This window comes from Hylobates moloch, unplaced genomic scaffold, assembly GCF_009828535.3.
Source record: "Hylobates moloch isolate HMO894 unplaced genomic scaffold, HMol_V3 SCAFFOLD_5, whole genome shotgun sequence".
Classification (NCBI taxonomy): domain Eukaryota; kingdom Metazoa; phylum Chordata; class Mammalia; order Primates; family Hylobatidae; genus Hylobates; species Hylobates moloch.
The window spans coordinates 74,612,706-74,684,794 of record NW_026652280.1 but is presented as its reverse complement, the minus strand read 5'-3'; the positions used below and the strand labels follow the sequence as shown (position 1 = coordinate 74,684,794).

Here is a 72,089-nt window from a genome sequence, read left to right as displayed (position 1 = left end):
GATGTCATCCTTTTTCTGTTTTTCATCTATCTCCAACTCTACTTTTCTTTTACGTCACAGAACAGAGGGAGACACGTATATTATACAAGATATAATTTGTTTAGATGAAATGTAACAATGGGATCAATCATTAAATTGGCCCTCCAACGATGGCCAATTTATTTTTACCTGAAGTCTAGCAGGTTTCAGAAGTATAGAAGAGAGGAGTCAAAGAAAACAAACAAACAAAAATTTGTTACCACTTCCTGGTAATTGGGATGGGGAACATAGCTCAGAAATGAATTTATCTGAGGTTATGAGACTGTGGACATATGAATATTGTTGCACGTCTGATTTGTTGGTGAATGGATAATGTGGATTCTATTTGATCAGGGAAGAGGGACACATATAGTAAACCATAGTCTCTTTCTTAGTCAACCCTAGCTTACTGATCATGGAGACCCTTCCACTCACTTTTCATGCAACCATCACCCTTCCTACTCCAGTGGTTTGTGAACTACACACTGTCTCCATCCCAGTGACAATAGGATGCAGGTTTGGTTATTAACGCTGGATAGGACCTTGGGAATTATTGGGAAAGTTAAGGAATGTTATATGTAAGAACCTGTCATTGCCCTGCCTGCTCCACATTTTTGGATGATGAGAGAAACATAATGGGATATACTCATTACCTGCACCTATCACTTAACTATGCTTGTCCATTACAAGATATCACAACATTGCTACAAAACTGAAAGCAAAAGCAATAACAATAATCTTGCCATAAGATGTGGGTTATCTGATCAAACTAATTATAAGAACTGTTACCTTGAACTCTGAGGACATCAATTTCCTAGTCTATAAAAGAGAAGTAGCAAAAATCACCATAAATAAATAATGCATAGGTTTTCATGAAATTAGCATGATTTAATTTAAATGAAAGTGTACCACAGCCTCTGTACAGTGCTATACAAATATAAGAGATATTATCGTGATCACTTTGTTGATTTACATTAAATTGGATATTTTTTAGTAGTTTGTTTATATCTTTATTTTTAATTACTGAAAAAAGACCATTGGTTTGACTATTAACATAGTAAGATAATGTTAACCCTTCACTTCCGTTTTCTTCTTTCAAACCAGGGATTTCCAGATCTGAATGATGAGTCTTAAGAACTGCACTGTGTTTACTGACTTTGTATTCTTAGGACTTGCGGGTACACAGGATATACAGTAGGGGCTCTTCGTGCTTTTCTTCCTGACTTATGGCATAACTGTGATTGTCAATCTAGGGATGATCCTACTGATCAAGATGGATCTCACACTTCACTCACCCATGTATTATTTCCTGAGCAATTTGTCTTTCTGTGATGTCTGCTACTCTTCCACTGTCTCTCCCAAAATGCTGGCTGATTTCTTATCAGACCAAAAGTGGATTCCGTATAATTTATGTGCCGTTCAGATGTATTTATCTGGAGTCTTTGCAGATGTAGAATGTCTCATGTTGGCTGTCATGGCCTATGATCGTTATGTTGCCATTGCAATCCAATTCTTTATATGATCACTATGTCCAGGAGGATCTGCACCCAGCTAGTGGCTCTTGCCTATGTTGTAGGTTTGGTGGATTCTGCAATCGACACCTGAGGCACATTCAGATTGTCATTCTTTTTTATTAAATTTTTATTATTTATTTATTTTTTATTTTTATTTTTTATTATTATTATACTTTAAGTTTTAGGGTACATGTGCACAATGTGCAGGTTTGTTACATATGTATCCATGTGCCGTGTTGGTGTGCTGCACCCATTAACTCATCATTTAGCATTAGGTATATCTCCTAATGCTGTCCCTCCCCATTCCCCCCACCCCACAACAGTCCCCAGAGTGTGATGTTCCCCTTCCTGTGTCCATGTGTTCTCATTGTTCAATTCCCACCTATGAGTGAGAACATGAGGTGTTTGGTTTTTTGTCCTTGCAGTAGTTTACTGAGAATGACGGTTTCCAGTTTCATCCACGTCCCTGCAAAGGACATGAACTCATCGTTTTTTATGACTGCATAGTATTCCATGGTGTATATGTGCCACATTTTCTTAATCAGGTCTATCATTGTTGGACATTTGGGTTGGTTCCAAGTCTTTGTTATTGTGAATAGTGCTGCAATAAACATACCCGTGCATGTGTCTTTATAACAGCATGATTTATAGTCTTTTGGGTATGTACCCAGTAATGGGATGGCTGGGTCAAATGGTATTTCTAGTTCTAGATCCCTGAGGAATCACCACACTGACTTCCACAATGGTTGAACTAGTTGACAGTCCCACCAACAGTGTAAAAGTGTTCCTATTTCTCCACATCCTCTCCAGCACCTGTTGTTTCCTGACTTTTGAATGATGGCCGTTCTAACTGGTGTGAGATGGTATCTCATTGTGGTTTTGATTTGCATTCTCTGATGGCCAGTGATGATGAGCATTTTTTCACGTGTTTTTTGGCTGCATAAATGTCTTCTTTTGAGAAGTGTCTGTTCATGTCCTTTGCCCACTTTTTGATGGGGTTGTTTGTTTTTTTCTTGTAAATTTGTTTGAGTTCATTGTAGATTCTGGATATTAGCCCTTTGTCAGATGAGTAGGTTGCAAAAATTTTCTCCCATTTTGTAGGTTGCCTGTTCACTCTGATGGTAGTTTCTTTTGCTGTGCAGAAGCTCTTTAGTTTAATTAGATCCCATTTGTAAATTTTGGCTTTTGTTGCCATTGCTTTTGGTGTTTTAGACATGAAGTCCTTGCCCAGGCCTATGTCCTGAATGGTAATGCCTAGGTTTTCTTCTAGGGTTTTTATGGTTTTAGGTCTAACATGTAAGTCTTTAATCCATCTTGAATTAATTTTTGTATAAGGTGTAAGGAAGGGATACAGTTTCAGCTTTCTACATATGGCTAGCCAGTTTTCCCAGCACCATTTATTAAATAGGGAATCCTTTCCCCATTGCTTGTTTTTGTCAGGTTTGTCAAAGATCAGATAGTTGTAGATATGCGGCATTATTTCTGAGGGCTCTGTTCTGTTCCATTGATCTATATCTCTGTTTTGGTACCAGTACCATGCTGTTTTGGTTACTGTAGCCTTGTAGTATAGTTTGAAGTCATGTAGCGTGATGCCTCCAGCTTTGTTCTTTTGGCTTAGGATTGACTTGGTGGTGCGGGCCCTTTTTTGGTTCCATATGAACTTTCAAGTAGTTTTTTCCAATTCTGTGAAGAAAGTCATTGGTAGCTTGATGGGGATGGAATTGAATGTATAAATTACCTTGCGCAGTATGGCCATTTTCATGATATTGATTCTTCCAACCCTCGAGCATGGAATGTTCTTCCATTTGTTTGTATCCTCTTTTATTTCATTGAGCAGTGGTTTGTAATTCTCCTTGAAGAGGTCCTTCACATCCCTTGTAAGTTGGATTCCTATTTATTTTATTCTCTTTGAAGCAATTGTGAATGGGAATTCACTCATGATTTGGCTCTCTGTTTGTCTGTTATTGGTGTATAAGAATGCTTGTGATTTTTGTACATTGATTTTGTATCCTGAGACTTTGCTGAAGTTGCTAATCAGCTTAAGGAGATTTTGGGCTGAGATGATGGAGTTTTCTAGATATACAATCATGTCATCTGCAAACAGGGACACTTTGACTTCCTCTTTTCCTAATTGAATACCCTTTATTTCCTTCTCCTGCCTGATTGCCCTGGCCAGAACTTCCAACACGATGTTGAATAGGAGTGGTGAGAGAGGGCATCCCTGTCTTGTGCCAGTTTTCAAAGGGAATGCTTCCAGTTTTTGCCCATTCAGTATGATATTGGAGGGGGGTTTGTCATAGATAGCTGTTATTATTTTGAGATACATCCCATCAATACCTAATTTATTGAGAGTTTTTAGTATGAAGCGTTGTTGAATTTTGTCAAAGGCCTTTTCTGCATCTATTGAGATAATCATGTGGTTTTTGTCTTTGGTTCTGTTTATATGCTGGATTACATTTATTGATTTGCATATGTTGAACCAGCCTTGCATCCCAGGGATGAAGCCCACTTGATCCTGGTGGATAAGCTTTTTGAGATGCTGGCTTCAGTTTGACAGTATTTTATTGAGGATTTTTGCATCATTGTTCATCAAGGATATTGGTCTAAAATTCTCTTTTTTGGTTGTGTCTCTGCCAGGCTTTTGTATCAGGATGATGCTGGCCTCCTAAAATGTGTTAGGGAGGATTCCCTCTTTTTCTATTGATTGGAATAGTTTCAGAAGGAATGGTAGCAGTTCCCCCTTGTACCCTGGTAGGATTTGGCTGTGAATCTATCAGGTCCTGGACTGTTTTCGGTTGGTAAGCTATTGATTATTGCCACAATTTCAGAGCCTGTTTTTGGTCTATTCAGAGATTCAACTTCTTCCTGGTGTAGTCTTGGGAGGGTATATTTGTCGAGGAATTTATCCATTCCTTCTAGATTTTCTAGTTTATTTGGGTAGCAGTGTTTGTAGTATTCTCTGATGGTAGTTTGTATTTCTGTGGGATCGGTGGTGATAGCCCCTTTTTCATTTTTTATTGCGTCTATTTGATTCTTCTCCCTTTTCTTCTTTATTAGTCTTGCTAGCAGTCTATCAATTTTGTTGATCTTTTCAAAAAACCAGCTCCTGAATTTATTAATTTTTTGAAGGGTTTGTGTGTCTCTATTTCCTTCAGTTCTGCTCTGATTTTAGTTATTTCTTGCCTTCTGCCAACTTTTGAATGTGTTTGCTCTTGCTTTTCTAGTTCTTTTAATTGTGATGTTAGGGTGTCAATTTTGGATCTTTCCTGCTTTCTCTTGTGGGCATTTAGTGCTATAAATTTCCCTCTACACACTGCTTTGGATGTTTCCCAGAGATTCTGGTATGTTGTGTCTTTGTTCTCATTGGTTTCAAAGGACATCTTTATTTCTGCCTTCATTTCGTTATGTACCCAGTAGTCATTCAGGAGCAGGTTGTTCAGTTTCCATGTAGTTGAGTGGTTTTGAGTAAGTTTCTTAATCCTGAGTTAGTATTTGATTGCACTGTGGTCTGAGAGACAGTTTATTATAATTTCTGTTCTTTTACATTTGCTGAGGAGAGGTTTACTTCCAAGTGTGTGGTCAATTTTGGAATAGGTGTGGTGTGGTGCTGAAAAAAATGTATTTTCTGTTGATTTGAGGTGGAGAGTTCTGTAGATGTCTATTAGGTCCACTTTGTGCAGAGCTTTCAATTCCTCGGTATCATTGTTAACTTTCTGTCTCATTGATCTGTCTAATGTTGACAGTGGGGTGTTAAAGTCTCCCATTATTATTGTGTGGGAGTCTAAGTCTCTTTGTAGGTCACTCAGGATTTACTTTATGAATCTGGGTGCTCCTGTATTGGGTGCATATATATTTAGGATAGTTAGCTCTTCTTGTTGAATTGATCCCTTTACCATTATGTAATGGCCTTCTTTGTCTCTTTTGATCTTTGTTGGTTTAAAGTCCGTTTTATCAGAGACTAGGATTGCAACTCCTGCCTTTTTTTGTTTTCCATTTGCTTGGTAGATCTTCCTACATCATTTTATTTTGAGCTTATGTGTGTCTCTGCACATGAGATGGGTTTCCTGAATACAGCACACTGATGGGTCTTGACTCTTTATCCAATTTGCCAGTCCATGTCTTTTAATTGGAGCACTTAGTCCATTTGCATTTAAAGTTTGTATTGTTATGTGTGAATTTGATTCTGTCATTATGATGTTAAATGGTTATTTTGCTCACTAGTTGAGGCAGTTTCTTCCTAGCCGCGATGGTCTTTACAATTTGGCATTATTTTGCAGTGGCTGGTACTGGTTGTTCCTTTCCATGTTTAGTGCTTCCTTCAGGAGCTCTTTTAGGGCAGGCCTGATGGTGACAAAATCTCTCAGCATTTTCTTGTCTGTAAAGTATTTTATATCTCCTTCACTTATGAAGCTTAGTTTGGCTGGATATGAAATTCTGGGTTGAAAATTCTTTTCTTTAAGAATGTTGAATATCGGCCCCCACTCTCTTCTGGCTTGTAGAGTTTATCCAGAGAGATCCGCTGTTAGTCTGATGGGTTTCCCTTTGTGGGGAACCCGACCTTTCTCACTGGCTGCCCTTAACATTTTTTCCTTCATTTCAACTTTGGTGAATCTGACAATTATGTGTCTTGGAGTTGCTCTTCTCGAGGAGTATCTTTGTGGCGTTCTCTGTATTTCCTGAATCTGAATGTTGTCCTGCCTTGCTAGATTGGGGAAGTTCTCCTGGATAATATCCTGCAGAGTGTTTTCCAACTTGGTTCCTTTCTCCCCGTCACTTTCAGGTACACCAGTCAGACGTAGATTTGGTCTATTCACATAGTCCCATATTTCTTGGAGGCTTTGTTCATTTCTTTTTATTCTTTTTTCTCTAAACTTCCCTTCTCTCTTCATTTCATTCGTTTCATCTTCCATCGCTGATACCCTTTCTTCCAGTTGATCGCATTGACTCCTGAGGCTTCTGTATTCTTCATGTAGTTCTCGAGCCTTGGCCTTCAGCTCCATCAGCTCCTTTAAGCACTTCTCTGTATTGATTATTCTAGTTAGCCATTCATCTAATTTTTTTTCAAAGTTTTTGACTTCTTTGCCTTTGCCTTGAATTTCCTCCCATAGATCAGAGTAGTTTGATCATCTGAAGCCTTCTTCTCTCAACTTGTCAAAGTCGTTCTCCATCCAGCTTTGTTCCATTGCTGGTGAGGAACTGCATTCATTTGGAGGAGGAGAGGCGCTCTGCTTTTTAGAGTTTCCAGTTCTTCTGCTCTGTTTTTTCCCCATCTGTGTGGTTTTATCTACTTTTGGTCTTTGATGATGGTGATGTACAGAGGGGTTCTGGTGTAGATGTCCTTTCTGTTTGTTAGTTTTCCTTATAACAGACAGGACCCTTAGCTGCAGGTCTGTTGGAGTTTGCTAGAGGTCCACTCCAGACGCTGTTTGCCTGGGTGTCAGCAGTGGTGGCTGCAGAATAGCGGATTTTCATGAATCACGAATGCTGCTGCCTGATCATTCCTCTGGAAGTTTTGTCTCAGAGGTACCTGGCCATGTGAGGTGTCAGTCTGCCCCTACTGGGGGGTGCCTCCCAGTTAGGTTGCTCAGGGGTCAGGGACCCACTTGAGGAGGCAGTCTTCCTGTTCTCAGATCCCCAGCTGTGTGCTGGGAGAACCACTACTCTTCAAAGCTGTCAGAGAGGGACATTTAAGTCTGCAGAGGTTCCTGCTGACTTTTTGTTTGTCTGTGCCCTGACCCCAGAGGTGGAGTCTATAGAGGCAGGTAGGCCTTCTTGAGCTCTGGTGGGCTCCACCTAGTTCGAGCTTCCTGGCGGCTTTGTTTACCTAAGCAAGCCTGGGCAATGGCAGGCGCCCCTCCCCCAGCCTTGCTGCCACCTTGCAGTTTAATCTCAGACTGCTGTGCTAGCAATCAGTGAGACTGGGTGGGCATAGGACCCTCTGAGCCAGATGCGGGATATAATCTCCTGATTTGCCATTTTTTAAGCCTGTCAGAAAAGTCCAGTATTAGGGTGGGAGTGACCCGATTTTCCAGGTGCCATCTGTCTCCCCTTTCTTTGACTAGGAAAGGGAACTCCCTGACCCTTTGTGCTTCCTGTGTGAGGCAATGCCTCACCCTGCTTCGGCTCACACACGGTGAACTGCACCCACTGTCCTGCGCCCACTGTCTGTCACTCCCTAGTGAGATGAACCTGGTACCTCAAATGGAAATGCAGAAATCACCCATCTTCTTTGTCACTCAAGCTGGGAGCTCTAGACCAGAGCTGTTCCTATTTGGCCATCTTGGCCCACCCCCTACTGCATTTATGCTTAAGTTGCCCATGATTTGAGTGTAAAAACATGAAAATGTAAACTACTTATTAAAAAGTTTTCTTGCTATATAAAATTAAATTACATGAACAAATTATGATTTTTTTTTGGAAATTTTATCCTTACAAGCTAATAATTTTAAAATCTGGAATATCTTATAAATCATTATGGAAAACATTAACACACAGTGAAAATAAGAGAAAATGACTGAACAGAAACTTCACAGAAAATAGTTGAAAGTATCATTGATGCTTTCATTTTAAAAATCCCTCCCTTTCTTTATCTTCTCTAATTTTCAGATTGAAACAGAAATAAATCTACTGTCTTATATAACTTAGCATTTGGGTATTTTCCAAAGCTGTATTATGTACAAAATACATTATTAAAGAGATAACGTTTCTTTACACAATTTTCTGGGTGATTTATTCACTTTGAATATATCATTTCACTGGATACAAAATATGGAATAGAGAAGTGAACTTAAATGCCAGATCTACCACCTGTGGTTCATTCATTTACACCTCTTCCCTCATTCTGAATTACCCTTTCCATTCTATCAGGCCACCAAGGTCACCAATTGCTAAGAAAGCTTACTATTGGTAACTGGCATTCCCTTTGAAACAAGCCGCCCAGTAGAGTCTCATCTTAGTTACCATTATGAAAAATAGCCAAGAAAAATATAGGCCTTCTTACTATACAGAAATTGTGGGAAAAATTATTAGATTCAACATGTGATTTGGCACCATGGAAATTTGTTCCCTAGATCTTAAAGGGTGACCACTGCCTTCTGTTGCATTTGTTTTACCAATTTTACCAAGAATCAATTGCATTTATTATTAATATAAGTAGAGCACAACTCAGAATCTTGATTTTTACTGAAGTGCTCAGATACAGAAAGATGTACACACTCTAGGTAATAGGAGAAGAGGGTTTTCTTTGTACCCTGTGCATTGGACACCACAAGTCCCTCAGAAGCTGTGTTTGTTGAACCTAGTCTCATTTTCACGTCCACTCTCCTAGTCATTACTCTGTGCTCTTGCTGCTGGGGCTTGCAAACTGCATTCCCCAGACGTCCTATCTAGCTGCCTTCCTTTTAGATCCACCAGAGGAAGCAAGGGGGTAAGGGGAGGAGGGGGAGAAGGGAAGATGAGAAGGAAATGGAAAAGAGAGAAGAAGAAAATCTCTTCTTGATTTTCCAGTTTCTCTTAGTGTGAATCTAGCCACAATGGATACTTGGTCTTTTCCAGATTTCCGTGATAATCTCTTCAGAAGCAGGAGCAGCCATCTAGCACAGCCTTCTTTGGACCATGTCTGAGAGTGCCACAGGACACTGGAAATCTGCTGAGTCCTAACCCAGCCTCAGAGGCCCTGACACACTAAGCATTATGTCTCTTCCTCAAGGGATTAACACCGGCTGACTGAGCTGCTTCCACAAAGCTCTGAGGTTCTGGGGACAATGTTTCTTCCCTATTTCCCTCCAATATCAAGAGCAATAGCTACTTCCTAAAGTCAACAATCTTTAAATAATAGAGCATCTCCTGTGTGTTCTTTTGAGCCTCTAATCGCTAACATTTCATGAATTAGATCCTGCAGAGCATTTGTTTCCCTAAGTAGACCATGACTGCTAGAACACTCGTGACAATGTGGACCAAGTCACAGTTCTTGAAGGCTCTCAAAATGCTCTAAATCTGCATAGTAATCCCAATATGCTTACCATAAATTCACCAATATCTACCCATCCATGCATTTCATAAAAATAAAAGATTTTTTAAAAACTTCTCATATGCCACTGATGATGAAATAGATAAAAAGTTAAATACTCCCCAAGCTTCAATGACTTCATTTAGATACACACTGAGTCTCTTCCTGATGTCAGTAAGTACACATAAGTTATGAAACTTTAATCTCAATAAAATTCCATGAGGTTAAAACTACTATCCAATGTTAAAACAAAGGAAACTGAGGACCGATTAAGGTAAATTAAAAAGCCAGGGTCAAAACACCAATCTCAGTTTTGAAAAACTCAAACCTGTTGCTTTTCTAATATTATTACAGACAGAAAGAGAGAAGTTTAATTTAAACAAGTAAATAAAATGAGGAAATTGACATAAGTCATAATGGAGTCACAAATAAAGCATTAATGGTGCATAGAATTCAACAGGGAATTAAGAAATGTGGTTTAGGTACATATGGAAAGAATAAAATAAAAGAAAGTTAAGCGAAAAAAAAAACACACATTCAGAGAACATGAACAGAGATTAAAAGTCATCTTATAAGTGTCAGTAAGCATTTCTTCATCAATAGATTTTAGGGTTAGTATGAAGATAAGCAGTAACGATAAAGTGAGAGAAGAGGGTTAATTCAGAAATGCTGTGATTCATAATAATGGTTCTAAATTATTACCTGTACATATTTATATTATATATATGCATCTGTGTGCATGTATGTGTGTTTGCATAAGGTAGGTAGAGAGAGAGACAACTAATAATTATGTTCCAGGGATTATTCAAAGCTCCTTTTATGTGATTCCAGCTTCTTTAATGCAATTTCCCTAGAGTCCGCTGAAATTATTATTTTTGTCATCTATCAAACGACATAGTACCCAAAATTTCAATGACATTGGACACTGCAACAGCAGAAACAAAATAATGAAGAATAAAACAAGAAACATAAAAAATCAAACAATGACAGATACATATATATGCATAGATATATGGAATTCTCATTCTGTACACACTTTGACGATGGTATAATCGTCATTATAAATAATGGAAATTTTATTTTAAAAGAATCATAGTTTCCATAATGGATACTGAAATAAATGTAACTCCTCTGAGTTATTCACTAGATTTGTGAAGGTTTTACAGAAAACTAAATGTTTGTATCTTAATAATGGTGTGGTTCATATCCATTTAAAATATCACAAATTTATTTTTATAAAAGTTGGCTGCAAATTTTGAAATATGTTCAATCCTGTTACTTCAAATTTAAGAGAAACAAAGATAAGTGAATCAAGAAAGGCTCCCTCATAACTACTGAGCTCCTTCTCTCTACTCCAACACTGCACCCCTCCTATGAACCTTCACTTGCCACAACTTGGTGATCCTGAATTCTGTGAATAAAATCTTCCCTAGGAGGGAATTTTGGAGCCCATCACTTTTCTGACAGCTTTGTTCACATCCTTATTTCTCAGGCTGTAGATCAGGGGATTCAGCATGGGAATCACAATTGTGTAGAACACGGTGGCCACTTTGTCAACATCTCCTCTGTTGCCTGAACTCAGCCTGCAATAAACAGAAAGGATTGTTCCATGGAAGACAGTGATGGCTGTGAGGTGGGAGGCACAGGTGGAGAAAGCTTTGTGCCTGCTCTCTGCAGAGCACATCTTCAGAATGGTGGTGAGAATTAGCAGGTAGGAGGTGAGGATGATCACGATGGTAACGCTCTCATTTAAAGTGGCCACCAGGAACAGCAGTGCCTCATTCACAGTGATATCAGAGCAAGCAAGACTTAGGAGAGGGGGTAGATCACAGAAGAAGTGGTTAATCACATTAGATCTATAGAAGGGGATCCTAAGAGCTAAGCACAAGTGAATCAGAGAACACACAGTCCCACAGAAGTAGCAGCAAGAAGTCAGCTCCACATGCAGCTTCTGAGACATGGTGACCATGTACAGCAGGGGGTTACAGATGGCCACAAAGCGGTCATAGGCCATCACAGCCAGCAGGAAGACCTCAGTGACTCCACATGTGCAAAACAAGTAGAATTGCACCATGCACCCCGGGAAGGAGATGGCTTTGTCCTTGTTGAAGATATTAGCCAACATCTTTGGCACAATTATTGAGGAGTGGCAGAAATCTACAAAGGACAAGTGGTTGAGGAAAAAGTACATGGGGGTGTGGAGTCGAGAGCTGACCTGAATCAGTGCAATCATGCCCAGGTTGGCTAACAACGTGACTCCATAGATGAGAAGGAATAGCAGGAAGAGGGAGACTCTCAACTCAGGGACATCTGATAGTCCGAGGAGAATGAACTCAGCCACAGTGGTGCAGTTTTCCTTGCCCATGTCTCCAATTTATGCAGGATTAAAGGAGAAAAAAACCTAAAACTTATTCTCCATTATATAGTCTAAATTTTAGTTTTGGCTGTATCCTGTAAAAAGATATCAGAAGAAGTAGGATAGCTAATTTTATCAGCAAAGAACAGAAATTTTGGGAAATTTGAAAAAGTTCAGCATTGTATAATACAAATGCATAAAACATGCAGTTTAATTCAAAGATCAAACAAAAACATTGGCATTTAAAAAACTTATAGATTTCTTTTAATTAATCTTTCACAACTGAGAGATTGGCACAGAATCATTAGGAAAGAGGTAAAGTTGTTTAGTTTGCCTTATTATTATATCAAAACAAATCCCATTTTCCTAGCTGACTCCAAATATTGAGATCCTAGAAAATAATGTTTAGAATACATGGTACCCCTCTCTGAATTTTCCACTACAGTGATGGGGAGATATAATTAATTAACATGTTAATTCACAAGTGTTTATATTTTATTGATATATTTTAGATGAAGAAGCTCATTTTATAGCGTGTATTATCTTTTTTTCTATAAAATTAGCCTGGTGATTTGGTTAATTACAATCTTCAATGTTGGCCATGGTTCAGGGAATTGGTACTCTTGGGCACAACTTATTGTAACTATGACTGTTCAGTCCTAAAACATTTATTTGTTAAATAAATTTACTGCTTTCAATCTATTTGAAGAATTGATCAAAGATGTACACAGAAAATTATTAAGAAAAACACCCACTGCTGCACTGCACTATTATTTGTAATATTAAAAGTTAGAAATAAAATATAAAATAAGAGAAATGTGGTCACAATTGTCGTATATATAATGGAAATGCTTGCAGTTATAAAAATGATAAGACTGCGATAAATGATAAAATGGAAAGTTACAATATAGTCAGATGGAATGTAAAGAATGTTATATAATATAATAATGTATAATATATGTATTTATTCTACTCATACACATAAGCTGCATCATATATTTAATCCATGCAACATCAATGAGCATAAATATTTATTTCAAAAAAATAGATAAACTTACCTGATTTCTCACAAAACATCATTACGATGGAGGGGAATGGGGGAAAAGGATGGAATTGTTTAAATTAGGGACATATGCTTTTCAAATCTTTGACACACAGCAAGTGTAAAGTGAGGGTGAGAAGCCTCATATTCTCTCTCCCTGACCCTTGATAGATACACACATCACTGTAGAGTCACGGGTTGAGCACTCTGGGCTGAAAAGAATCTGGACTAGAGACCAACACAGCCAGGTATTTTTCCCATTCTTCAACTGATTGCAAAGATATACAGGAGGCATATAACTAAATGCCAGATTGAAAATTACTAAAATGTTCTGAAGATATGATTTTCTCTCTTAAAATGACCAGGAGAAGTAAGTTACATGTCTTTCCCCAAGATCGAACTAGTACATACTTTCAAAAACCCCTTCCTGTTTTCAAATATAAAGAAAAAATCAAGCTGTTAATTGCCCGTAGAGCAGTGTTTCTTTGTCAGGAGTGACTTGAATCCCAGTGGAATATTTGTCAATGTCTGGAGACATTTTTGGTTGTTACAAGAGGAAGGGGGTGCTATTGACATGTAGAGGGGACACTGCCGAACACTCTCCAGTGCCCTCTACAAAGCACATGAAGGTCCCTGCCCACAGCACACACAACAAAACATTATCTGGATCAACATTTTAATGATGCCTTATTTAAGAAACCTGCTATAGAGGGACATTTCAAAGTGCTTTGCACAAAGACAAAATAATTCCTCTTCTTTCTGCTTCACAGGTGGTTCTCATGTCCATGTACCTCCATGAACAGTCCTGTGGGCCTCCTACTGCCACCCTCAGCACCAAGATGACTGTTAGGAAAATCTCCATGCAGTCTTAACCAAGTCGCATGGACAGAGTTAGCATAATAGAGGGGAGAGAGGGAAGGATAGAGAAAACAAGTGCTTATGCCAATGTCTTCACGCTGCTTTACATCTCACACTAATAGCTGTTATAAGATGTTTGGTTTTACAGATTAAATAGATCCCACTTCCCATCAAAATTGTCCCCTAATACACAGTGAGAAAAATATTGTCATCAAGGAGTGCTCAAACCATGGCATTTAAAAAAACTTTATCTGATTAAGAGAGGGATAAAACACAGATTTAAAAATTCTCTAATACTATTACCATCCTTTTGAATTCCCCTTCTGGAGTGTAGGACTATAATAAGCTACCTCCATGAGGAAAACACATCAGGCTTCCAGCCCCCAGAAAATATAGTTTATGCTCCTTCCAAAAAATACAAAATCTAGCTCAGCAAGCCATCCTAATGTAACACAATTACATTCAGACTTCTTGTAAATTGCAGAACATTGTATGCCACATCCAAGCATTGCCTCTGTGAGCCAGTGCTCACATTGCCATTTCATATTATGAAATTATATAAATAGGCACTATAAAATTTGTTTCACACTCAAAAGCTCCTACCTAAAGGGCATAGAGTCTGAAACCACACCAGAGATCCTCCAAATACTAGAAAGGGGTGGGGATAAAGAGTCCCTTTTACTAAGAACACTAATAATTGCTTATATTTACTGAGTACTGCTCATGTGCCAGATACTATTCTAAATACAATTATGAACATGTTTTATCTTCATAAAACTGGTTGACATTAGTACTGTTATTTCCCCTTTTAAAATAAGGTTATGGAGGCACAGCAGATGTAACTCACCCACAGTCACACACAGAATCCCTGATAGAGACAGGTCAAGTGTGGCTTTTTGGCTTGTGCCATCTGGGCAACTGTAAGGAAGAGCAGAGCTCCAGAGTGGTACTGGGGGTGCAGACTCCCTATTCAATCCTTGTGGCCATTAAATGGGAATATCTCAAGGATCTCCCTAAGCTCTGCTTCCTTCTTGACTAATACAGCAATGTCAACCTGAATGAGCAGTGTTCAAATCACAGTCTGTGTGCCCCAAGAGAAACCAAACATTTCAATAATTCCATTGATATAAGGAGTTACAATCTATATGTGTTTTCTAAACTGATCTGAGAATTATCTTCATTGTAGGAGGCTTTCTGGGTTTCCTTTTGTAACTAGCATTCTCACAACCCCTTTTCTCTCGCTCTTTAAAAAAGCATGAGATTTCTCTAATCCATTCATACTTACCATGTGAATCACTCTGATGAGAAAAAGAAAAGCAAACATCCAAAGCCTAAACTTGAAATGTTATTCATGAGGGTTGAAGTTGTCTTTAATGGAAACACTTCAAACCCATGGTATGGCTTGTTTTTCTATGATGTTTGTAAATCTTTTCATTGAAAAGAATCTCAGTTGACATGTACTATAGCCAATATAACCTTGGCCAGGAGTGGTGATTAGTGCCCTTGATCTGAGCGCGTTGGGAGGGGGACATGGTGACCAGATCTCTCGATCTCAGGAGTTAGAGACCACCTTGGGCATCATGGAAGAACCTTATCTCTACAAAAAAAATACAAAATAAGCCAAGCTGGGTGACATGCACCTATATTCCCAGCTGCTTGGGAGTCTGAGATGGGAGGATCACTTAAGCCCAGGAGATCCGGGCTGCAAGCTGTGCTTGTGCCACTGCACTCCATCCTGAGTAACAAAGAGAGAACCTCTCTCTCTCTCTCTCTCTCTCTTACCTATTGGCTATTGTGTATGAGTTTATACATAATGTATACATGTATAGTAAAGTATATGTACTCAGATATATAGTAGAATGATGAAAACATTTGTTTAATACCTATTCAATTTGTTCTTAGTGTACTGCCAAACTATTTTCTCAAACTCATCTATCTTGAAGACGAGAGTCATGATAGAAAAGCTGAAAGTGCATCTATAGAGAATATCATTACCAGTGGTGCCTTATGTCGTATAGGTAACCCACTCACAAGAAAGCTGCATAACTTATCTGTCTTAGGCTTAAAGGGATGGAAGTTGTTTTGAAAACTTGATTTAAATTTAAAACAGTTGTAATTAATTTAATGGTCACTATTCATAAACTGAATAATACAAATGTGAAGCACTAAGCTTTTGATGACATGTGCTTAAACCATATAAGATGCTATCTGAATAAAATACTGCATTAGCAAGTATTAATAAAATCAATAATTTAAAATTTAACAAATTTTATTATTTTAAAATGTTTCCTCAATGTGGAATAATGGAAGATGGTGAATTATTACATAATAAAACATTGTGAAGTTCTTTTGGTAGCATTCCCAGAATTTGAGAACGTGAATGACTCTAATGACTGTATAACAAACCACTCCAAAACCTATTGGCTAAACACAACAACCTCTTATTGCCTGCAACTCTATTGCATGGATCATCCAGGTGGTTCTGCTCACCTGTCCCTGGCATGGCTGATCTTGGCTTGTCTTGCTTGTGTGTATATTGTCAGCTAGCAGGTCAGATCATCTCACAGGGCTTCACACTCAAGTCTGGTAGATTGCCAGAGAAAAGCCCTTGTGATGGGGATATGGGCTTATTTTTCTCATTATCAAATATCCTATTTCATGCTTGTTCCCATGGCAGCTTTTCAGGATTTCAAAAGATGGTGGCATTCAGTATTTGATTTAATATTAAAACAATGTCCCAACTTCTGAGAAAATTAAAAATTGTATAAGAACCAGATGTGTACAGAAGATAAATTTTTGAATACCTGGAGATACAGCTATCAAGAGAAAAAGTATTCCCTCCTCAGGCATTTAATATCTAAAACACTATTCCTTACATTTTGAAAAATTTTTCTATTACAAGGATTATTTAGTTGATTCTTTATCAAATAATATATGTAAAATAAATCACTTTAATGATTATCATAACTTTAATAATCATCATAAGGTCAAAATAATATGAACACTCTAAATAAATTTAAGAAGTTTATATAAGATTGTTCCCCAGATGATTTTTTCTCCCTTAACAAAACACCTGGAAATTTACTTTTTCCACTATATTGATGATTTGTTTGGAACTGTATCTAGACACATTGAAAAGGAGAAGGGTATACAATTTATTTGAATGAAAGTGAGTTATTAAGGTAAGAAAGAGCTAGCATTTTTAATTTGCTATGTTAAAGAGGTCTTGATATTAATCATTACCTGATTTTTATTAATTTTGAATAAGTTTATGTAGCCAAAGAGCTTTCAACACTTAAGACTACTCCAAATACCTTTTTATAAAGGTTGTTGGGAATTCTGTTGAGAAGGATTCAGAGATTATTTCCATGCTCATAAAAAAAAAGTCATAATGAATTGATAAAGTTTGTGATGTCTAACAGTATGACATACAGGTTGGGCAGGTGTTCATCATCCCTAATTTGGTACATAGGATTTTCTAAGATCTGATCCATTATTCATCAGTATCTGGTGAAGTCTATTATAGTTTATCAGATGGTCACACTGGAGCTCCTTTGAAAACACATTCAGGATGTAGCCCACATCGTATTAACATTTCAATTCATGTCAAGTAACCTGTATACATACACACACACACACACACACACACACAAACACACACATTATATTATGTTAGCTCAAGAAAATAAGCATTAGATCTTTGACTAGGTATTACGTTCTTACCTACTTGGTTTTATTCACATTGTTTCCTCCAGAAGAAAACTCCTTTCTCCCTGGAATGTATGACCTAAACTCTGCCCATTTCCTTTTCAAAAGCTGGTTTAAAACAATACCTCTTTCATTAAGACATCCTTCTAAAATCCCTAAATGGATTTGAGCTTTCTCTTCTCTCAAACTCTCTTTGGTACATATTAATTTCTGCCTGGCACAATGGCCACTTCTTCATTGTCCTATTATCAACACAGTTTTGCATCGTTGAAGACGAGGACTATTTCTTCTTTTAACTTATTTTGCACATTTATAAAAGAAATTCAAATGTTTCCTAAGTACTTAGTCTATTCCTGGTATCTTATAAGAAAAGGATATGAAATTAATATCCATTGACTTACGCAAGGTGTCCATTATATTTTAATCTTCACAATCAGACTATGATCTAACCTATGCTATACTAATTTCAAAAATTAAATATTAAAGATTAGAGGGATTACTGATGTTTCCCAGAAAGTAAGAGGCAGAGCTAAGTTTAGTCAGTTGAAAAGAAAATCCATTTCGTTCAGTTGCACAACCCTAACTTTATTCATTTGTAAAGATACCTTTAAGATCAATATTTATGGACAATTTATTTATATGTGTGACAAACTCCATGAAAGTAACAGGCTCAATAAGAGAAGACTTTGGTGTCCAGTATCTCGGTGACTGTATCCTTGACATCTTTATTTCTCAGACTGTAGATCAGGGGATTCAACATGGGGATCACCACGGTGTAAAACACAAAGGCCACTTTGACTGTGTGTCTGGAGTTCTCGGAGTTGGGCACAGAGTAGAGGAAGAGGATGGTGCTATGGAAGATGGTGATGGCGGTCAGGTGGGAGGCACAGGTGGAGAAGGCTTTGCAGCACCCACTGACTGAACGCATCCTGAGGATGGTTACAACGATGAATGCATAAGATGTGAGAACGATGAGTAGTGTGCTGACTTCATTAAAGGTGGCAAGAAAGAATAGCAGCCACTGGCTGATGTAAGCATCAGAGCAAGAAAGGGAGAGTAGTGAGGAGAACTCACAGAAGTGATTGATTGTGTTGAAACCATGAAAACACAACTTTAAAGCAGAGCACGTCAGTATCAAGGAACACGCGCCTCCCCAGGCATAGGATCCTACAATGAGCAGCATGCAGAGCTTCTGGGACACAGCAACTGTGTAGAGCAGAGGGTTGCAAATGACCACGAAGTGGTCATAGGCCATCACAGCTAATAAAAAGGATTCAGTGACCACACAGGTACAGAAGAAAAAGAATTGTACTACACATCCTAAAAATGAAATGGTTCTGTCTTTGACAACGAGGTTCACCAACTTCTTGGGAGCAACGATGGAGGAATAGCAGAAATCCACAAAGGAGAGTTGTCTGAGGAAAAAGTACATGGGGGTATGCAGTTTGGGGTTGATTTTGATGATCACAATCAACCCAATATTCCCTAACACAGTGACACTGTAGATGGCCAGAAAAACCAGGAAGAGTGGGACTTGCAGTTCTGGGTAATCTGAGAAGCCCAAGAGGGTAAACGTGGTCCCACTTGTATTTCTATCTGTCAGTAACATCTTTTCTGTTTTTCAGAATCTGAAAGTTAGTTCTGAAAACAAAAATGTTAAGGAGAGTATGAAAATAAGAAATGTGATTGAATACCTTTACCGCTCCTGAAGGATGAAGCAAATATCTCTTCCAGAATCTGAGTTTATTGTTTAAGGTTTACTAAATATCTAAAGTGTAAAAACATTGTAATTTTTAAAAATTTATTTAAAAAATTACTAAGATATTAAGCTAACTGTAATTTTTAATATTTCCAAATATAGGAAAATGAGATTAAATATTTGTGATCATTTTAAATCAAAAATTTACATAATACTTTCAGGCCTCCTTGAGCATTATAAATTCATAAAAGATAATCTTATAATATGATGACTTTTTTTGTAAATCTTATCAGTTATACAAATCAAAATTTCATAAATTAGTTTTCACATAATTTGTTTATACAATGACATTAACTATCAAGAGCCCTAACGCTTAACATTTGTGCCTTTATTGTTAATTCCGTATAGCAGTTTAATATTTGTCTGACCCAGAAAATCTCCTTAAAATACAACTGAACTAATTGTTTCAGAGTGCATGTTCCTCAACTCATGCTGTACTAATTAGCAATCCTTCCTCATTGCTTGGGAAATAATAAAATTCGAACAGGCCATGCAGATAACCTACTTTATTCTTTATTCTAGAGGCGACAAAGTAGAAGCCAGAGAAACTTTGAATTCTTATTGATATGCATATGAAGACGAATCTACCCATCTATGACTAGAGTTTTGATCCTTGAACTCCTAGACATGTATCCCATTACCCATTCCAAACTCTGCTTCATTATCCAGGTCTAGATACTAACATATTTCCTTCATTAATAAATGTACTTTCAATTAATAAGCAAACTAGAGACTCTACATAGTCCAATGACAGTTACTGCCACAAAGATATATTAGAAAGCAGCATCAAGATAAAACACATGAGAATGGGATTTAGGAAAATCTTCACACCCAGAAGTAACTATTGTAAGAGTCTGACTTGCAAACTTCCCTTTTCTTCAAGGTCCTCTCTGTCTATCCCTGTCTCCATCTCTATTTCTCTTCTCTCCCTTCAAGACACATCGTATATTCATTGTGTCCATCTATTACCTACGAAAGAGAAGGACTAAAAACTTGGGGTAGTACCACAACATGAAGACATTTCAGGAGAAAACAGAAAAGAATAATAGGAAAGAATCATTATATTGCTCTAATTAGTGTCCAACACCTCTCAGATCCCATCATATCTGTAATCTCTTTCTCTATCAGAATAGACATTATCTCTATTCTCATAACCCACAAACGTTTATAGACGGCCCATCAAGAAAGATGTTAGGTTACATGCAAGACCAAGATATTCAAGGGCTGTCTCTTCCTATGCTCTTGAATTTGTGTATTAAAGACATCTTCAAAAGACAATCCATTACAAACCTATATTTTCTAATTAGCTTATTCTTTCTTTTCTTTCTTTCTCTTTGTTCTTTCTTTCTATTTCTTTCTTTCTTTCTTTCTTTCTTATTTCTTTCTCTTTCTTTTCTTTCTTTCTTTCCCTTCCTTCCTTCCTTCCTTTCCTTCCTTCTTTCCTTCCTTCCTTCCTCCCTCCCTCCCTTCCTTCCCTCTTCTTTTTAAATTTTTTTTTTTGCTCCTCTGTTGCCCAGGCTGAAGTACATTGCATAATCTGTGCTGACTGTAACCTCCACCTCCCGGGTTCAACTGTTTCTCCTGCCTCAGCCTCTTGAGTAGCTGAGATTATGCATGTGAGTCACCATGCCTGGCCAGTGCATTCTTTTTTCATCATTTCTTTGTTGTTGCTGTTTTTTTGTTTTGTTTTGTTTTTGTTTTTGTTTTTGTTTTTCGAGACGGAGTCTTGTTCTGTCACCCAGGCTAGAGTACAGTAGCATGATCTCAGCTCACTGCAACCTCCACCTCCTGGGTTACAGCGATTCTCCTGCCTCAGCCTCCAGAGTAGCAGGAATTATAGGCACATACCACCATGCCTGGCTAATTTTTGTATTTTTAGTAGAGACAGGGTTTCACTATTTTGGCCAAGTTTGTCTCAAACTCCTGACCTCGTGATCGACCCGCCTCGGCCTCCCAAAGTGCTGTGATTATAGGAGTGAGCTGCACCTGGCCACATTTTTTTCTTAATACTGCAATTTATTTATCTAAAGCATTTAAATTTTTATTTTAAACTAATGTTACATTTTACATAATGGCCTTTGTGTCCAAAATCCAACTATTAAGTAGCCAATAAAAGTTTGAGTATTTGAATCTAAAAAATAAGACAGATGAATTGTTCTTTCCTGTAGTTTCTCTTCCTTCAAATTTAGCTGTTATTTTTGCTTTTAGGGCTGACATATGTTGCCTTTTACATAATCTTAATTAAAGCTGTTGTCTTCTATTTTTTTCACTAGAGAGTCTGTTACCTCTTTGTTTAATTCAATTTACTTAAATATTGTCTATTCTACCTTGTCTTTTCCTCCAAAACTTAACAGAAGCAAGGCAATACACATTCCTAATATTCTTAAAGCTCTTCTATTTCCCCATCCCAGTTACCAGTTTTTCATGAGGCTGTCGTCCAGTGGTCAGGCCTTCTGATACAAAGCTTCACAGAAAGAGAGCACTTCCTGTTCTTTGCACATTCACACATAGTTTTCAAGAACTGTTCAGTCCTAAGAGTGCATTTTCCTCCTCCTAAGTTGTTATATAGATTGAAATTAATATCAATCTGTCTTTAGAATCTTAAAACATACCTGCTGATGGTGAATGTAGGACATTTCCAGGCTGAGAGTGATACATGTATCCTTATATCTACAGTTATACCTAGGAGACATGAACTCTAGAGACTCCCTATTACCCCAGTCTCCTTAGGTCAAAAAAAGACAAGTAAAATTAAACACCATTATCTGATGTAATTCTAATATACTAGAAAACCTGCAGAAAAAAATAACAGAGCATAGGGAGCACTTCATATAAAACAATTTATATTTGAAAGTTATCTTCCTCAGCCCTCTGATCACTTCCATATATTTCTTTAATTATGAGAAAATGTATAATTTTAAAGTCATTGGTATCAGATACTGATTCACTGACTACTATTTGCCGGGCATAATCCTCTTCCTCCACACACTCTGACCATATGGAAAAACATGAAGATCTAGCTTTCAGGTGATCCTGACTCATTTAGAGCTAAAGCAGAAATATGACAAAGTAGACATTCAATTGGATAAATATTATAGTCCCTGTTAAATCTCTGTCCTATTCATTACTCCTTTTCCCTGCTGTCTTCTCCAGCTATTCTGACTTCTGTTGTTTCTTTAAAAAATAGCACAGTCCTTCCTTCCAACTATTCTACTGATGTTTTCTCTGCCTGGAATTCCTTTACTTTTTTCTCAAATGTAAAATTTTTCATTAGATGTTCTGTGAACACATTATTATAATTTAAGAGTCCCCTTACTACTCAAATTTATTGTTTAAAATAGCATCATTAAAACATATTTTAATCATTATGCATTGCATTTATATTACAGTGTATCCTCACTTAACATCATCAGTAGGTTTTTGGAAATTGAGACTTGAAGTAAAATAATATATAATAAAACTATTTTTTCTCAACAATGTTATAATAAAATAAGGTGGAAAAAAATGACATCATTTGTGGACCAACTGTAGGTTGTTTTCTATAAAGTCACACTTTCCAAGAACCTATTGATGATGTTAAGTGAGACATGGCTATCTATTGTGTGTTTCTTCCTCTTAGAATAAAAGTTCCAGGAAAGCAAGGATTTTTCATTGTTTTCTTCGCTGATATGTTCCATGCTCTTAGATCACTAACTGATCTAACACAAAGCGTACGTATCAGAAATATTTCTTGCATGAGAAATATGACCTTCTATGTAACTGGAAATAGAGCCAAACCTACCAGAACTAAGAGTAATTAGAGAACAGAGACATTGTACACACACAGACACACACACAAACTTGATGTTTTTAGAAAACACAATTTTTTAATGTAAATATATACTATTGTAATCTTTTGATGGAGTGAAAGATGCGCCACTCCAAAATATGCCAGATTGGTATATCAGTTTGAGTAAAAACATTTGGAAAAATGCAGTTTCAGAAAAGGTGAACAGATCTGTCTCTTTCTGCGTACAGCAAGCAATGAAGGTTCTTCTGGGATAGGCACCTTCTCCATTCCAAGGCTAGAAAGTGGCTCTTATCACAAGAGACTTGAAATTAGAGACTATGAGGGACCTGAATAAACATACTTAATAAAGAACCCTTATCTTCCACCTGGTTTACAGCCCCTCATCTGTCTCTTAGTGATTCCCCTAGAAAATTTCACTGCTCTAGCCATATTTTCTTTGTCCTGTCATTCTTCTAAAATTAATTGTTCTTTTGTCTGCAAAGTATGAAAGCATGTTGCATTGGTCACTTCTTCAGATGTCACTGTCTTGTGAGGATCCCCATGTATACGTGAAACTAATAAAATTAGTGTACTTAAAAAATTTTATTTTAAGTTCAAGGGTACAAGTGCAGGTTTGTTACCTAGGTAAACTTACCTCATGGGGGGTTGTTGTACAGACTATTTCATCACCCAGGCATTAAGTCTAGTGTCCATTAGTTGTTTTTCCTGATCCTCTCTCTCTGTCCACCCTGCACCCCTCAAATGGTCACAGTGTATGTTGTTTCCCTCTATGTGGCCATATGTTCTCATCATTTAGCTCCCACGTATAAGTGAGAGCATGTGGTATTTGGTTTTCTGTTTCTGTGATAGTTTGCTAAGAATAATGGCCTCCAGCTCCATCCATGTCCCTGCAAAAGACATGATCTTGTTCTTTATTTATAGCTGCTTAGTATCCCAGGTGTATAGGTAAGCATTTTGTTTTTCCAGTCTATCTTTGATGTGCATTTAGAATGATTCTATGTCTGTGCTATTGTTAATAGTGCTGCGATGAATATACACATGCATGTTTCTTTGTAACAGAATGATTTATATTCCTTAGGGCATATACCCAGTAATGGGATTGCTGGGTTGACTGGTATTTCTGAGTGCTGTTAGATAGTATCTCATTGTGGTTTTTATTTGCATTTTTCTATTTATCACTGATGCTGAGTTTTCAAATATTTTGTCTATTTTCAATTTGGTTTCTAGCTGAAGAGGCCATGAAGGGCTTAGAGGGGGTTTAGGGTGATCTCTGGATCCCAAATGAAGATTGGCTCCAACGTGGGGCCATGTTTTACTGGCTGGAACATTGTCCACTCCAGAACTGCTGCAGCTGAGATCCTGGACCTCTGACAAAAGGCCCACAGAGGTCAGATTTATTCCTGTCAGCTTCCTGGATCTCTGCTGTAGAATCACGTTAAGGCAAAAGTCGTAAGACTCAGTGTCTTTTTCCCTCTCTAAATTGGAATTGGCAGGAGAAAACACTTGTGAACTAGTTCTTTCGTTAAATTGTTTTTCTAGGCCTCCCAAAGTGCTAAGATTACAGACATGAGCTACCGCGCCTGGCCCAAGACTCCTATATCAAAAAAGAAAAAAAAAATTGAGAGCACTCATTCTAAACAATTGGCCTATTGGCATTTATGAGATCAGATAAAATTAAGAACTCATGAAAGTATTATGGCTAGCCATGAGATTTTTCGTAACAAAATTAAAAACCTAAAAGCAGACCTAGAGCAACAGTTCAAATCTGACCCAATTATTGGTCCTCCCACTCCACCCACTTACATCCCACTTGATTCCCTGCTCTGTCCCTGACCAACCAGAAAATCTATTGGACCTCTTGGCTTCCAGTTTGAACATCTAGAAGCAGCATTTTTCTCCAGTGATCCTGCAGGATCCTCTGGTGAACCTTCAGGGGCTCCAGGGCATGGCGATGCTGAAGTACAATGCAGGCCAAACTGTCAACTTCTGATTAGAGTATTTTCATTTTTTAAGTTTTGTTCTAGGTTCAGGAGTACAAGTGCAAGTGTGTTTTATAAGTAAATTGGTGTCATGGGGATTTGGTATACAGATTATTTCATCACCCAGAGAATAAGCATAATATCTGATAGGTAGTTTGTCACTTTTTGATTGGAGTGTTTTTAATGTTTGAACCAAACACTCATGCCAAAACTGCACCTAACAAAGTCATCATTATATTCTTAATATCATTAAATACCCAATCCATGTTTAAATTACCCCAATTGTCTCAAAGACATATTTCTTCTGGTTAGTTTGAATCAAGATTCAAACAAATGTGGCTGTTATAACTGTTTACTTTGTTATGTAACCATTTTTTCTTTGAGAGGCTGTGTGTGTGTGTGTTGTGTGTGTGTGTGTTGGATAAGATTTGGGGGGGAAATAACACTAATGCAGCAGTCTCTGTATTTGGGTTCATGCTTCATTTTGTGTCATTTTATTTATTTTTGTACTTTTTTAAACACTAATATTCAGATGAAGATGATTTATTAGCTCAACCTCATTCTTTTAGTGTCTTTTAGGCAAAAATTCTTCACTGATGATTCTGACTAATGTTGGTTGTAGTCCATTGAGAAGCACATGATAACTGGTTGATGAAAACTGCTTGTCCCACTTTTAGTGATAATCATTCTGATCTCTGGATTCAAGTTGTGTCAACCTAATTACTTTGTTTTAAATTTACACACAAACTTTTTGCCTAATGATTGTTATGTTCATTGAAATCACCTTGATCCGTCATTTAAATGTGGAGTTCTACAATTGTGATTGTCTAATTTCATTCTTGATGCTTTTAGTTCTTCTGAACTTCATCTCATTAATTTTTAGGTGATGCTGAAATACAATTCATATAGGAAAATTGGAATGAATGTTTTTTTAATAACGTATTTTCAGAGTAATGAGTTGGTACCCTAATAACCATTAATAGTAACAAATGATTTCTTATATTTTTGGTTTTTTAGCAGCTAGATAGAAACATACATGAGGCCTTTAAATCAGTTGCATCAATATTCATTTTTACATTAAAATCTTCTAACAATAAACCAGTGGCAGCCATTTCCAGTCCCTTCCTATGTGTCTCAGAGACAGTCCAATTAATTGTTGACAGTATTCTAGCTTCCTGGAACATTGAACAGCCCAAAGCTCATCTTGTGTATTTTCCACCCTAGACTTCAAATTAACCATTTCTCCAAGATGCCCTAGCTCTGTTTAGAGGGAAAAGGTTTCTTTTCAGGGAAAATTTGGGGAATAAGAATGTTCACTGCAACTAGGTTATAGGTTTTAGTGGTAATTAGGAGAAAAACTTCATTTCAAAGTAAGTTTCTACTTCAAATTAAGATTAAAGGATTTTTATTTACCTTTTCATATTTTTGAACTGTAACTCTTTTCTCATTTGCTGGCAAACTTTGTTTTAATAACACTTGAATAAGTACTTACCTTTATTAAGTTTGCTTCCACCTCTTCCTATTGCTATTAGTTTTTGTTTTACCTTTATTCTTTCACACGTTATCATAGTATAAAATTTTTCTGAATCTTGTCAAACACATAAACACAACGAGGAAATTGACATAAATCATAATGAAGTCACAAAGAAAGCATCAGTGGTGCATATAATTCAATATAGAATTCAGAAATGTGGTTTGGGTACATACGGAAAGTGAAATAAAAGGGAGTTCAGCAAAACCAAAAACACTTGAAAAGAACATGAACAGAGATTAAAAGTCCTCTTATAAGTGTCAGTAAGCATGTCTTCCTCAATGGATTTTAGAGTTAGTTTGAAGGTAAGAAGTAAAGATAAAGTGAGAGAAGATGGTTAATTCACAAATGCTGAGATTCATAATAATTCTTCTAAATTATTACATGCACTTTTATATATATAATATATATTTATGTAGCATAGACAGAGAGAAAAAGAGAGAACTACTTATTATGTTTCAGGGATTATTCTAAGCTCCTTGTGATTCCAGCTTTTTTAATTCAATTTTCCTAGAGTCCTGTGAAATTATTATGTTTTTCATCTGTCAGATAACATAGTATCCAAAGTTCCAATGACACTGGAAACTAAAGCAACAGCAACAAAATAATAAAGAATTTTAAAATGTCAAAAAATGATAAGTATATACACATTATACATATATATGGAATGTATAAATATTCCAGATGTATTCCACACATATATATTCCATATATATATATAATCCATATATATATATATACATTAAATTCTACAAACTTCAATGACAATGTCATCAATACAAAATAATGAAAATTTTGTTTTGAAAAGAATCATAGTTTCCATAATGGATCCTGAAATAAATTGTAACCCTTGTAAGTTCTTCATTAGAAGACTTGTAATGGTTTTAGAGAAAGCAAAACTTGTCTATCTTAATAATACTATGGCTCATATCCATTTAAACATTACATAAAAGTTGACGGCAAATGTTGAAACATGTTCAATCCTACTCTTTAAAGTTTAAGAAGCACAAAGATAAGTGAATCAAAAAAGACTTGCTCATAACTACTGAGCTCCTTCTTCTCTCTACTCCAACACGGTGCCTCTCCCATGAACCCCCGCCTGCCACTACTTGGGAATCCTGAATTGTGCTAATAAAATCTTCCCTAGGAGTGAATTTGGGAGCCCATCACTTTTCTGAAAGCTTCTTTCACATCTTTATTTCTCAGGCTGTAGATCACAGGGTTCAGCATAGGAATCACGACTGTGTAGAACACGGTGACCACTTTGTCAGCATCTCCACTGTTGCCTGAACTGGGCCTGCAATAAATGGAAAAGACTGTTCCATGGAAGACAGTAATAGCTGTGAGGTGGGAAGCACAGGTGGAGAAGGCTTTGTGCCTGCCCTCTGCAGAGCACATCTTCAGGATGGTGGTGAGAATTAGCAGGTAGGAGGTGAGGATGATCACGATGGTAACGCTCTCATTCAAAGTGGCCACCAGGAACAGCAGTGCCTCATTCATGGTGATATCAGAGCAAGCAAGACTTAAGAGAGGAGGTAGATCACAGAAAAAGTGGTTAATCACATTAGATCTATAGAAGGGGATCCTAAGAGCTAAGCACAAGTGAATCAGAGAACACACCGTCCCACATAAGTAGCAGCAAGAAGCCAGTTCCACACGCACCTTCCAAGACATGGTGACCGTGTACAGCAAAGGGTTACAGATGGCCACAAAGCGGTCATAGGCCATCACGGCCAGCAGGAAGACTTCAGTGACCACACAAGTGCAAAACAAGTAGAATTGCACCATGCACCCCAGGAAGGAGATGGCTTTGTCTTTGTTAAAGATATTAGCCAACATCTTTGGCACAATTATTGAGGAGTAGCAGAAATCTACAAAGGACAAGTGGCTGAGGAAAAAGTACATGGGGGTGTGGAGCCGAGAGCTGACCTGAATCAGTGCAATCATGCCCAGGTTGGCTAACAACGTGACTCCATAGATGAGAAGGAACAGCAGGAAGAGGCAGACTCTCAACTCAGGGACATCTGATAGTCCGAGGAGAATAAACTCAGCCACAGTGGTGCAGTTTTCCTCGCCCATGTCTCCAGTTTATATGAGATTGGAGGAAAAAGAAACTTAAAAATTATTCTCCATTATACAGTCTAAATTTTAATTTTGGCTGTATCCTGTAAAAAGACATCAGAAAAAGTAGGATAGTTTGTCTTATCAGCAAAGAATAAAACTTTTTGTGAAATTTGAAAAAGTTCAACATTGTATAACACAAATGCATAAACTTAGTTTAATTCAAAGATCAAACAAAAATGTTAGCATATATATGAATTTATATTGTTCTTTTAATTAGTCTTTCACAATTGACAGCTTTGCACTGAATCATTGGGAATGAGGTCAACTTACTATTTAATTAGCCTCCTTACTCTTTCAAATTCAAATCCCATTTTCTTAGCCAACTCCAAATATTGGGATCCTAGAAAATAATATTTAGAATCTACGGCACCTCTCTCAGAATTTTTCATTACAGTGATGAGAAATACACTTATTTAAGATGGTAGCAGTGAAGTGTTTGTATTTTATTGATATATTTTAGATGAAGAAACTCATTTTATAATGTGTGTTAGTATTTTCTCTGTAAAATTAGCATGGTGATTTGGTTAATTACACTTTTCAATGTCAGCCATGGTTTAGTAAATTGGTACTCTTGGGGAAAACTTACTGTAACTATGACTCCACAGTCTTAAAAAATTATGTCTTAAATAAATTTACTGCTTTCAATCTATTTGAAGACCTGATCAAAGATGTGCATAGGAAATTACTAAGAAAACTTCCCACTGCTGCACTGCAGTATTGTTTGTAATATTAAAATTTATAAATAAAATATCAAATAAGAGAAAGATGATCACAATTGTAGTGTATATAATATAAAAGCATGCAGTTATATAAAGGATAACTCTAAATCATCTTAATGATATCAATAAATGACTGTGAAAAGGGATAAAATACTTAAAAACAGCCAGAATGTAGAGAAAAACTATTATATATTATAATAATGTATAATATAAATATATATATTTATGCCACACACACAATCATATATTTAATCCTTACAAAATCCATGAACATAAATATTTATTTTAAAAAATCTGTTAACTTGTCTTACTTCTCCCAAAACATCTTTATTGTTCAGTGAAATGGGGAAAGACGTTGGAATTTTTAAAATTAGGGACACATACTTTTCAGACCTTTGACACACAGCAAACGTAAAGTGAGGGCGAGAATCCTGTCATTCTTTCTCTTCCTGACCCTTGATAGATTCATACATCATTGTAGAGGCACCAATCAAGCACTCCTGGAAGAAAAAAATCTGGACTAGAGACCAACACAGCCAGACATTTTTCCCATTTTTCAACTGATTTCAAAGATATGTGGCATGCATACTACTAAATGCCAGGTTTAACATTTAAAAAATTGTTTTGATAATATGGTGTTCTCTCTTAAAAAGACCAGGAGAGGTGAGCTCTGTATCTTCCCCTGAGTTCAAACTAACACTCACTTTTGAAAGCCCTTTCCTGCTTTCAAATCTAAAGAAAAAATAAATCAAGCTGTTAATTGCACACAGAGCGGTGATTCTTTGTCAAAAGTGACTTCGATCCCAGTGGCATATTTGTCAATGTCTGGGAACATATTTGGTTGTTACAAGAGGAAGAGGGTGCTATTGACATGTAGTGGGGACGCTGTTGAACAATCTACAATGCCGTCTACAAAGTACATGAAGGTCTCTGCCTGCAGCACATACAACAAAACGTTATCTGGACCAACAATTCAATGATGCCTTAGTTGAGAAACCTGCCATAGAGAGGCATTTTAACATGCTTTTCACAAAGGAAAAGTAATTCCTCTTCTTTCTGCTTCAGAGGTGGTTCTCATGTTCATGTCTCTCCATGAACAGTCCTGTTCCTATTGCCTCTTGCTGCCATCCTCAGCATCAAGGTGACTTTGGAGATAATCTCCATGCAGTCTTTACTAGGTTGCATGGAAAAGAGTTAGTGTGATAGAGGGGAAAGAGGGATGGATACAACAAACAAGTGTTCATCCCAATTTGTTCAGACTGCTTTTCATCTCACATTAATAGCTGTTGTAAGATATTTGGTATTGCAGATTAAATAGTTTCCACTTCCCACCAAATTGTCCCTTAATACACAATGAGAAAAATACTGTCATCAAGAAGTGCTCAAACCATGGCATTTAAAAAAACATTATCTGATTAAGAGAGGGATAAAACACAGATTTTAAACATTTTATAATACTATTTCCTTCCTTTAGTATTCCTCCTTCAGCAATGTATGACTATAATAAATTACCTCCATGAGGAACAAAAGTCAGGCTTCCAGCTCCCAGAACACATAATTTATGTTCATTCTAAAAAATACACAATGTAGTTCAACTAACCAACCTATGGGAGAGACATTGCTTCCCCTATTTCTGAAGATGCTATGATGGAAAATGCTATGTTTTATATTTGTGTGTGTGTGTTTGTGTGTGTGTGTATGTGTCCCTGGGGCCCATGTTTCATAAGCTTCCCAAAACAATCACTGATCTCTGTGGGATATCAACAAAATATCTAGGAAACCATCATATCTTGGGACTCCAACAATTATTGACCATTATGGAATATAAAAGGGGTGAGAAAAAGTCTAACTTGGTACAAATTATTGTAATCTAACACAATTACATTCAGAGTTCATGATGAATTGCAGAACACTGTATGCCACATCCAAGTATTGCCTCTGTGAGCCAGCACTCACACTGTCATTATGAAATATATGAATAGGTCTTTTGAGAAGTGTCTGTTCATGTCCTTTGCCCACTTTTTGATGGGGTTGTTTGTTTTTTTCTTGTAAATTTGTCTGAGTTCATTGTAGATTCTGGATATTAGTCCTTTGTCAGATGAGTAGGTTGCAAAAATTTTCTCCCATTCTGTAGGTTGCCTGTTCACTCTGATGGTAGTTTCTTTTGCTGTGCAGAAGCTCTTTAGTTTAATTAGATCCCATTTGTCAATTTTGGCTTTTGTTGCCATTGCTTTTGGTGTTTTAGACATGAAGTCCTTGCCCACGCCTATGTCCTGAAAAAATGATGAGCTCATGTCCTTTGTAAGGACATGGATGAAATTGGAAAACATCATTCTCAGTAAACTATTGCAAGGACAAAAAACCAAACACAGCATGTTCTCACTCATAGGTGGGAATTGAACAATGAGAACTCATGGACACAGGAAGGGGAACATCACACTCCGGGGACTGTTGGGGGTTGGGGGAGGGGGGAGGGACAGCATTAGGAGATATACCTAATGCTAAATGACGAGTTAATGGGTGCAGGAAATCAACATGGTACATGGATACATATGTAACAAACCTGCACATTGTGCACATGTACCCTAAAACCTAAAGTATAATAATAAAAATAAAAATAAATATATGAATAGGTCTTATAAACTTCGTTTGTCTTATTATACTCAAAAACCCCTTCCTACAGAGCATAGAGTCTGAAACCACACCAGAGATCCCCCAAATACCAGAAAGGGGTGGGGATAATGAATCTCTTTTACTAAGAATAATAATTGGTTACATTTACTGAGTACTTCGCCTGTGCCTGGTATTATTCTATACCTAACTGTGAACACATGTTTTTCTTCATAAAAATGGTTGACATCAGTACTGTTATTTCTCCTTTAAAAATAAGGTTATGGAGGCACAGCAGTTGTACCTTGCCCACAGTCACACACAGATTCCCTGGTAGAGAGTAACCAAGTGTGGCTTTTTGTTTGTGCCATCTGTATCTCTATAAGGAAGAGCAGAGCTCCAGAATGGTACTGGTGTGACTGACTCCTTCTTCAATGCTGGTGATCATTAAATGGGAATTTTTCAAGGACCTCCCCAAGCTCTGCCTCCCTCTTAACTAGATATAGGAAGGTCAACCTGAATAAAGTGTTCAAATCACAGTCTGTGTGACCCTAGAAAAACCAAACATTTGAATAATTCCATGGATGTAATGAGTTACAATCTATATGTGTTTTCCAAAATTGATCTGGGAATTCTCTGAATTGGAGGAGACTATCTGGGTCTCCTTTTGTACCTAGCATTCTCACAACCACTTTTCTCTCACTCTTTAAAAGCAAGGGACTTCTCTAATCCATACACATCTTTCCACGTGAATCACTCTGATGAGAAAAAAGCAAATATGCAAGCCTAAACTTGAAATGCTGCTATCCATGAGGCCTGAAGTTGCCTGTAATCAAAACACTTCAAACCCATGGTATGACTTGTTTCTCTTTGGTGTTTGTATATTTTTTTCATGGCAAAGAAAGGCAGTTGACATGTATTCTAGCCAGTATAACCTTGGCCAGGTGTGATGACTAGTGACCGTAATTCCAGAACATTGGGAGACCAAGTTGAGCAGATTGCTTGATCTTAGGAGTTCAAGACAAGTCTGGGGAACATGGTGAAACCCTTTCCTTACCAAAAAATTAAAAAATTAACCAGGTTTGGTAGCATGCACCTGTAGTCCAAGCTATTTGGGAGGATGAGATGAGAGTATCACTTGAGCACAGGAGTTCCAGGCTTCAGTGTGCTGTGTTTTCACCACCACACTCCAGGCTGGGTGGCAAGAGAGATCCTGTCTCAAAAAAAGCCATCGGCTATTGAGTATGACTATATACATAATATATACATATTGATATGTTTTGGCTGTGTCCCTTCCCAATTTCACACATGTTGTATTCACACATGTTGTGGGAGGGACCAGGTGGGAGATTATTGAATCATGGGGGCTGGTCTTTCCCATGGTGTTCTGGTGATAGTGAATAAGTCTTATGAGATCTGATGGTTCTAGGAGGGAGAATTTCCCTATACAAGCTCCCTTCTGTCTGCTGCCATCCATGTAAGGTGTGACTTGCTCCTCTTTGCCTTCCACCAAGATTGTGAGGCCTCCCCAGGCATGTAGAACTGTAAGTCCATTAAATCTCTTTCTTTTTTGAATTGCCCAGTCTCTGGTATATCTGTATTCGCGTCATGAAAATGAACTAATACACATATAGTATACTATATACCCTCAGATATATAATAGAATAATGAAAACCTTTGTTAAATACCTATTCATTTTGTTCTTAGTGTATTGCTAAATTATTATCACAAAATGCATCTCTGTTGAGGAAGAGAGTCATGATAGAAAAGCTGAAAATGCATCTATAGAAAACATAATTGGCAGTATTGCCTTATGTCATATAGACAAACAACTCACAAGAAAGGTGTTTAACTTATCTATTTACCTTATGCTTAAAGAGATAGAAGGAGTCTTTAAAAGTTGATTTAAATTTAAAATAGTTGGAAATAATGTCATGGTCACTGCCCACAAATTGAATAATATAAATGTGAAGCACTACGCTTTTGATGACATGTACTTAAACTGCATAAGATAATGCCATATAAATAAAATATTGCATTATGTAGTTTTAATACAATCAACAATTTTAAATTTAAAATAAATTTTATTATTTTAAATAAGTTACCTCAATGTGGAATAATAGAAGATAATCAATTATTACAAAATTAAATTTGGGGAAGTCTTTGTGGTAGCCTTCCCATAATTTGAGAAGCATGAAGCAAAATATCTCTTCTAGAATCTATGTGTTTATTGTTCAAGATTTACTAAATATCTAAAATTGTAGAAAATTGTAATCTTTTAAAATTTTCTTGAGAAAATATAATTATTGAGTAATACATTAAGTTATTAACAGTAATTTTTAATATTTACAAATATAAGAAGATGAGGTTAAATTATTTGTGATTATTTTAATAGAAATTTACATAATACCTTAAGCCTTCCTTGAATATTGAAAATTCATAAAAGATAATCCTGGTATAATATGGTGGCTGATTATGTAAATCCTGTAATCAGTAATACAAATCAGAATTTTCAAAATAAATTAGTTTTTACATCATACGCTCAGAGTGACATTAACTCTTAATAGCCCTAACACTTAACATTTGTGCCTTTATTGTTAATTCCATGTAGCACTTTACTCTTTGTCCAACCTTGTAAAAATAACTTAGAAATACATCTTAATTAATTTTTTAGAGTGTATGCTCCTTAACTCAGGGTGTGCTAATTAGCAATCTTTCCTCATTGCCCGAGAAATAATCAAATTAGAACAGATTATACAGATAATCTAGTTTATTCTTTATTCTGGAGGTGACAAAGGAGAAAAAAAGAGAAACTTTGACTTTTCCATTGATACATGCATAAAGACCAATCTACCTATGCATGACTAGAGCTCTGATCCTCAGACTCCTAGCCATGTATCCCTTTACCTGACCCCAAATCTGCCCCATGATCTACATGTAGATAATAACATATTCCTTTCATTAATAACTATATTTCCATTAATAAGCAAACTAGAGACTCTACATGTGTGAGAAAGAGCCCAACGATAGTTAATTGCCACAAAGATACACTAGAAAGCAGCATCAAGATAAAATACATGAGAATGGGATTGAGGAAAATCTTCTCACCCAGGAATAACTATAGGAAGACTCTGACTTGCAAATTTCCCTTCTCTTCAAGGTCCTGTCTTTCCCTATCTCCATCTCTATTTCTCTTCTCTCCCTTCAAGACACACCGGATTTTAATTTTGTCCTTCTATTACCTATGAAGGAGAAGGACTAAAAACTAGAGGTACTACTGCAACATCAAGACCTTTTATGAGAAAACAGAAAACACTAATAGGAAAGGAAAGGAATAGGAAAGGAAATCATTAAATTTCTCTAATTAGTGTCTGACACCTCTCAGATCCTATCGTATCTGTAATTGCTTTCTCTATCATCATAGATATTATCTCTATTCACAACACCCAAGAAAGTTTTAGATGGCCCATCAAGAAAGATTTCAAGTTACATGCAAGACCAAGATACTCAATGGCCCTCTTTTCCTATACTAGTGAATTTGAGTATTAAAGACAATCTCAAAAGACAGTCCATCACAAACCCAGAAAATCTAATTAGGACATTTTTCCCAATACTGCATTTCACTCCTCTAAAGCATTTAAAATTTTATTTTAAACTAATGCTATATTTTACATAATGAGTTTTGTGTCCCAAATGCAACTATTGAATAGTTATTAAAAGTTTTGTATTTGATTCCAGGAAACATGGCAGATGAAATTTTCTTTTCTGTCAATTCCCCCACCCCTTCAAATTTATCTGTTATATTTGCTCTTAGGGGTGACATTCATTTTCTGTTATACAATCTTTTATTATTATTATTATTATTATACTTTAAGTTTTAGGGTACATGTGCACAATATGCAGGTTTGTTACATATGTATCCATGTGCCATGTTGGTGCGCTGCACACATTAACTCATCATTCAGCATTAGGTATATCTCCTAATGCTGTCCCTCCCCCCTCCCCCCACCCCACAACAGTCCCTGGAGTGTGATGTTCCCCTTCCTGTGTCCGTGTGTTCTCATTGTTCAATTCCCACCTATGAGTGAGAACATGCGGTGTTTGGTTTTCTGTCCTTGTGATAGTTTGCTGAGAATGACGGTTTCCAGTTTCATCCATGTCCCCACAAAGGACATGAACTCATCGTTTTTTATGGCTGCATAGTATTCCATGGTGTATATGTGCCACATTTTCTTAATCCAGTCTATCGTTGTTGGACATTTGGGTTGGTTCCAAGTCTTTGCTATTGTGAATAGTGCCGCAATAAACATACATGTGCATGTGTCTTTACAGCAGCATGATTTATAGTCCTTTGGGTATATACCCAGTAATAGGATGGCTGGGTCAAATGGTATTTCTAGTTCTAGATCCCTGAGGAATCGCCACACTGACTTCCACAATGGCTGAACTAGTTTACAGTCCCACCAACAGTGTAAAAGTGTTCCTATTTCTCCACAAAAAGCTGATCCCTTCCCTTGTTTTTTTCACTAGAGAGTCTATTTCATTTCTATTTATTTCAATTTACATAACTACTTGTCTATTCTATCTTGAAATTTCCTCCAAAACTTAACAGAAGCAAGGCAATACACATTCCTAATATTCTCAAAGTTCTTCTATTTCCCCATCCCAGGTACCAGTTTTACATGAGGCTGTCGTTCAGGAGCCAGGCCTTCTGATACAAAGTTGTGCGGAAAGAGAGTACTTCCTGTTTCTTGCATATTCACACATAGTTTTCAAGAACTGTTTAGTTCTAAGGGTACATTTTGCTCCTCCTAGTTTTTTTATGGATTGAAGTTAATATTAATCTGTCTTTAGAATCTCAATGCAAACCTGTTGATGGCAAAGGTAGGATGTTTCCAGGCTGAGAGTGATACATGCATTCTTATATCTACAGTTACACCTAGGAGACATGAACCCTAGAGACTACCTATTGTCCCAGTCTCCTGAGGTCACAAAAAGACAATTAAAATTAATCACCATTATCTGATGTAATTGCAATATACTACAAAACCTGCAAAAAATTATGAGAGCATTAGGAGCACTTCATATAAAAAATTATATTTAAAAGTCATCTTCCCCAGCCCTCTGATAACTCCCATATATTTCTGTAACTATAAGAATATGTGTAATTTTAAGATAATTGTTATCAAATACTGATTGAGTGACTTCTCTTTGCCTTACATTATCCTTTTCTTCAATACTGCACACTTGGACCATATTGAAAAATATGAAGATCTAGCTTTCAGGTTATCCTGATTTATTTATAGTTAAAACAGAAATATTTACAAAGCAAACATTGAATTGGATAAATGATAGAGTCCCTGTTAAATCTCTGTCCTATTCATTAGTTCTTTTCCCTCCTGTCTTCTCCACCTATTCTGACCAGTGTCTCCTCTGCTTGGAATTCTTTTCCTTAGGTTTTGGTCAAATGTAAAGTTTTTTAATAAGCCTTCTGTGAACACACTATTATAATCTGAAAGCTCCCTTATTGCCAAACTTTATTGTTTAAAATATTTAACATGGTTAAAACATATTTTTAATCTTTACGTATTGCATTTATATTATAGTACATCCTCACTTAACATCCTCAGTAGGTTTTTGGAAATTGTGACTTTAAGTGAAAAGATATACAATGAAGCTATTTTTTTCATCAATGGTGGAACAAAATGACATTATTTGAGGACCAACTATACACTGTTTCCTTAAAGTCACACTTTCCAAGAACCTGTTGATAATGTTAAGTGAGACATTACTATTTGGTTTTTTGTTTCTTCCTACTAGAACAAAAGTTCCAGGAAAGCAGGGATTTTTCATTTTTTCTTCACTGATACGTTCGAAGCTCCTACATCAGTAATTAGCTCAAAGTGTATGTACCAGCAATAGGTATTGAATGATAAATATTCCCTTCTATATAACTGAGAAAACAGCCAAACCTACAAGAGCTTTGGGAAATCAGAGTACAGAGAGAAGATCCCCGCCCCCCACCCCCACACACACACACTGCAAGTTTTTAGAAAATGTGATTTTAATATAAATATATACTATTGACAGATTTTAATGGAGTGAAAGATGTGCCACCCCAAAATATGCCAGATTGGTATATTGATTGTTTTGAGTGAAAAACATTGAAGAACTTACAGTTTCAGAAAGGATGAACTGATCTGTCTCTTCCTGCATGCAGCCAGTGATGAAGTTTCCTTTGGGATAGGCACCCTCTCATCCCAGGGCTAGAATGTGACCCTTATGACCATGGACTTGAACTTAGAGACTACAAGGGACCTGAATAAACATACCTAATGAAGAATCCTTATCTTCCACATGGTTTACAACCCCCTCATCTATGTCCTAGTGATTCCCCTAGAAAACTTCACTGCCGTAGCCAGATTTTCTTTGTGCTGTAATTCTCCTAAAATTGATTGTTCTTTGTCTACAAAGTATAAAAGTATCTTATTTAGGTTATTTTTCAGACATCACTGACATGTGAACATCCCCAGGTATATGAGAAACTATAAAATTTGTATACTCATTAATTTTTTTATTGTATGTTTCAAAGGTATGAGTGCAGGTTTGTTCCATAGGTACACTTGCCTCATGGAGGCTGGTTGTACAGATTATTTCATCACCCAGGCATTAACCCATTCGTTGTTTTTCCTGCTCCTCTCCCTCTTCCCAACCTTCACCCTACAAGGGCTGCAGTGTGTGTTTTTTCCCTCTACGTCTCCATGTGTTCTCATCATTTAGTTCCCAGTTGTAAGTGAGAGCATTTGGTGTCGGGTTTTCTATTCCTATCTTAGTTTGCTGAAAAGAATGGCCTCCACCTCCATCTATGTCCCTGCAAAGACCATGATCTCATTCTTTTTTATGACTGCATAGTATTCTATGGTGCATACGTACCATATTTTGTTTATCCACTCTATCTTTGATAGGCATTTAGGTTGATTCTATGTCTGTGCTATGGTGAATAGTGCTGCAGTGAACATATGTATGCATGCGTCTTTATAATAGAATGATTTGTATTCCTCTGGGCCGATACCCAGTAATGGAATTGATGGCTCAAATGGTATTTTTGTCTTCAGGTCTTTGAGGAATCGCTACCCTGTCTTCCACAGTGGCTGAAATAATTTACGCTCCCACCAATAGTGTATAACCTTCCTTTTTCTCCATAACCTTGCCAGCATCTGTTATTTTTTGACTTGTTAATAGTAACTATCCTGACTGGTGTTAGGTGGCATCTCATTGTGGTTTTGATTTGCATTTCTCTATTTAATAGTAATGTTGAGCTTTGCAAAATTAACCTGTTTTCAACTTGGTTTCTAGTTGAAGAGCCCACTAAGAGCTAAGAGGGGTCCAGGGTGATCTCTGTATCTCCTACAGATATTGGCCCCAACTTGGGGCCACCCTTTCCTGGTTGGAACATTGCTCTCTCCAGAACTGCTGCAGCTGAGATCCTGGACCTCTGACAAAAGGCCTTCAGAGGTCAGATTTCTTTCTGTCAGCTTCCTGGATCTCTGTTGCAGGGGCTGTTTGAGAGGAGAGTGGTAAGACTGTCTTTTTCCCTCTCTAAATTGGAATTGGCAGGAGAAAACACTTGTGAACCAGTTGTTTCAGTAAAAATGACTTTTGGTATTCTTGTGAATACTGTTGATTTCTACTTGATCCTCTTGATCTCAGAAATTGTCTTCCTTTGTCTTTGTCTTTTTGTGTCATTTGTCCTAAGGAGAGGAACCATATGGTAGCGCACACAGGTACAAGTCAGTCTGAAAAGATTGAGGAATGGAGGCACATGATTTTAAGCAGCATTGTCTTTGTCCAAACATGCCAACCTTTCATGGTGTTTGTCATCTCAACCTTGTTCCCTGGATTTGTGCTCAAAACTCCCATCTCAGTGTTGCCTGCCCCAGTGTCACAGATTATCAGGCCTATATTGAAGGTGTCTCACATTCAGTGAGAGACTAGAGATCTGTGAGTGAATTTTTGGATCATGGAGGCTGCACTTTCTGCACTCGCTCCAGAAACACCCCTTGCATCCCTAGTAAAGGTTTATTCTAAACCTAGGAAGTTACCTCTTGGTCTTTCCATAAAAACGCTGGTTGAATTAAGTCACCATTGGACTATACACACCAGTGAAGATCCTAATTATCAATGGAAAAAAGGCAAGTATTTGAATTAGGAAAACTTCTATATTAAAAAATATTAGAGAACTCTCATTCTAAACAATTTGGCTATTGGTACTTATGGAAAAATCAGACAGAAGGAAGAATTCAGAAAAGTATATAACTAGTCTCAAAATTTATCTTAACAAAATTAAAGAAAAAACAGCAGACCTAAAGGAAACGTTGAAATCAGCTCCCACTGTAAGTCCCACTGCTCTAACCACTTACATCCCACTTGATAACAAGCTCTGTCCCTGACCAAGCAGAAAATCTATTGGATCTCTGGACCTCTGGTTTGAACACCTGGAAGCAGCATTTTTGTCCATTGATGCTGCAGGTTCCTCTCTGGTGAACTACCAGTGCCTCCAGAGCATGGTGATTCTGAAGTAAAATGGAGGCCAAGAGGCCAAACAATCAACTTCTTATTAGAGTGTTTTGATTTTTTTAACATTTATTTTATGTTCAGGGGTACACGTGCAAGTTTGTTTTAAAGACAAATTGGTGTCACAGGAATTAGGTATACAGATTATTTTGTCACCCAGCCAAAAAGCATAATACCCGATAGGTAGTTTTTAATTCTTTGATTGTTTTTAATATTTGAACCAAACACGCATGCCAAAACTGCACCTAACAAAATCACCATTATATTCTTAAACTATTAAATGCCCAATCTGTGTTTAAATTACCCCAATTGTCTCAACGACATACTTTTCCAGTTAGTTTGGATCAAGAGGCAAACAGCTGTGGTTGTTATAGCCAGTTTATTTTGTTACATAACCATTCTTTGTGTGAGAGCCTGTGAGTGTGTGTGTGTATGTGTGTGTGTGTGTGTGTATACCCGCATGTCAGGTAATTTTTTTCAGAGTAAAATAATAATTCAGCACTCTCTGTATTTTGCTTAGTGCTTTATTTTGTGTCATTTTATTTATATCTGTACTAATTCTTTTTAACTAATGCGGAGATCAAGAATATTTATTAGCTTAGTTTCATTCTTTTACTTTTTTTAAAATAAAGCAATAATTCTGGCTGGGCGTGGTGGCTCACACCTGTAATCTCAGCACTTTGGGAGGCCAAGGGGGGCAGAAGACAAGGTCAAGAGATCAAGACCATCCTGGCCAACATGGTGAAACCCCATCTCTACTAAAAATACAAAAATTAGCCAGGCGTGGTGGCACACACCTGTAATCCCAGCTACTCAGGAGGCTGTGGCAGGAGAATCACTTGAACCCAGGAGGTGGAGGTTGCTGTGAGCCAAGATCTTGCCACTGCACTCCAGCCTAGCAACAGAGCAAGACTGTCTCAAAAAAAAAAAAAAGCAAAAATTCTTCATAGATGATTCTGACTACTGTACATTGCAGTCCATTGAGAAGCACATGGTAACTGGTTGATGATAACTGTTTGTCCAACTTTTAGTGATGATCATTCTGATCTCTGAATTCAGGTTGTGTTAACTTTATTACTTCATCTTAAAATTATCCACAAACTTTTTGCCTAATGATTGTTATGTCTGTTGAAATCATTACCTTTATTCATTTTTTAAGTGTGGAGTTCTACAGTTGTGATTGTCTAATTTCATCCTTGTTTATGCTTTTATTTCTTCTGAAATTCACCTCATTAATTGGAAGGTGATGCTGAAATACAATTCATATAGGAAAAATAGAATAAATATATATATTATTTAATTACTTATTTTCAGAGTAATGAATTGGTGCCCTAATATCCATTGATATTAAACAATGGTTTATTTATTTTTTCTTTTTTAGTATCTAGATTTAAACCCATATGAGGACTTTAAATCAATTGTAATCGATATTCATTTTTATGTTTAAAAAATTTTTTTTGACCATAAACCAGCATCAGCCATTTCAAATTGCTTCCTATGTCTCTTTGAGACAATCTGATTAGCTGCTGATAGTATTCTCTCTTTCTGGAGCATCAAATTGCCCAACGCTCATCTCGCCTATTTTCCACCCTAGACTTCAAATTAGCCATTTCTCCAAGAAGCCCTAGTTTTGTTCCTAGGGAAAAGGTTTCTTTTTAGAGAAAATTTGGGGACAGTTGTTTGAATTTGTATAGTATTTGTTACCAAATATTTGTATTTATTTAGTCATTCATATAAAAGTTAGAAATAATTTTGAAATATGGTTTCTCCGTGTTTTCAGATTAAATGTTTACTTTCATTCATTTTGTATAAACTGGACTAAACTTGTAGAGATTTCTGAAACTGATAATACTGGGAATGCTATATCAATTCGCATTTGACAATTCCATGAAAACCTCACATAAATATATGCTCTAGGCTTTAGAAACATTGTAGCCTCTGTTTGGGTTGTTCATTTGGATTGAAAATAACTTTTGAGACTGGTTCAGTGAAATGGAACTTGTGTGTGTATTAATTTCCAGAAAACATCTTTCACATCTTTATTCCTTAGGCTGTAGATTAGAGGGTTCAACATGGGGTTGACAACCATGTAAAATACAGAGGCCACTTTGACAGTTTGCCGAGAGTTTTTGGAGTTGGGTACACAGTAAAGGGAAAGGATGGTCCCGTGGAAGATGGTGATAGCAGTCAGGTGGGAGGCGCAGGTGGAGAAGGCTTTGTGGCGCCCACTAGCAGAACGGATTTTTAGTACAGTCACAAAAATGAAAACATAAGAAGTGAGGATGATCAGTAGTGTACACACCTCATTGAAGGTGGCAAAGCTGAAAAGCAGCAGGTGGGGGATGAGTATATCAGAGCTAGACACAGCGATGAGAGCAGTATACTCACAAAAAAAGTGGTTGATTACATTAGGTCCAGAAAAGTTTAGCCAGAGAGCATAACAAAGGAGTACCAAGGGGCCAAACATGCCCCAGAGATATGACCCAGCCACCAGCAGGGCACAGAGCCTCTGTGACATGGCCACTGTATAAAACAGAGGATTGCAGATGGCCACAAAGCGGTCATAGGCCATCACTGCCAGCAAGAAAGACTCTGTCACCACAGCAGTGCAGGACAGGAAGTACTGCATCATGCAGCTAAAGTAGAAGATGCTTTTATCTGCCATTACCAAGTTCTCAAGCAGCTTGGGAGTGACAATGGAAGAGTAACAAAAATCAACAAAAGAGAGGTGACTAAGGAAAAAGTACATAGGAGTGTGAAAATTTGGGGTTAATCTTGATGATTACAATCATCCCAAGGTTTCCTACCACGGTGATAACATACATGAGCAGAAACACAAGGAAGAGAGGAATCTGAAGCTTTGGGTAATCTGTGAAACCTAAAAGGGCAAAGGTGGGCTCCATGCTCAGATTCCTTAAAACCATCATCATAATTCCTTTTAATGGAAGGATTGAAGAGAATTGTTCCTGCCAAAGCAAAATATGGGGTGAGCGATAATTATGTCATGACTTTCTTTGATTAAAAGGAAAAAAGGAGAAGGAACAGTTATTGGTCCTAGTTTTGTCCAAGAAGAACATGTCTCATACAGGCAGCTGCTATGTCTAAAACAAACCAAGCCAAGTCTTTGAAGTGTCTTTCCATTTTTGTTACACTTTCTGTTTTCATATATATATATATACATATATATATATATATGAACATATATGCGTATGTGTATGTGTGTGTATATGTATACAGTAGTATACATGTCCACACATTAACATGCACATAACTTACAGAAAATGTTTATACATAAATATTTAAACTAATAAAGATTCTGTGGAAAAATGTAAAATATTTACATCAAACAACATACATTGCTACTGTATTTGTTTATATAGACAAATTGATTAAAATATTCAGAATATGTTTCTATTCTAAGGACAAAGGAAAATATTGTAGAAATCTGGAAAAAGAGCACACTAATTCCACTTTTTACCAACTTTTGTTCTAGAAAGGCTACTTCTCTCATTGAATATCTGAGTTACTGAGGAGTTGACGAGGACAATGGCCTACTTTTGGCCTCTTGGTGGAATTGGGCATTTTACTGGGGTTTATGACTTAAGGGTCAGCATCTACTATAGCTCAGGTATTGCATAAGTATCTTACAAGAGTCTCAAGATTTATCAGGTGAAAGTTCCCTTAAGCCTGACTAGTTTTCAATCTTGTAAAAATTTACATAGTAATTTAAGATGAATATAAAGGAAATATGGATAAATATCCATTTCCAAGTAGCAAGTTTATACTATTCATCATGAGATAATTGTCAATGGATATAAGGCTAAATATTTTCATGAGTGTTGACCTCATTTTTTAATACTATTGGGCTCAGAATTGAATAATACAGTGATTTAACATTTAAAAAATCAAAGGCCCCATTTGCCATATCAGGAAGACCCTATTTTCAATTTCATAGAAAGCCTGGATACACTTACCTGCTACAACAAAGAAACAGGCTTCCACCCTCCTGTCTCTTCAGACAGTGTATACCTGAGGCACCAAGACTCTTTCATTTAACTTTATAGCCCTAGGGACTCGAACTCTGGAGAATCACTAACAACTTACTCTTTACAAGCATCAAAACAGGCAATTAAGGCAAATGCCAAGTCTCTTGTGTCACATTTAGTGACTGGAATTTCCTTGAAACTACTCAGAAAAAAAAATGCAGCATGAAGTTAACTATCAAGCTTTGCTTGCATGTAATTCAAATTACAATAAAACTTTAAATACTGCCTCATCTGTTCCAAAATTCAGTGCACCTCTTGGATTTTGACCAAGTTACTCAACTTGCTTACAGAATGACCCAAAAGTTGTCCATCTGGAGTGGATTCCAAAACAAGAGAAAACTTGTAACAAACTCAGTAAGAAAGCAAGCTGCTGTGCTATTGTCTGGTACGATACAGCATATATTATTATCCTTGAAGTATATTTATCAGGTAGGGTTGTTCAGAACATTGGATAGGCCTTTATAGTGAATTGCATGTCAGATCTTTAGGATTTTAAAAAAAAGCAATAACTTACTCTGCAGTTTAGGATTCTTTAAAAAAGCAATAACTTACTCTGCAGTCGAGTACTGTTCATTTGAGTCAGCTTCTGACTTCTTTAATGGGCTTCTAGTAGAGACTGAATGATTGACAATAGCCACCAAGTACCATGAGATGTGCAGCTCTCATTTGTGAATGGGATACAGTCTATCCTGCATGCATCCTGGGTATAAATATGCAGCAGGAAATAGCACTCCTATTCCTGAAAACACAAATAAATTTAATAATTAAGTGGTACAGATGTCCGTGGCCCATACCTTGTTGTATTGCTTCTTCTTGCTCAGCCTGAATTTGTGTCTCATGGGGCATTCCCTATGGCAACCTGAATGTGGAAGAAAGCATAGGAGCCTCATTTTCAGATGATTCCCCATGATATGCTGGCCCACACAGAAGTGAATAACTGCAGGACTGTAATCCTACCCTAAGGTGGCCCTGAAAAGCAACAGTTAAAGACAAATGTTCTAGTATTTACAAATTCAAAAAGTATGCTTGGAACATGAGGAACACCTTTTGAAACTTAGTTACAGGGCAGATTCTTTGGCAATACTTTAGAAGGATGGGGTAATAGCCTCCTGAATATATTATATGCTTGAAATCTGCAACCAACATACATTGCTGTTTCTCCAATAATTTGTGAGATCTAGAAATTTCCCATAAGGGAAACCATGAGCTCTAAGGGTTTAGAGGTTTTATCTCCCAAGTGTGTCATGCTTCCACTAGAGAACACAGTGATTGATTCATTAAATTGGAATTGTTACTTGTTTGACCAAGAAAATATTGCAGGAGTGATGTGAGCATTCTGAGTTGAGGCATTAAAAGGCATTGCAGTTTCTTTCATTCTCTTCAAATGCTGCTCTGAGAACACCACATAATAAAACCATTGTAACCTACAAGCAGATAAGAAACTCCTTGGGAAAATACTGAGACACCACAGCCAATGGCCAGCACCAAGTCACCTAATAAGTGAGTGGTGCCATCTTGGAAGCGTTAGCTCCATCAGAATCCCTAGGTAAGTTCAGCAATGTGAGTGAGCCCCAGTGAGACTGGAAGAAGAACCACCCAGTAAGTCCAGAGAATGGTGAGAAATGACAAACTGCCTTCAGCCACTAAGTGCTAGAGTGTGTTTTCCTTGGCAAAAAGCAATTTAAATATGTTCTGAGTTACAATTTCCATGGACTGATTTGCTTACAAAGTTAGTTGCAATATCCATTATTCCTGTAAAACTAGACCCACATGTTCAGAGCTGAGCATGTAGCTGATTTCAGATGCATCAATCACAGTGGGCAATCAAATATATACACATGCATATATACATGGTCATCTATACATGCATGTATATGTATGTTCATATATATATATACACACACAAACATATGTTTATACATATATGCATGTAAAAAGACAGAAATAGACATAAGGCAGAATTCAAAAATTATGTAAATAAACTTCTAATTCTAAACTTCATTACGTATAAATGGTATAATACCTGCTTCTTTCCTGGAATTGTTTCTTATCATTACCAAAATTTAAAAAGGTAAGATATAATTTTCCAAAATTTGGATGAAGAAATACCATTTTCATACCCAATATGTCAACTGATGTGATTATATTTTCATCAGAAAACATTCAGTCAAAGGTGTGTTCTGTATATGTAAGTGTATGCATGAGTTAAAACAAATAGGACACAAAATTCACAATAAGTCCCTCTGTGTGTAGTGGAATCTTGTGTAATGAAACCATTACGAGTTGATTTATGTACTAGTGGAATCAGATTTATGACCATAACACATCTTGCTCATTTATTTTATGTCTATCGAGGCTGTTTCCATTTTTTTTGTTATTATAAGCAATATGAAACTGAACATTGTTGAACATCTCTTCTGATGTGAACATGCTTGAGTTTCTTCAGAGCAGTTATTTGGCATAATTTTTCATGTCACAGGTTACAAGAAAATATTATTTTATGATATACAAGGATAAACTGAAAATGATTTGTTCTTTTTCCAATTTTAGCACCATTATATTTACTTTATTTTTTAAATTAGTTTTTATAGATATCTTTATATTATGGATATTAATCTTTTGTCAATTAAATATATTTCAAAATTTTTCTCTCATTCTCAGATTTCTTTTTTCCATGTGCTAATGGAATACATTTTAATTTTAATGTAGTCCCATTTATTTTGCTTTCTAAATCTTCAAAATGTTAGCCTACTCTGATATCATAAAGATATTTTCCTTTACAGCCTTAAGAGAAGCCAAATCTTATAAGAATTCTTTACGGAATCATTAATATGGAAGGCAAGAATACATTGCTTACAGAGATATTTTCACTGGTGTTTTGCAAAGTTTTTACATTTCTTAGATCCCTTTTCTTGTGAATTTTACAAAATTATTACTGAACCCTAAAAAATTGAAGTATACTTTAGGAACGCTGGTAGCAATGTATTATTTCAATATTTCCAGTAAACAAAAAATATTACTAGGCCAATGTCCAAAAACAGTTTTGCTGATGTATGCAAAATTATCCACAAGTATTCTGAAACTTAATACAAGCTGCAAATAACTTTCTTCCATCATGATAAATCAGAATCTGTCTAATCCAGAGATATTATTGATAATTAAATCCAGAATACTACATGTTTGCATTTCTGTGACTAGGTTAATCAAATGAACCAAAATTTTCTGAAATGTTAATTACAATATTAAAGAAACTTTTCATGTTTTCTGTAATCTAAATTAAGTTTGAAGGAAAAGATCTCTAAATTGAACCTAACAATTTTAAAAAATTAATCCCAAGCCTAATTATGAGACATATTGTTGATAATGGAAGCACTGTTTTTGCGGTGCTGGCAAATGTAAAACAGTCAAAAAGTTATAGAGTATCCAGCTTAAACTAGATACTTAACATTAGAAAAAGAAAGGTTTCCACAGTACAATAATTAGCAGCACAAGCATTCATAAAAAGAAACGTGGTCATCTTTGATTACATCACACCTGTTCTTTGGCTTTTAAAAAATGAGATGGGAGCCATATTCATTGAGGAGGCATCACCAGAAGTCTTACCTATGTAAATAAGACATAATGCTAAATATTATCAATTTAGTCTAAATTTTTATTTCTTTCCCTCTGTAATTCATCCAGTACATTGAAGGCTGAATTTCTAAGTTACTTTTCTAAGCACTGGAGATAGAAGAAAAAATAAAACAGAAATTTCAGCCATCTTAGAGCTTGTCTTCTACTGGGAGAAACAAATAACAAACAAATAAATTGTTGCATGAATTTAAAATATCACCTACAGCTATGAAAAAATATTAATCAGGTTAAGGGGATGGGCGCAACCGTCACATTATATTAGGTTGTCAAGTACGGATTCTGAGAGAAGGTGATATTTGAATACAAACATACATACTTTCATTGAACTATACTTATTAAAATTGCTTTCAATGCTAAAATATTTTGAAGTCCATCAACTTCTGCAGAGATTCATTCACATTTTTGTACCTCATGCTACAAGTCTGTGAGTTCAGCATGGGGATAAACATAGCATAACATATAGAGTGTGCTTTCTCAATTGCCTGTGAGCTTTTGGAGTTAGTGCAATAGAGAGAGGAAGGATGGTGGAAATGTGGGAAATGGGTGGAGAAGGTTGATGTGCACTGGTAGAAACTGCCTTTTAGACAAGTTGAAAATGAAAGCTAAGGAGTGAGTACTCTGAGATTCCTTAATTCATCAAAATTGACTGAAGCAAAACAAACAAACAAACAAAAATCCACTATCCAGATGAACTGACCAATCTGAAATGGCAACAGAATATTTATTTTAAAATATACTAACTATGTTGTGCCCACAATAGGCAATACAATGAGAGAATGAGTCACTGGGGAGAGATTATATGCCCTGGTCTAACACCCTGCTGGATGGATAGAGCAAAACTTCTGGGACATGGTGAATGTATAATGCACAGGGCTTTCTCAACTCCTGCTCTACAGTTTCCACTGACTTGCTCTTGAAAAGCTTTGCCTGCAAAGATTTAAACAATGCAAAGAACTTATTTTAAAGGGAGAGTATGTATGTTAAGATGCATACAAGAATCACGAAAACTTTTTCTCTAATTTAAATGTTTATGTTTTAAAAAGTAGTTATGTTTTCATAATTATTAAAATTTATCATTAAAATCGTTATTGCCAATAGAAAAAAATAAAAATAAAAATGTATTTTAAATGGCCTCTAGTGACTCTACACACAATTAGACATGAGTGTTGTTTAGACATATATATGTCCAACAATATATATGTTTTATGTTTAATAGCATATATATTTTATGATCTGATATTTACTTGTTATATAAATTTCTCAAGGCTACCACAAAAAATTACCAAAATTTTTATATATATATACATGTATATATATATAAAATGTATATATATATATCTCTTTGCTTATATTCTTGATGTTCAGAGAGGATCTAAGGGCCAGTAACACCAGGATCACTTGAAAGTTTGCTAGAAATGCAGAATCCTCTGTACCAGAATGGACATTTAACAAACAACCCTCCCAGGTGATTTGCATGTATATGAAGGTTTGAAAATCACTAATTTTGCTTACCCTTGATATTATGGAAATTCTGGTGATGTGGCAAGATATCGTAATAAATTAAAAGTACATAAATAAACATTCAGCTGTTACTCAGTTTTTTGTATTGTTCTTTGTCGCCTTCTTTTTTCTTCTATTCACAAACTCAGGATAAAAGACAATTTATCCTGTCTCCATATACAAGACAATATAGCAGCAAGTATGTAAGAAACACATTTACTCTGAAGGATAATTATTGATAATGCTTAATTTGTCATATGTGTGTTTAAAGAGAGAGAGTATTATTTTGCATCCTTTAATAACACAACATTGTATACACACACCAAGAAAACCACCCAATCCAAGGTGAAATTAAAATTGAAAGTTTTCATTTTATTTCCCAGGGTGAACAAACTTTGGGTCATATTATCTGGAAAATGTGTAAAATAATGTATTAGTAATTGCTCAGAATTATGGTAAAGCTTTCTCTGATCCATGGTGCACAGCTAAGAAAAATTAAAAATAAAAAAGGTTTATTTTATGTTTTATAGTTGTCTATTCACTCACATATACAGGAGAAGGTTTGGTGGTATATTTTATAGTATAAGGTGGAGTTGAAAGCTTTATTTGATGTGAACACGGTAACTCTGGGTTAACAATTAATATTTAATCACTAAGGTGATGTGAAGGAACAATACCAGGCTGACACAGTCCATGTCCTGGGGAAACTTATGTAACACAAACCATGATTAGCAAGAGATAAACAGAGATAATATTTTGCCTTAAAAAGCAAAACAGAGATTATATTACTTATTTCTGAAATTTATCATGGTATCAACTCTTAGTAAATAGAATTTAAAGAATCAAGTTTAACACATAAATTTGTGAGATTAACAATGTTTAAAATTTTTATCCTCTTGGTAATCTTTCAGGAACTTCACATAAAATCAAGATTTTTACTTGATATTCAGAGTCATCATATTTAATATCACTGCCTACAAAAGCACAGGAGGATGTGAGGGAGAAAAGAGTAAAGAGTTCAGTAGGATCTTAGAGACAGTGTCCCAGCTTGTCATTACTTAGTCTTACAAATGCACACTCCTATTCAGCTTTTTAGATCTCCTCTATAACCCTGACATTCTCATTGCTAAACTGGAACTGAAGACTTGTTTTTTGAAAATTTATTTACCATGCCAAAAGATGAAACAAGAGATTTAGGTTTTATGATCTAATATCTACTTGTTATATAAATTTCTTAAGGCTACCACAAAAAAATTATCAAAAAATTGGCAGCTTAAAACAACTAAAATTTATTTTCTCATAGTTCTCAAGACCAGAAGGCTGAATCAAGGGGCTGGCAGGACTCTGCTGCCCCTGAAGGCAGTGGAGGAGAATCCTTCCTTGCTCCCTGGCTTGTGGCAGGAAAACACCATCTCCCTCTGTCTGCACATGACTTTCCTCCCTGTGTGTCTTCCTGTTGTCCTATATTATCTCTTTTAAGAACACCCTCCTTGGATGTTCTTGGATTTAGGTCCCACTTTAATCCGCTTAGCCTTATTATATTAACAATGATCCTACTTCCAAAAAAGATTACTTCTGAGGTTCTGGGTGAACTTAAATAGCTTGAGAGACAAGATTCAACTCACAGCACTTGTTATAGCCCATATGGTTCACAACTATTTAACTAAAAACAGAAGTGAATAAAAATCAAATGATCACGTAACTGGCTTCTTAAAATAGATTTAAAAATATGACTGGTGAATTGACTAAATAATTCAAATTATTCTTTACTAAAAGCATCGAACGGACCTCAATATAATACATTGAATTCGTTTTGGGAACGTAAGTCTTTAACAAAATTGTATTGAGTGATTCATTAACTTTCGAACACTCTCTTTCACGTCTTTGTTCCTGAGGCTGTAGATTAAAGGGTTCAACATGGGGATGATGACTGTATAAAACACAGAACCTACTTTGACTGTGAGCCATGAGTTTTTGGAGTTGGGTACACAATAAAGGAACAGGACAGTCCCGTGGAAAATGGTGATGGCAGTCAGGTGGGAAGCACAGGTAGAGAAAGCTTTTTGGTGCCCGACAGCAGAAGGCATTTTTATGACAGCAATAAAGATGAAAATATAGGTCGTGAGGATGACTCCCAAGCTGCTCACCTCATTGAATATTGCAATGACAAAACAAAGCATTTGGCTGATGTAGGGGTCAGAGCAGGAGACAGAGACAATGACAGAATGCTCACAGACAAAATTATTGATGATGTTAGACCCACAGAAGGATAACAACAAGAGGAAATAGGTGAGTGTCAGGGAAGAGTTTATACCCCATGTATAGGGCCCTGCCACTAAAGATGCACAGTTTCTGGGACATGACAACTGTGTAGAGCAAAGGGTTACACACCGCCATGTATCGATCATAGGCCATCACTGCCAGCATGAATGTTTCTGCCACTGCACATACACACACCAGGAAGAATTGCATGATGCATCCTATGAAGGAGATAGTTCTGTCTTCCACAACCAAGTTCTCCAGCAGTTTGGGTGGAACTGTGGTGGAATAACAGAAATCAGCAAAGGACAATTGGCGGAGGAATAAGTACATGGGGGTGTGGAGTTTGGGGTTGATCCTGATGATCATGATCATGCCCAGGTTTCCCAGCACAGTGATTGTGTAGATGGTCAGGAAGACCAGGAACAGAGGAAACTGGAGGTCTGCATATTCTGAGAAGCCCAAGAGGGTAAATACAGCTCCAGAACTCTGATTTCCTTCAGCTAATGACATGGTTGTTGTTAGAGAAAAGCTGAAATGATAATAATAAAAGTGATAATTATCTCCTACGCGTATAACATTTACCCATGTGTGAGACTTTGTACTGAAACATTAAAACACATTAATTTAGATTTTTAAATAACATAATGAATTTTAAAATGAGTAGCCCCATTGTTTTTTTTTGTACAAGGAAACTGAAGCATATATGAATTAGGAGCTTGTATGTGGTTAGACAGCTTGTTAGTGATGAGCTGAATTTTGAAGTTGACCCTGAACAGCAGAGGTTGCAGTACAGTGCAGTAATCCCTCCTTAGTCACAAGGGATACATTTCAAGACTCCTAGTAAATGCCTGAGGCCACAAATAATACCGACTGCCATATATACTATGCTTCTTCCCTATACATACATACCCATGAAAAAGTTTAATTTGAAAATTAGACACAGTACAAAATTAACAACAATAAACTAATAAAAGAAAATAATTACCACAATATGCTAACATAATTACTTTTGCACTTTGGAGACATGATTTAATAAAATAAGGGTCATTTGAATACAAGCATTGTGATGATGCTGCAATGGTTGATCTACTTTTTTTCTTCTTCTTCTTTGTTATAAATGATGAAAGGGACAACTCCTAAGAAAGAGGGTAGCAACTGTAGCATGGCAATTCTGGACAAAGGGATGATTCATGTTCAGGCAGGATGGAATGGAATAGTTTAAGAATTCATCCTGCTACTCAGAAGAACACACAATTTAAAACTTATGAATTTTTTATTTCTAAAATTTTCCATTTCTAGAATTTTCCATTTAATATTTTCATACGGCAGTTGACCACAACTGAAACATGGAAAGAAGAAACACAGATAAGGGGGTATTACTGTAATTTCCTCTTAGACAGAAAAATCATCTATAGTATTCTTAAAAAAGTGTTTTTCACAGTTCCAGCATTCTGAAGGTCTGTGCTTTTCAATAGCACTTTTTTTTTTTTTGAGATGGAGTCTCACTGTGTCACCCAGGATGGAGTGCAGTGGTTTGATCTCTACTCACTGCAACCTCCGCCTCCTGGGTTCAAGCGATTCTCCTGCCTCAGCCTCCTGAGTAGCTGGGACTACAGGTGCCTGCCACCACACCCCACTAATTTTTGTGTTTTGATAGAGGCAGGCTTTCACCATGTTGGCCAAGATGGTCTCAAACTCCTGACCTCAAATGATTCACCCATCTCTCAACAGGACTAATTTAACAATTCATATAAATTAAGAGTAAAAATGACAAAGGATCTGTAAAGGTGAAGCACTGGAGGAGACAATATTGTCATAGCTACATGGCAGATGCTCAGTCTGAGGATTATAGGAATGACAGCTTTTATGAGCAACCATGGTAATTTTCTAGTTTTAAAATACACTTGGATGTTGAAGGAAACATAATTTTGCATATCTTCAACCTTTCTGTTGATTCCATCTTTACACTACAATAATTGCATTAGTTTTTTAAAATAATGTAGCAACCTAGTAAAATGATAAAGGTAAATTTTTGACACATTCCTTCACTTGTTTTATTTTCTTTCCTTCGTAAGTGCTTTATCACTTAGTGTTACAGATGCTCTTAACATTCTTCTAGATCCCTTGTTCATTATGTTTTAATTTTTTATTATTTTTTAATCTGGTTGCTTTACTAATATATATATATTTTTAAGTATATATAAGTATATATATTATTAAATATAGTATATATATATATTATTAAATCTCTGAATTCAAGAGTAACATAAAATGTGTTTTGTTGAAGCCTTTCTTGTTATTTAGAGCAAGATAGAGAAATGTGGTAAAAATCACCAGTGGTTACAAACTCACTCTCAAAATTTCTGGTGACAAGAACATTGCCACTCTAGATATTGAAGAGGTTTTTGATAAAATAAGAGTCATTTGAACCTTAAAGGTACCTTTAAGATATGCGATTATCTTATTTTGAGTCATGCAATCTTTGTTATATTTGGAAATATTATTTTGAGAAAGCACAGACATATGGAATTATAAGTAGTTCATAATCACAAAAATCTCTTTAATTTAATGAAGATTTTAAAAATCAGTTGAGCCAGTAACAAACACATCTCCAAAGTGTTCACGTTAACAAAAAATTATTTGTATAAATTCTATAAAGGGAGATACCATTTTAGTTTCATCGGACCACCTCAGAGTAGGAAGATACTATTATCTCTTTCATAGCTAAATTCAGTTTCTGACACACACAAAAAGATGCACGTCCATCATGAGGAAAAGAACAGGAGAGTGACAAACAGCTCATGAAGGATCAGCATAGAGAAAAAAGCATGGGCTTTGACAACACAGACTTAATTTCAACTTCAGACTTTGTCATTTGCTCTGTGATCTTTCATAGATTACTCAAATTTTCTGAGCTTCAGCTTCCTTATCAGTAAAATGAGAATAACAATGACCAGATAACACAGATTTTATACATGTGTAAGTATTAAATGAGGAAATGATGCTAATGAACTCAATTCAAGTTCTGACAATTATAAAGTCCAGAAAATATAGGCTTCCCCATCATCAATCCTTTTAATTATTTAGTTGTATGACTAGTTGGTATTATTTGTCAATCCTTATGTCATTATAAAACATCTGAGAAACAGATCAAAGGCCGAAGTGAGCAACAGTAGACATGTAAATACAATTTAGGGCGTCAAAATTTAGTTCAGCTCTTCTTCCTGGATTTCCTTTGGCCTCTCCCTCTTAGTCCTAATTCATTCATAACTCTCCTTCTATAAATCTGCTGTCTTTCCCTTTGTTTTTTCACAGTTATCTGATGCTTTCTGGTCCTCTGTTTCTCATCTGAGGTTTGTGCCTGTGGAACATTTACCAAACTGCAATTAGTTCTCTGGTAGATCATGGTAGCCTCCACTGCGAGATTATAAATTGTTTCATTCCTGGGTCTTGTGGTTATTATGACAATCTCAGTTTCAAAAACTTCAATTGCTCTCTATAACTTAATTTATCAAATTTAAATTTGACTGCTTGATTTTACCTAAAGCCTTACCCTGGCTGTTCCCTAGTATTCAACCTTCTTTAATCATGCCAGTATTCTCAGTTTATAATGAATAATACATGCTTATTTATTCCTTGGCTTATTCTATTTTTCTTTTGTTTTACCTGGAACATTCTCTTTTTATAGTCCACTGATGTAGAATTTGCAATTTATAAACCATTAGATGAAAGTCAGTATCACAAAGTAATGTTCCATTTGACTCTAACAATATCTTCTACATCTTGGTATACCTACAGGCATTATTATCAGGAAATCAAATGTGGTATATTCTGTTCACTATTATTTTATGCTTATTACTCTTTCTACTACAATTTGAGAGGTTTTCATATTTTATAATATCTTTTTACAATTTTCAGTGTGACTGTACTTTGTTAGGTACATGGTAGATACCCTGAAAGCAAAAATGAGAATGTATGCCCCAGAGAAGGAAGAAGAGATCAGAACTCAACAAACCGAGCCCTTGGGAAGACAGACTCAGTTTATTTGGCACTTAGACTAATGGGGAGTTTCCTATTCAAAGATTTCTGGATTTCAGGGTGCCCCATATGAATGAAAGATAACATGAGATATATCACTGACCTGAAGCCAATTCACCTAAGATCCTAATCTCCAAGGAAGTTTCCACTCAGAATTCAAGTATCACTTAAATTATTAAGAAGTTGATAAATATAGCAGGAGTCTACAATAAATTTAAATTAGTATTCCAAAAATATATTTCTTTTTTAATACACAGAAAAAAATTGGGGAAAGGAGGAGAAAAGGGAGAGAGAGGGGGAGGTTTTGAAGCTGATTCTGCTTCCTAGAAACAAAATCAAGGGTTTATGTAGGACTTCACGACCTTGGGGTTTCAGACCCTAGAGAACTTTTACTGAACTACTTATTTTTAAAACATAAACTCAGAAATTAGATTAAATACTTCCCTGTGTTGCATTTTGCAATAATGTAATTTCTTTTAAACCACTGAAGACAATATCTCATCAAACCTATTTCATTAATTTATTTTAGAACTTTTCATGAGAGAAAATATACACATTCACATAGAAAACATGGTATCGATAATATAACACAAAGGAAATGACAACTCAGTGAGAATGCAACAATTAATAACTGCTATTAATGTTTTATCTTTATTTCTTTTTGTATGTATCTTGTGTTTTTTGAGATGTATGAGCAATAGAATGTGCATTCTGGCTTTTTCATTTATCATAAAATAATCGCTATTGTTTTTGGAACAATTGATTTACTTCATGGGAAGTAATTTATGCTTTCTTCCAAATATGAGCATGCTACTTTTCCAAGCTTATAATAATAAAATCAAGTCTTGAAATATCTTTTTTGTCCATACCTTCTTAAAAATAACATGTATTTTGGAAGCATATTTAACTGTCTAAAACTATTGGGGGTCAACCAATCAATTGATTCCACTACACCTAAGTATCCCATAATTATATCCACTTAGGCTCTCTCTGGACTTGTGAAAACCTGGCTAAACTTTGTCAGAGTCTCTACCTGGGACCACTAACACAACAGAAGCTATTTATCCATAGGATATGGAAACTTTGTTGTAGATGGCTTGGTTTTATTCCAGAATTCCAGCTATCTGCATCAAAAACCTAGAAGGTTTTCTTCCAGGATTCTTAGAGGTTGGGGTCTTACATTTAAATCTTTAACACATCTCAAGTTAATTTTTGTATATGGTAAAAGATAAGCATCTGCATTTGGCTAGCCGGGTATTCCAGTACCATTTATTGAATAAGGTGTCCTTTGCTCAAGGCTTATTTTTGTAGACTTTGTCAAAGATCAAAAGGCTGTAGGTGTGGAGATTTATTTTTGGGTTCTCTATTGTGTTCTATTGGTCTACATGCCTACTTTTTTAATAAGTACCATGCTGTTTTGGTTACTGTAGCCATGTAATATAGTTTGAAGTAAGATAATATAAGGACTCCGGATTTGTTCTTTTTGCTTATAATTGCTTTGGCTATTTGGGCTCCTTTTTCATTACACATGAATTTTAGAACAGTTAATTCTGTGAAATATGATGTTGGTAGTTTGACAGGAATAGCAGTTAATTTGTACATTGTTTTGGGCTTTATAGTCATTTTAATTACGTCGATTATTCCAATCTATGAACATGTTTTTCCATTTGTTTTTGTCATCTATGATTTCCTTTCAGCAGTGTTTTGTAGTTTTTGTAGAGACATTTCACCTCCTTGGTTAGATGTATTCCAAGGTACTTTTTTGTGGCCATTGTAAATGGAACTGCATCCCTGATTTGCCTCCCAGTTTGAATGTTATTGGTATATAGAAATGTTAATGATTTTTGTACATTGATTTTGTATCCTGAAACCTTACTGAAATTGTTGACAAGTTCCAGGAGCCTATTAGTGGATTCTTCAGGGTTTTCTGTGTATAGAATCATATTATCATCAAAGAGAGATAGTTTGACTTCTTTTCCTATCTTGATGCCTTTTATTTTTTTTTCCTCTTGTTTGCTTTCTCAGGCTAGGACTTTCAATACTATGTTGAATAGGAGTGATGAGAGTGAGTGGTCTTGTCTTCTTGCAATTCTTCAATCTTTTGCCTGTTCAATATGATGTTGGCTGTGGGTTTTTCATCAGTGGATGTTATTATTTCAAGATGCATTCCTTTGATACATCGTTTGTTGAGTGCTTTTATCATGAAGGGAAGTTGGATTTTATCAAAAGATTTTTCTCCATCTGTTGAGATGACCATATGGTTTTCAATTTCAATCCTGTTTATGTGGTGAATTATACTTTTGATTTGTATATGTTGATCCAAACTTGCATCCCAGGAAAAATGCCTACTTCATGGTGCTGAATTAAGTTTTGATGTGCTGCTGCATTTGGATTGATAATATTTTGCTGAGGATTTTTGCATCTATGTTCATCAGGAATATTGGCCTATAATTTTATTTTTTCAATGTTTCTTCGCCATTTACTGGTATCAGAGTGGTGCTAGCCACATAGAATGGATAAAGAGGAGTCCCGCCTCTGCCATTTTCCTGAATAGTTTCAGTAGACTTGGTAACAGCTCTTCTTTGTATGTCTGGTAGAATTTGGCTGTGAATCCAATCTGGTCTGGGACATTTTTTGTTTGATAGGTTTTTTGTTACTGGTTCAATTTCAGAAATTGATATTAGTCAATTCAGGGTTTCGATTTCTTCCTGATTCAATCTTGGGAGGTTGTGTGTTTTCAGGATTCTACCCATTTTCTCTGAATTGTCTATTTTGTTTTCAAAAAGGTGTTGATAATAGTCTTTGAAGAACTTTTGTAGTTTGTGGGATTAGTTGTCATTTTGTTATTTCTGATTGTGCTTATTTGGATCTTCTCTTTTTTCTTTGTTAATCTAGCTTGCAGTCTATCTATCTGGTTTATTCTTTCAAAGAACTCTATTTTTGTTTCTTTTTTTCTTTATATGTATTTTTAAGTCTCAGTTTCATTCAGTTCTGCTCTGATTTCAGTTATTTCTTTTCTTCTGCCAGCTCTGGGATTAGTTTGTTCTTTTTCTGGTTCCTGTGGGTGTGATGTTAGGTCGTGAATTTGAAATCTTTCTAACTTTAACACACTAAACTTTCCTCTTAACACAGCTTTTGCTGCATCCTAGAGATTTTGCCGTGTGTGTCTCTGTTTTCATTTATTTCAAAGAATTTTTCTTTTTACTTCTGCCTTAATTTAGTTGTTTACCCAAAAGTCATTTAGAAGCAAGTTGTTTAATTTCCATGTAATTGTGTTGCTTAGAAAGATCTTCTTGGTATTGATTTATGTGTTTATTCCACCATAGTTCAAAGGTATGGTTGACATGCTTTTCATTGTTTAAAAAAAGTATTGAGACTTGCTTCATGTTCAAGCATGTGGACAGTCTTGGACATGTTCTGTGTACAGATGAGAAAAATGTATATTCTGTGGTTGATGGGTGTAGTATTTTGTAGATGTCTATTTAATGTCCAATTGCTCAAGTGTCAAATAAATCCAGAATTTCCTTGTTAGTTTTCTGCCTTGATAATCTGTCTAACACTGTCAATGAGGTGTTGAAATCCCCCATTATTATTGCATGGTCGTCTACATTTTTTGTAGGTCTAGAAATGCATGTTTTGTACATATAGAGGCTCAAACATTAGGTGCATATATATTTATGATAGTTAAGTCTTATTTTTGAATTGAATCATTTATCATTATGTAATGTCATTCTTTATCCTTTTTTGCTGTTGTAAGTTTAAAGTCTGTTTTCTATATTGTAAGAATAGTGATCCCTGCTCTCTATTATATTTTGTTTATGTGATATATCTTTCTCTAACCCTTTACTTTGAATCTATGTTGTTCCATTTGAGAATGGTCTCTTGAGGACAGCAATTTGATAGTCACATGAGTCTTATTTGTTTTATCCAATTTGTCACACAGTGGCATATAAGTGGAATGTTTACATTCAAGGTTAATGTTGGTTAAGTGAGGTTTGGATCCTACCATGAAGTTGCTAGTTGATTGCTTTGCAGTTTCTATTGCATGGTTGCTTTATTGGGTTTGTGGGCTATATACTTAAGGATATTTTTGTGGTGGCAGATATTATTCTTTTATTTCAATGTTTAGAACTCCCTTGAGGATCTCTTATAAGCTAATTTAGAGGTAACAAATTTCCTCAGTGCTTGCTAGTCTGGAAAAGTTTTTATTTCTCCTTCACTTATGAATCCTAGTTTAAAGATATATGAAATTTTTGATTGCAATTTCTCTCCTTTAAGAATGCTGAAAATAGGCTCCCAGACTCTTCCGGCTTGCAAGGTTGCTGCTGAGAATTTGGCAGGTCTATTTCTCTAGCAAGATTAGAGAAATGTTCTTTATTTCCTGAAGTACGTTTTCTAGGTTGTTTGCTTTTCCTTTTTCTCTCTCAAGCATGCCAATAATTCATAGGTTTTGTAGCTTTTCATAATCCCATATTTTTTCAAGGACTTTGCTCATTTTTGTAAATTCTTTTTCTTTATTTTTACCTGACTGCATTAGTTCAAAACACCAGCCTTCTGGCTCTAAAGTTATTTCTTCTGCTTGGTCCAGTCTATTGATAAATATTTCAATTGTATTTTGAAATTTCTTAAGTGAGTTTTTCAATTTCAGAAGTGCTAATTAATTTTATTTTCAGATGTTTACCTCTTCCTTCATTTCCTAGATTGCTTTAGGATTTTCTTTGTGTTGATTTTCAACCTTGTCTTGTATCTCACTCAGCTTCTTGCAATCCATGCTTTGAATTCTTTATCTGTTATTTTTGAGTTTTTATTTTTATTAAGGACCATTGCTAGAGAACTGGTATGATGGGAATATAACTCTCCAATTATTTTCTTCACCAATGTAACCAGGTCAGTCATTGTCTTCTCACTTCCATTCTTTACTTGAGAGCCAGTCATGGATTTTCACTTCAGGTAGGATACAGATATTCACTGCAGTCAAACATTTCCATAACTTTTTAAAAGGCAAATTGCTGCGGTTTTGATTATCTCAAATGTAAACAGAAATTTTTAAATGCTGATTTAATAGTTACAAATGTACACTAAATAAAAAATAAAAGGTGTATTGCATAATATCGTGGATATTCAACAATGTTGTTACAAAGGACATGGCTTTCTTCTTTTTAAATACTGTATAGTATTCCACTGTGTATTCATCTACTGATGTACACATAAGCTATTAACATATTGTGAATATTGTGAGTAATACTGCAATGAACACAGGAGTGCAGTTATCTCTTTCACATATTGATTTCATTTCCTTTAGAAATATACCCCGTATTGAAGATGCTGAACTGTATGGTAACTCTCTTTTTAGTTTTTTGAAGAAGCTACATACTGTTTTCCACATGGCTATTACAAACTTACATTCCCACCAGCAGTATACAAGCTTTCCCTTTCTCCACGTCCTTGCCAACACTTGTTATCTCTTTTTCATGAGCGATAGTGATAAGTGCAAGGTGATATGTTGTGTAATTTTGATTTGCATTTATCTGATGATTGTTGATATTGATAATATTTTCATATATCTATTAATCATTTCCATGTCTTCTTTGGTAAAAAAAAATTTCTATTTAGGTCCTTTGCCCATTTAAAAAAAATCAGGGTATGTGGGTTTTGTTTGCTATTGATGTGAATGAGTTTCTTATATATTTTTTATTAACCTATTATCAGATTTACGATTTTAAAATATTTCCTCCTATTTTGTAGATTGTCTTTTCATTTTTGATAATTTCATTTTCTGTGCAGAAACTTTTTAGCTTGATACAGTCCCACTTTTTTAATTGCCTACGCTATTGGTGTCAAATTTTAAAAACGGTTACAAACCCAGTGTCAAGGAGCTTATTTCCTATGGTTTCTTCTACAAGTTTTACATTTTCTGGTCTGACATTTAGAACTTTATTCTCTTTTAAATTGATTTTTGTGTGTGGTATAAAAAAAAAGTCATATTATTCTCAAGTACACAAGATTTATTCTCCAGGACAAATAATGGCAGGCCGTAAAACAAGTGTCAGTGAAGCTGAGAAGATTAAAATCATATCAAGTAGTTTCCCAACCACAATGGTAAGAAACAATAATGGTAATCATTTATTAATCAATTAAAATCAATAACAAAAAGAAAAGTTTAAAAATCAAAAATGTGTGGAAACTAAACAAGATGCTCCTCAACAATCAGTGTATCAAAGAAGAAATCAAAAGAGAGACTTAAAAATATCTTGAGGCAAACAAAAATAGAAACAACATATCAAAATATATAGGATCCATCAAAAGCAGTTCTAAGAGGAAAGTTTATAGTAATAAACGCTACGTTAAAAAAAATAGAAAGATCTCAAATAATCTAAGTTTTTACCTTCAGGAACTAGCAGAAAAAACAAACTGTTTTGGTGACTTTTCCATTTATCTGTAAACCTGTGTGTCCATGAAGCACTGCTGGATTTGTCGTTTCCCCAGTAGCAGCCCTTTGCAAGGCCCAAACCTGAAATTCAATCTGTTCAAAGAATCATAAAATGTGTGCAATGTAGAAAACAGCTAGCGACTACCAGATCACCCAGGAAGATCTCTTTGCTCTTTGAAATGTTAATTATCTATTACTAGATAATTAATAGATACTAATAATATCTATTTTTCAATTTATATTTTTAATTGAGAAATAATAGTTCTATAAACAGATCTATGGGGTAGAATGTGATGTTTTGATATATGTTTACATTATGGAATGATTAAATAAAGCTGATTCGCATATGTTCGCATCACAAACTTATCAGTTTTCTATAGTGAACATTTAAAATCTACTCCTTCAGCAATTTTGAATACATAATACATTATTGTTAATTACATTACTTTCAAAGGCAAAAATCACTATTACTTTTGTACCTACCTAATATAATTGTTATTCAAATTAATAATTATTAGCTACAATACATTATAATTAACTGAAACATTTAAAATCTACTCCTTCAGTAATTTTGAAATATATAATACATTATTATTAACTATGATCATTGTGCTCTGCAATAGATCACTAAAACTTATTCCTACTGTCTACTTGAAACAGTATTCCCTCCTTTAACCATCTACCGTTTCCCCATCTCTCACCATTCAATTTTCTGCTTCCATGGGTTTGACATTTTTAAATTCCACATACAAGTGAGATTATGTGTTATTTACGGGAACTCTGATACACTGTTAGTCGACATATAAATCAGTACAGCCATTATGGAAAATGTAAGGAGGTTCCTCAAGAAAAATAAAAAAGAATTACCATATTATCCAGGAATTCCACACACCTGTCAGACCTCAATCAAAACTCCAGGATGCCCACCCTCAAGAGGTATAAGTAAATTATGGGGTGGCTGCATGTTATGACAACTTTTGTTTCTTTAGCCTGAGTATTTTACTGGCTTCTTTACTACTCCACAGAAGACCTGTCTTCCCCCTTTTATTTCAGCAGTCCCTCCAAGACATTTATAATGAACTACTGTCCTAAAGTCCTTCTATTTAAAAACCAGGCATCATTATTTTCTTTTCCTCACCAAACTTCAACTCATATTTACAGAGTCTGCCTTTTCTCAGGATCAATGAGAAATGCAGTGGGATCTTCCCATTTCAATGTGAGAGCCACTCATTTACGAACAAATTACCCCTACCCTGAATTATTGCAACAGGACAATTATATTTCATCTGTCTCATTATTTTTTTTTTGAGACAGTCTTGCTCTGTCTTACACGCTGGAGTGCAGTGCACTATCTTGGCTCACTACAACCTCCACCTCCCAGGTTCAAGTGATTCTCCTGCCTCAGCTTCCCAAGTAGCTGGGATTATAGGCACCTGCCAGCATGCCCAGCTAATTTTTGTATTTTTAGTAGAGACAGGGTTTCACCACGTTAGCCGGACTCATCTTGAACTCCTGACCTCAGGCGATCTGCCTGCCTTGGCCTCCCAAAGTGCTGGCATTAGAGGTGTGAGCCACTGCGCGGGCCCATCTGTCTCATTCTTAAAGGATTGGTGTATTAGTTAGGGTTCTCTAGCAGGACAGAACTAATAAGATATGTGTGTGTGTGTGTGTGTGTGTGTATATATATAAAGGGGAGTTTATTAGGTAGTATTAATTCACATGATCACAAGTTCCCACAATAGACCATCTGCAAGCTGAGAAGCAAAGAATCCAGTCCGAGTGCCAAAGCTGAAGAAATTGGAATCTGATGTTCCAGGGCAGGAAGCACCCAGCACAGGAGAAAGATGTAGGCTAGAGTCTAAGCCAGTCTATAGCCTTTTCACATTTTTCTGCCTGCTTTATATCCCGGCCACTCTGGCAGCTGATTAGATGGTGATGACCCAGATTAAGGGTGGGCCTGCCTTCCCAGACTCAAATGTTAATCTCCTTTGGCAGCACCCTCACAGACACACCCGGGAGCTACATTTTCATCCTTCAATCCAGTCAAGCTGACACTCAGTATTAACCATCACACTTGGTAATGTGGATATTATAGAAGGTCATCAAAGACATAATGCAGGTGAAGATGTATTGAGATTACCTAGCATATGTATATTGTACCATAAACAATACATATACAGTTATACATATGATTCCACATGTGCATATACTCATGTGTGTATATGTGTGTGTATTCATAAAATCAGTTTCTCTGTGTTGGACAAGATTTTTCCTGCTTCCCTCTGTTTACCCTGAGTAAGTAGCAAAATTCCATCATGGAAGAAAATCCATCGCTTCTAGGAAACTCACTTTTTAAAGGAACATGGTCACAAAATCCTCAAAAACACCCCCTACTCTTTTCCCTTCCCTATAATATTGTATATCCCAGAGAGAAAAATTTTCTCCTAAATTAAATATATGATTTCCCTTCTAATGGGTAAATACCCAGGAAAGGAATTGTTGAGTTGAATGGGAAGTCTTTGTGTAATTTCATAAGATATTGCTAAATTGTTTTCAAAGACTTAGCTTTTACCTCCACCTGAAATGTGTTAGCATTACAGTTGGTTCATTTTTTCACTGAGACTAGGGATTTCAGATAAATTTATTTTAGCCATTCTAATGAGTGTTCAATAATACATCATTCTGTGTGTGTATGTATGTGTGTGTGTGTGTCTGTGTGTGTGCTGAGACAGAGTCTCCCAGGCCGGAGTGCAGTGGCATTATCATAGCTCATTGTAACCCCAAACTCCTGGGTTCAGGCAATCTTACCACCTCAGCCTCCTCAGTCTCTGTGGTTTTAATATAACTTTCATTGATGATTAGTGATACTTAATATCTTTTCAGGCGTTTATGAATGATTTGTGTATCTTCTTTTGTCAAGTGTATCCTAAAACATTTCATCCACTTTTAACTAGATGGTTTATCTTCTTGTTTTGAGTACAATAGTTCTTTATATATTCCACAAACAAATCATTTGTCAGACCTAAATAATGCAAATATTTATTCACAATCTGCAGCTTATATTTTCACTTTCTTAATGTGTCTTTCACCATAAAAAAAACTTTTAACATAAGGTTTTATTGTTAATAAAATTCATTTTATCCATTTTCTGATGATCCATTCTTTTAACATTCTATCCAAAAAAGTTCCACTCAAACTTTGAAAAGATTCTCCCTATGTTTTATGCTAAAAGGTACTTATAACAGTTACATTTAGATTTATGATATGTTTCATTTAATTCAAGTTAGTAGCTTTGGATGATGGGAAATAAAACTTATGGCTCTTTTATTCCATATGAGTATCCAGTTTTCCCATTATTATTTTTCTCCATTGAATTATAATGGCTTGTTTGTTGGAATATAAGTTACCAGATATGTGCAATTTCATTTTAGGACTCTGTTACCTTAATATCCCATTGCCTGAATACTCAGATAATTTTTTAGAATAAAATAGGGCATGCATTTAGGAAAGACAGAATAATACTTAATTCTATTTTGTTTGCTAATCAGCAGGCTATAATTATCATGAATAAAAATCAACTTCTTCCACTCAAAACAAGAAAAAGCAAAGCGTTGGTTGTTGCACAAGACATAGTAAGCAGAAGCTTTTGTTAAAGTCACTCAGGAATTTGGGTTTCCTGATTACAATTTTAGGGGACCATCCTGAATCTGCACATATTTAATGAGCTTTGTATCAGTTTTGCTTTGAAAAATACACATAAAATTACAGAATATCTTGAAAAGTATTTTAAAATAATTTACAAATACTGCAACAGATGACATAAAAGCTTTAGGTTTTAGAATTTTTAGTTACATGTCATTTAGAGCTATTTCACTAATTTCAAAAGGTTGTGCTGGTGTGAATGTGTTAACTGATAGTCTATTGATTAAATAATTTGAATAATCAATTGCACTGTAAAAGATGGGTAATATGTAAGATAGTAAATCACTTTTTTCAGAAATAACATATCTAAGAATATCATATTCAGTGATAAATCAATTTGGTGACAACTAATTTTTCAAACATGTTCTTGACATCTTTGTTCCTAAGGCTATAGATCAATGGGTTCAGCATTGGAATCACCACTGTGTAAAACATAGAAGCCACTTTAACAATGAGGCTAGAAGTTTTAGGATTAGGAAAAAAGTAAAGGAAAAGGATAGTTCCATGGAAGATAGTGATGGCTGTCAGGTGGGAGGCACAGGTGGAGAAGGTTTTCTGGCGCCCACTTGCAGAAGGTATCTTCATAATGGTAATGAAAATAAGCATATATGATGTCAGAATGATAATTAGGCTGCTCACCTCATTGAATATGGCAATAATAAAGCATAGCATCTGGCTTATATAGGGGTCTGAGTAGGAGGCAGAAACAATTACAGAGTGGTCACAGATAAAATTATTTATGAAGGTAGATTCACAAAACGACAGGTCAAGAAGAAAATATGTGAGTATCAGGGAGCACACTATCCCCCATGTATAGGACCCAGCCACCAGAAGAGCACAGAGCTTCTGAGACATAATAGTGGTATAGAGCAAGGGTTTACAAACTGCCACAAAATGGTCATAAGCCATCGCTGCTAACATGAAAGTTTCTGTCACTCCAAAAATGCAAGCAAAACAAAATTGCACGATGCAACCAGAGAAAGAGATAGTTCTGTCTTCCACAACCAATTTCTCCAACAGTTTAGGTGTAACTACAGTGGAAAAACAGAAATCTACCAAGGACAAGTGACTAAGGAAAAAGTACATGATAGTATGGAGTTTTGAATTGAGTCTGATGATTATTATCATGCCCAAGTTCCCCACTACAGTGACTGTGTAGACAAACAAGAAAACCAGAAAGAGTGGAACCTGGATTTCTGAGTATTCTGAAAAACCCAAGAGAATAAACGTGGGTGTGCTGCTTCGATTTCTTTCAGATGCCATCATGATACCTGTTGGGTTAAAAAGAAAAAAGTTATTCTTGAAAAGCAGAACTGGATAGGAAAAAAGATAGAGAGAGGAAATAGGCTTCATGTGTTTCGAGGACAAGTAATATAGAACAGTGATTCTCAAAATATGGTCATCAAACCAGCAGTAGCATCACCTCCTGGGAACTTCCTACTATTGCCAATTCTTCAGCTCCATCAACCTTCTGAGCAGAAACTCTGGGATGAGGCCCACTATTTGTGGTTTAACTAAGTCTCCAGGTGATTTTGATGCCTGCTAAAGGGCAAAAACTACCACTTACATGGAAAATATACAGTAATCATTCTATTATTGAAAAGTCAGCCATTTTTAGTATGATTCACATAGAACTGAAATATAAATTATGACATAAAATCAATTTTTAAGAACTGAGAAGCACAAAGGAAACCTTCTCATGGATCTAAAAATTACACTGAGGATCAAGTAGGTGATTTGACACCGCCATTGGTGGCACACAAATGTTAGTATTTTCTACCTTTGCTGGGCATAACACAGAATTAAATGACTGTAGATTAAGAATTTAAATAAACCATAAAATATATATAGCCTATGCCTTCCACCTAATCCTTGAGAGTCTGCTGTGGAAGCCCATTTCTAAGATGTCTATATAGCTTCCATTAAAACTTTCATCAATGTACATTGTCTCCTGGAGTGTTTTTATGGGCATTTTGACAATTTGCTGAACTTTTATTATTTTATTAAATAAAGTTAATTAGTTAAATTTCCATTACCTGTTTCTCAATGTGCTTTAGGTCACATCTTCTGAGATATACATATATATGTATACATTTATGCACATAATATGTATTCTATACATGCTAATACGGAATATATTAGAAAAACAGAAACATCTGTAGTTGTCAACAATATTTTCATACAAAATATATTCTATGATACCCTGAAAGTTGTATAATGAAAATTACACATTTTCTTAACCAATAAGAAATAAATAATCTCTCTTTCTTTTTTTTTTTGAGCTTGAGGCAATTTTATTGAAATTAGGGGTAAGAATGAAAGATTACAGCCAATATAAAATCAGTGGGCTACATCAAATTATAAACAAAAGTTGTAATCTAGTCATCACCACACACTGTTTATATGGAGTTATTTCTATTTATTTATTTTTGTTTACTTGTTTTTGGGACAGGGTCTCACTCTGTCACCCAGGCTAGAGTGCACTGGCAAGATCACTGCTCAGTGCAGCCTCGAACTCCAAGGCTCAAGTGATCCTCCTCAGTAGATGGGACTACAGGCATGCACCACCACACCTGGATAATTTTTTATTTTTCTCTAGAGACAGGGTCTCACTATGTTGCCCAGGGTGTTCTCTAACTTCTGAGCTCAAGCGGTTATCTCTCTTTCATGATAAGACAAACTTTAAGACAGAAGAGTGAAAACAATAAAACCTAAAGTAAATGGACTTGTTATGAGTGAAAAAGCATGAATAAAAATAGGACAATGCAGCAGAAATCCATGTATATTTCTTTTTTCATCTTTTCAGCTTTCCCTGGAATTAGTGCGAAGCTCCAGTCCTATGCATTTCCTTACATGCACTACAAGCAACCCTCAACACAGAGCATTCATCATGAGCATATTCTTTCCAGTACCAATTAAACCTAGCTTAATATGAGAACATCACATCATAAGGAAAACCCAGACATGGGAGTACTCTACAGGATATTTAGAGAGTACTCCTTAAGACTCTCAAAGTCAATGTGCGGTGTTATTTCTGAGGCCTCTGTTCTGTTCCATTGGTCTATATATCTGTTTTGGTACTAGTACCATGCTGTTTTGGTTACTGTAGCCTTTTAGTATATTTTGAAGTTGGGTAGCATGATCCCTCCAGCTTCATTCTTTTGCTTAGGCTCGTCTCGGCTATGCAGCTCTTTTTTGGTTGCATATAAAATTTAAAGTAATTTTCTTCCAATTATGTGAAGAAAGTCAATGGTAGCTTAATGGGGATAGCACTGAATATATAAGTTATTTTGGGCAGTATGGCCATTTTCACAATATCGATTCTTCCTATCCATGAGCATGGAATGTTTTTCCATTTGTGTCCTCTCTTATTTTATTGAGCAGTGGTTTGTAGTTCTCCTTGAAGAGGTCCTTCACATCCCTTGTAAGTTGGATTCCTAGGTATTATATTCTCTTTGAATACCATCTGATATCTGATAGAAACCTGACAAAAACAAGCAATGGGGAAAGGATTCCCCATTTTATAAATGGTGTTGGGAAAACTGGCTACCCATATGCAGAAAGCTGAAATTGGATCCCTTCCTAACACCTTACACAAAAATTAACTCAGGATGGATGAAAGACTTAAACGTTAGGTCTAAAACCATAAAAACCCCTAGAAGAAAACCTAGGCAATACCATTCAGAACATAGGCATGGGAAAGACTTCATAACTAAAACACTAAAAGCAATGGCAACAAAAGCCAAAACTGACAAATGCGATCTAATTAAACTAAAGAGCTTCTACACAGCAAAAGTAACAATCATCAGAATGAACAGGCAACCTACAGAATGGGAGAAAATCTTTGCAATCTATCCATCTGACAAAGAGCTAATATCCAGAATCTACAAATAACTTAAACAAATTTACAAGAAAAAAACAAACAACTCCATCAAAAAGTGGGTGAAGGATATGAATAGACACTTCTCAAAAGAAGACATTTATGCAGCTGACAAACATATGAAAAAAAGCTCATCGTCACCGGTCATTAGAGAAATGCAAATCAAAACCACATTGCGATTCCGTCTTGTGCCAGTTAGAATAGTGATCATTAAAAAGTCAGGAAACAATAGATGCTGGAGAGGTTGTGGAGAAATAGAAATGCTTTCACACCATTGGTCGGAGTGTAAATTAGTTCAACCATTATAGAAGACAACATGGCACTTCCTCAAGGATCTAGAACTAGAAATACCATTTGACCCAGCAATTGCGTTACTAGGTATATACCCAAAGGATTATAAATCATTCTACTATAAAGACTCATGCACACGTATGTTTATTGCAGCACTGTTCACAATAGCAAAGACTTGAAACCAAAACAAATGCCCATCAATGACAGACTGGATAAAGAAAATGTGACATGTATACACCATGGTATACTATGCAGCCATACAAAAGGATGAGTTCATGTCCTTTGCCGGGACATGGACAAAGATGGAAACCATCATTCTCAGCAAACTAACACAAGAACAGAAAACAAAACTGCACGTTTTCACTCATAACTGGGAGTTGAACAATGAGAACACATGGACACAGGGAGGGGGACATAATATACCAGGGACTGTTGCAGGGTGGGGCCTAGGGGAGGGATAGCATTAGGAGAAATATCTAATGTAGATGATGGGTTGATGGGTGCAGCAAACCACCATGGCACGTGTATACCTATGTAACAAACCTGCACGTTCTGCACATGTACCCCAGAACAAAAAAAACAGATGAAATTCAAATAAAGACTGGAGTTTAGTTGTAGTAATGTACCAATGTTTTTTGTGTGTGTATTTTAATGAGAACACTTAACATGAGATGTAGCTACCTAACAGATTTATTATTATTATTATTATTATTATTATTATTATTGTACTTTAAGTTTTAGGGTACAATTATATAGCCATCATATGGTTATTTATCACCATTACTTTCAATGACAAAAACTGCAATTACTTTTGCACCAACCTAATATAAGGCTCAAAACACTCAATGTTATAAAACTGCTTCCTGAGAATGTGCTTTGTAGATATTCTTAAAAGTTTCAATAGATTATCTTCTATTAGTTATGTAGCCTGTTTGCAGCACATATTGTATGAAACAAAAATTTCTGTATTTTTTAGCAATTATAAACCACAAAATTTATACTACAGTCATACATTGCTGAACAATGGGTATATATTCTAGGAAATGTGCCATTGGGTGATTTCATATCTGTGTGAACATCATGGAGTATACTTACACAAACCTAGATGGTATAGCCTATTGTAGACACCTAGACAATGTGTTATAGCCGATTACTCCAAAGCTACAAATCTGTATAGCATATCACTATGCTGAACACTTCAGACAATTTTTAAACAATAGTATTTGTGTATCTAAACATAGAAAAGGTACAATAAAATATATGGAATAAAAGATAAAAAATGATACTTCTGTATAAGGCACTTACTATGAATGGAGCTTGCAGGAGCTACTCTGTAGGAGTCAGGAAGTAGATAGTGGGTGAATATGAAGGCCTAGAATGTTATTTAAACTACTGCAGAATTTATCAACACTGTACACTTTGGCTATCCAAAATTTATTCTTAAAAAATCTTTCTCCAATAATAAAATAACCTTTGCCTACTGTACAATTTTTACTTTATAAATTTCATTTTTTTAATTTGACCATTTGGTAATAATTCTTACCTTAGAAAATAACACATTGTATAGCTACACAAACATATTTTTTCTTTATATCCTTGTTTTGTTTATTTATTTTTTATTTTTAATATTATACTTTAAGTTTTAGGGTACATGTGCACAACACGCATGTTTGTTACATGTGTATCCATGTGCCATGTTGGTGTGCTGCACCCATTG

At 35.9% G+C, this 72,089-nt stretch overlaps 6 protein-coding genes across 6 annotated transcripts; all 6 read right to left on the bottom strand.

Annotated features, from left to right (window-relative positions):
* Window positions 1-10,969: 10,969 nt before the first annotated feature.
* On the bottom strand, window positions 10,970-11,905 carry LOC116468140 (olfactory receptor 5L2). The gene has a single exon (XM_032151750.1). The coding sequence runs from the start codon at window positions 11,903-11,905 to the stop codon at window positions 10,970-10,972; it is 936 nt and encodes a 311-aa protein (XP_032007641.1).
* A 6,269-nt stretch (window positions 11,906-18,174) lies between these two features.
* LOC116468139 (olfactory receptor 5D18) lies at window positions 18,175-19,113 on the bottom strand. The gene has a single exon (XM_032151749.2). The coding sequence runs from the start codon at window positions 19,111-19,113 to the stop codon at window positions 18,175-18,177; it is 939 nt and encodes a 312-aa protein (XP_032007640.1).
* Window positions 19,114-27,632: 8,519 nt separating this feature from the next.
* LOC116468138 (olfactory receptor 5L1) lies at window positions 27,633-28,741 on the bottom strand. The gene has a single exon (XM_032151748.2). It carries the CDS (start codon window positions 28,640-28,642, stop codon window positions 27,707-27,709), a length of 936 nt encoding a protein of 311 aa, XP_032007639.1. The 5' UTR covers window positions 28,643-28,741; the 3' UTR covers window positions 27,633-27,706.
* Window positions 28,742-42,574: 13,833 nt separating this feature from the next.
* On the bottom strand, window positions 42,575-43,520 carry LOC116468137 (olfactory receptor 5D14-like). The gene is given in 2 exon segments (XM_032151747.1): window positions 42,575-43,351; window positions 43,353-43,520. Coding segments are annotated over 2 exon segments (945 nt in total).
* An 8,078-nt stretch (window positions 43,521-51,598) lies between these two features.
* On the bottom strand, window positions 51,599-52,541 carry LOC116467842 (olfactory receptor 5D13-like). Its single transcript, XM_032151492.1, is given in 2 exon segments — window positions 51,599-52,109; window positions 52,111-52,541. Coding segments are annotated over 2 exon segments (942 nt in total).
* A 13,981-nt stretch (window positions 52,542-66,522) lies between these two features.
* Window positions 66,523-67,467, bottom strand: LOC116468136 (olfactory receptor 5D13). Its single transcript, XM_032151745.1, has one exon. It carries the CDS (start codon window positions 67,465-67,467, stop codon window positions 66,523-66,525), a length of 945 nt encoding a protein of 314 aa, XP_032007636.1.
* Between the last annotated feature and the right edge of the window lie 4,622 nt (window positions 67,468-72,089).

Bases quoted from the DNA above. Each gene is read 5' to 3' on its own strand.
- LOC116468136 (XM_032151745.1), bottom strand. From the start codon at position 67,467: ATGATGGCATCTGAAAGAAATCGAAGCAGCACACCCACGTTTATTCTC.
- LOC116468139 (XM_032151749.2), bottom strand. From the start codon at position 19,113: ATGTTACTGACAGATAGAAATACAAGTGGGACCACGTTTACCCTCTTG.
- LOC116468138 (XM_032151748.2), bottom strand. From the start codon at position 28,642: ATGGGCGAGGAAAACTGCACCACTGTGGCTGAGTTTATTCTCCTCGGA.
- LOC116468140 (XM_032151750.1), bottom strand. From the start codon at position 11,905: ATGGGCAAGGAAAACTGCACCACTGTGGCTGAGTTCATTCTCCTCGGA.